This window comes from Benincasa hispida, chromosome 6, assembly GCF_027475165.1.
Source record: "Benincasa hispida cultivar pf3 chromosome 6, pf3_genome.v1.1, whole genome shotgun sequence".
Lineage (NCBI taxonomy): Eukaryota > Viridiplantae > Streptophyta > Magnoliopsida > Cucurbitales > Cucurbitaceae > Benincasa > Benincasa hispida.
Genome location: NC_143483.1, coordinates 15225617 through 15297705, shown reverse-complemented (window position 1 = coordinate 15297705; position 72089 = coordinate 15225617). Strand labels below are relative to the sequence as shown.

The following is a 72089-nucleotide window of genomic DNA, read 5'->3' as shown; positions in this document are numbered from 1 at the left end:
ACATCATAATTGTTCAATACGTGGCTATTTTTCTTGTAGAATATAGATAGTATACAAATTTTTTATTTTTTATTCTTACTTTTGCAAAACCACGTTCAATTAGAAGTTTTTATATATAAACAATATTGTTTTATTCTTATTTTTGTCTAAACCACATTAAATTTTAAATTTTATTATTTTTTTCATAGCTCTTTTTAGATTTTTTTAATATACGGATAGTATACAAATTTTTTATTTTTTATTCTTGTTTATTCAAAACCACGTTTATGTAAAATATTTTTTATTCTTATTTTTTTTTTTTTCCAAATCACGTTAAATTTTAAATTTTTATTATTTTTCATAATCCATTTTAGATTTTAGAAGAGTTTAGATATAGATGGTAGACTTTTTTTTTATTATTATTATTTTCAAAACCACGTTAAATTAGGCTTTTTTTAAAAAAATGAATTTAATAATTTAAATATGAATTTACTTAAGATAACCCTACGTTAAAATGGTAAAAGGGAAAACAATTATTTTTTCTCATAGCCCATTTTATTAGCTAGATATAGAAAATACAATTTTTAAAATATTAAGTAGACCAACAAATTATTAGCTAGATATTAAATTTAAACTGGATAGATTTATTAGATAATTTAAAGATTTTAAAAGAAAATTAATGGACAAATCTTTATTGGGTTTTTATTTTATTTTTTATTTTTTTATAGCAGGGTAATCATTCACACAGATCCAGAAGTTTCTAGAATTTCCCAGAGCACCACACTACAAAATTAAGTGTTGTTAATTGGATAATGACACAAAGAAACAACTTGTTGCATAATTGCCTCAGAAAAATTAAAAATAAAATACTTGTTAGAGAAGTAACAGAATTAAAATGTCCCCATTCTTAGTTTTTAAATAATTTTAAAGAAACCAAATATATTTTTAGTTGTGAGTTTAGTTTGCTCAAATTTTAAAATATTATATTTTTAGTTCTTAAATTTTGAGTTTGATTTTAATTTAGTCTCAAAATTTTAAAATATTATAAATTTACCCTTAAGATTGGAGTTTTGCTTCAATTTGCTCTCTAGATTTCAAGATTTACACTTTTAATCTCAATTTTTTACTAATTACTCATTTTCCCATTAATTTGAAAGAATTGAGAAAATCATAATTGATAAATTTTTACTAATTTGTCATCAATGTTAAAATTAATTTTAAAATTTCACTTCATAGTTCTTTTTAAAACTAATTAATAGATAAATGTGAAGCAAATGCACTATTGAAAAATTAAGGTGTAAATCTTGAAATATAGAGACTGAATTAAAAAAGATCAATATCTTAAGATTAAAATGTAATATTTTGAAACATAAAGACTAAATTTAAATTAAACTCAAAACTTAATACTAAAAAAAGCAATATTTAAAAAGGTAGAGACTACATAGAAACTACATGCAACAAAATTCAGGAATTAAAATCATTTTTTTTTAATTTTAATTAATTGAAAACCATGAATGGAAATTAAAAGGGGAAGGAAGGATTGAAGAGACTTCGCCTTTTAAACTAAAAAAAAAAAGAGTAAATAAAAGTTTGTAAGCGAAGTGGAAGAAGAAAAGGTAGAGTTGAGGAAGTCCTTATTTATTTATTTATTTTAGCAGGTCAATTTTCAAGTCGGAAAGTACATAGAAAGTGCACTCACTTCTAATTTTAGGTTAAAGAAACTTCCTATTTTTGTTTCAAAACTAACTTCCAATCTTTAATTAATACTAAACTTTAGATTAAAATTGTAATTTAATGGTATATATAACCAACATATTTGTGGGCAAAATTGTAATTATCATAAACTGTGAATGCATTGCAATTGCAAGTTCAATTTCAAACGACTTCTCAAAGAAGTCGAACAAATAGCAATCGAGCGCGTAAAATTCAAATACTCAGAAACTTCACTCATAATTCATATGCATTTCATAAACATCAAACAAAAATACTCAAAAAACTTATAAATATATAGCCAAGGCCAACCAAAACCAATCATAAATAACAATTTCAAATATCTTCTCTGTTTTTACCTTCCAAAATGGCTTCTCAACAAAACAATTCAAATATGGCAGAAAAGATGTTTCATACCAAAACCCACAAGCATCCACTTGAGCTCAAATCCTACACCAAACAATACATTTGCGACGGCTGCAAGGAGAAGGGCTTTGGCCCTCGATACCGATGCGATAAATGCGATTTCGATCTCCATAAGCATTGTATCGAAACTACCGAATCGACTTCCCACGAGTTCTTCCCTAATTCCACCTTCAAGTTCCTCACGAAGCCTCCAAAAGCTTGCCACGAACACTGCAAACGACAATGCGACGCCTGTCGAATGCCGATCAATGGCTTTGTGTACCACTGCAAGAAGCATGATTTGGACCTCCACCCTTGTTGTAGAAATCTTAAGAGAAAATACCAAATCAAAGGAGGAGGAGTTGGAGAAGAAGAAGAATTGGAGTTCATTCTTCACAAGAATGTGAAACAAAAATGCTTGTGGTGCAATAAGAAGAGCCTGAAAGAAGGTGACCATAGCAATGGATGGTCTTATATCTCTAAATGCAAGGAGTACCATGTTCATGTGGCATGTGTCATTGAAATGTTTTTGGAAGAATGGAACAAGGAAAGTGGGGCTATCAACAAAATCAACTACAATCTTAAGGAAGACAACCTCAAAACAATGGCTTTGCAAAAGGTGAATCTTAAAGAAATTCAAGCTAAAAGGAATGGAAATGGCAAAAGTGGGAACAAGCATTGGAGAATCCTCAAGGTTTTCATTCAGACCATTGTTAGTATTGTTCTTGGAGATCCCACCATGGTTCTTGCCTCTTCCCTTCTTCAATTGCTTGCATGATGTTAATATAAGTGATGGGTGTTTCTTCAATTCATTAGGATATAGAATTAAGCCTAAATTGGGAGTTCTTCTTGGATAATATTCCATTCAAAAGTGTGTTATAGTTATGAGAGTGTTATAGTTATGGGTATGAGAGTATTAGTGAAGTTGTAATAGGTTTTAATCTTGCAGTTAATTCGCTAGTTTGTTGGATTGTTGCATCTGTATATCTTGTAATGTAAAAGTACCCAATATTTGAATTTTTTTTTTCCCTTTTAGTATAATTGGGGATAATTTGAACCACAAACCTCACGATTATTAAGTTATTCTTCATTCGGCGATACCTAATATTTGAGTTTAATAAAATAGATTCTTCCTTTTTTATTTGTCGCTTCCTTCGTTTTTTTTTTAGCGTATTTCTTCCTCACAGAGTCATGGTTGATGAAGGTTCTTCTTCTACTATCAATTCCCCTGCAATTGAGGCTCCTACGAATCTTTATATATTGCATCACTTAGCAACAACAATAATTATGGTGCATAAATTTGTTTTATGTAGTTGAATTATGTCAAGTTATCGCACCTTGTTCAAATTATCTACTTAATATAGGATGTGTCATGCCGATAATAGATTTCAACTAAACTAACAAATTTATTCTCAAACTTTTAAAAATTAAAAAGAAACTAAACACTTTTTAACATCAATAGGTGGCTAACAAGAATTTTAACTAAGTTCTAAAAACTCTCCTAATCATGGCCACAATAAATTTACATTTAGAAAATATTTTTAAAAAAATGAAAAAGAGATGAGAGGAAACTTATTTTGAAAAATAAACGAGTGGAAACTGAACGAAAGTAAACACGTCTTTTTTTCAAATATTTTAATTATTATTATTATCATCATCGTTGTTTGAATTGTTTTCAAATATATTAAACCATAATATTTATTGCCTTTTTTGTTGTTTTACCATATCAAATGTTTGTTGTTTTACCATATCAAAAGTTAAAACATTATTTTTATAATTAGTGATAACTATAGTTTGATAATCATTTAGTTTTTTATTTTTATTTTTGAAAATTAAGTATATATCATTTACATTTTTACAATGATTTACATCTTTTTAAAGTAAAATGGATAAATTTTGAGAAAAATTCAAAAACAAAAATAAGTTTTTGAAAACTACTTTTATTAATTCTCAAAATTTAGCTTGATTATTTAAACTATTGGTAAAAGTAGATGGTGGAAGTAATGTCATAGGTTTGATTTCCAAAAATGACAAAATAGTTACTAAATGAGGCACATAATTGTGAAATTTTCAAAATTAAACTAAAAATCATAAATATCTAATTGAATGATAATTGACATATATTTAGAACTTAGATCGACAGTAAAAATCCCCCGTCCCCATTATTGTTATAAAAGAAAAAAAAAGAGTAAACCATGAATTAAAGTAAAAAGAAAAAAAAAAGATTTGACGTGTGATTTTGAAGTTGGGATGGAAATTAGTAAAATAAAATTAAAAAAATAAATAAAAAGTAAGTTAAGCCATCTTCCCCAAGTCTTTGGAAACTTAAATTTCGACCTTTACTAACCACATTTCCATCCAATTCCGTGTGGCCCTACTAACTTGTAAAGGAAGTTATAAAATAATAATAATATTATTATTATTAAATAATATACGTGAGAAATATTAATTTATACCTCTAAACTTTAGAGATGATATCACTTAAAATCTTAAATTTTTATTTGTGTATCAATTTACTTCTCCATAACGTTTCAATTGATTTTTTTTGTGTGGAACTTATAATTATATAAATTAAACTCATAAACTTTCGTAAATGAATCAATTTATATTCTTAGATAAATTTTTCTATGAAAAATGTTTATGCACTTACTTTAATCGTTCATTTTGTAAAACAAACATTTGAAGAAGTCCACCCACGTTTGAGAATTAATGTATAAATGATTTTCAAAGGTAATCTTAATAGACAACCTAAGTTAATTCGCTTTGGAAATTTAGGTGTGTAATTGACTTAGGGTCTGTTTGGATTGAATAAAGAAGAAAATGTTGTGCAGAAAAGTTGTTTTTATTTAAACTATTTTTACAAAATCAATTTAAAATAAAATACACTTTGAACACTTTGAAAGTGTTTCAAAAACTATTTTGAATGGTTGTCAAAAGTTTCAAATTTTTTCCAAAATAACTTTTTCAAAATTAAACATTTGAAAAATTAAATCAAATACACTCTTAAATTATAATTTTCAAGGTATACATTACTCATACAATTGTGAAAGTTTGAAATTTAATTGATACAATTATTAATTCAAGATTTTAATGGTAATAATACCTAAAGTTTAGGGGTTGATTTGATGGGATAAAAAAAGACCATTTAAAAAAAAGTAAGGGAAAACGGGTTGTTTCGAAATTATTTAGAGAAATAGTGGTTTTTTTACTTTTTTTTTTTTGTCATTTCATTTTTTTTTTTCATTTTTTCCCTTTTAACATCCGTTATCATTTCGGGACTATTTGGGACGCTGAGATGAGATAGGATGTCTGGAATTCTGATGTCTGTGTTTGAGATACAAAGTTGTATTGTCTGAATTCATATGTCTGTGTTTGAGTGTACAGAGTTGTTATGTCTAAGTTCATATGTCTGTATTTGGTTGTGCAGAATTCATATGTCAATATTATCTGGTTCAGTTTTTTGTACTATAAAATAATTTTCCTGTATGAATACTATTTTTTTTAATCTTATAATTCAATTATTGTATTAATTCAGTTTTTTGTATCTAATTATTGTCTTTTAAATAATTTTTTATTATTGTTGTTTAAAAAACTCAGTCAAAATTTAAGATTAATTGTAATAGTCAACGAAATACCAACATTTAAAATACGAAACTTAATTCTAAGCCAGAGATGGAAGTACTAACTTTTTTTAAAACCTTTTTCCACTTTTTAATACTATATATATATATATATATATATATATATATAATTATCAATCATGACTTAGATTTTGAAAAGTGTCTTCAAAATAAGACAAATAAAAAATAAAATAAAAAAAGTAAACTAGTGAAAGTAGTATTTATAAATTAATTTTTAAAAATTATTGAGGACTAAAAGGTTATGAACAGTCAGTTAAATATAGAGATGTCCACGGGGCGGTGCGGGGCCGGGATGTCATTCCACATCCCCATCCTCACTCCCCATTTCATTCCTAGTGAAATTCTCCACGGGGATCGGGGTGGGGATTCCTGCGGGGAATTCGTGGGCATCGGGTTCCCCACGGGGAATTTTTCCCCGTTATTATTATTATTATTATTATTTAAAAGATCTATTGATTTAAATCACTAATATGAGCAGATTGTAATTAAGTAATTAACTTTATCAATAAATTGGTTATTATGGTTAATTTTACATGACAATTTGAATTTAAAGATAAATTACTCAAATTTTGGTCTAAAAAGGCTAATTAAATTTTTTTAGTAAAAAGAAATAAATATAAATCAAATTATTCACATATATAATCTCAATTTAAATATCCAATTTAAACATATCTATTATCTTTCTCAATAAATAATCAAATTTGAAATTTAAATGTAATATTTATATAATAATAATAATAATATAACATTAGATAACTACTAAATAAATATGTAGAAGCTAATCGAGGCTGGGATGGGGAATGCATTCCCCGTCCCATTCCCCATCCCGTCCCCATTTAGCTCACGGAGAATTTTTTTCCCCACTCCTTCCTCATTCCCCGCTTAATCAGGGTTCCGGCGGGGCCCATGGAAAAATTGGAAATCTCTAGTTAAATATTTTATTGAGACATTTTTTTAAAAAAAGTTTCGCTTAGGTTTGATTTTAGGGATTTTATTGAGGCTTTTCTCATATATATTCACGGATGAGTTTTCTATTGAGGTTTTATAATGGGCTTTTGAATAGTAGATTTTGAATATCGATGCTGTATATGAAGAGATTTTTTTTTTTTTTTAATTTTTGAGAAATTGTATACAAAAATTTAATCCAAAATATTGTGATTTTTTAATGGACATTATACAGATAAATAATTGATATATTAAGCAAACAAAAAAATTTGAACGACATAATTGATAATAAATTATTAATATACTCGGTTACAGGACACTAGAGGAAAAAACGATTTATGTAAATTGAAGGTAAAAAATAGGTGTATGGTACTGGATTGAAATACCATAGTTTCTTAATAAAATGGATATAGTGGAAAAAAAAAATTACACCCGAAGTATAATGAAATAAACTTAAGAAAAGAACAAAGAAATAAAAAACATAAGTGGGCCATAGAAGGGAAGAGAGAGTCACGATCGGGTATGAGAAGGGAGGAGACATAGGAAGTGGGGGTGAAGAAGTGAAGAAGTTGAGAGAGTTGTTAAATGAGAGTTACTGTTCACATGTTGAAGGAAGTGAAAAGGAGAGATGGTTTATTCGTAGGTCAAACGGCAATATAGGGGCTATATGATCTCCGTACATAGAATATTGGGGCCCAAACATGCCCTTTTTTCTTTCCTCTTTCTTTTTTTTTTTTTTTAATTTCTTTTCATTAACCCTTTTTAGTTTACCTTTTTTTTTGCTTTAACTTTTAAACTATTTTATCGTTTTACTCAAATTGTGGAAATTATTTTTTTCAAGAAAAATATATTTTTGACCCCTAGATTTGAGTTTAATTTTTATTTGATACATATGTTTTGAAGTGTTACATTTTTAATTGTTCAGTTTTGAGTAAGTTTGGTTTCAATTCAAGCTCTAAATTTCTTTGACCCCGTTTAGTAACGATTTCATATTTAGTTTTCTGTTTTTGAAATTTATGTTTATTTGCTCTAAATTTATCTATTATAGTTTTTGATTATGTTAAGGAAAAACTTGAATTCTTCGTCAAATTCTAAAGAAAAAAATACTATTTTTCTTTTTCTTTTTTCCTTATGTTTTTAAAAGTTGACTTGATTTATGAAAACATGATTAGAAAATTAATAACAAGACATAAATTTATATATGGAAGTGGTGTTTGCAAGCTTAAATTTCAAAAACTAAGGCTCCGTTTGGTAACTTTTTTTTTTTTTTTGGTTTTTGAAAATTAAGCTTATTTCCTCTCCATTTCTTATAATGATTTTATGTCTTAAAGTACAATGGTTGAATTATTAGCCAAATTACAAAAACAAAAACATGTTTTTAAAAGCTATGACCCCGTTCCATAACCTTTTCATTTTTTATTTTTGGTTTTATAAGCTTATTTCCTCTTCATTTCTTACAATGATTTGCATAGGTCTTACATACAATGGTTAAATTTTTAGTCAAATTCCAAAAACAAAAATAAATTTTTAAAAACTACGACCCCATTTAGTAACCATTTTATTTTTTATTTTATTTTTGAAAATTAAGTTTATGGACACTACATTCACCTACAAATTTTTTCATTTGTTATATATTTTTCACTAGTGGTTTAAAAAATCAAGTCAAATTTTGATAACTAAAAAAATAACTTTCAAAAAATTGTTTTTATTTTTGTGGCTAAGAATAAAACCATTGTATTTAAGAAAGAATAAAACCATTGTATTTAAGAAAGATGCAAGTCATTGTAAGAAATGTGAATAAAATAGGCTTAATTTTCAAAAACAAAAACCAAAAGTCAAATGATTACCAAACGGGACCTTAACGTTCTAAATTTACCTTTTAAATTTGATTTTTGTCTCAATTTGTTCTTTTGGTTTCAATCTAGTTTTTAGGTTTCAAAATACTACAATTTCACCATTTGGATTTTTTTTTTTTTTGACAATATCAGTGAAAAAAGTTATAATTAATATATCAAGCAAAGTTTAAAATATTCGACGAAAATATAGAGGTCTTAATTTTATTTTTATATTAATAAAAATAGTGATGTCATTAAATACTTCTTGAGAAATTCTAAAATTATTCCTCTTTTATATTCTAATGTGACAATATATAAAAATTAATAATTAATATATCAAGAAATTTTATAATTTTATTTATAGTAAAAAAAAACTACAATAATGTTGTGAATTTGAGGTGCACAAAGGAAACATGGATATATAGAAAATATAATATAATAATATAAAATAAAAGAACTAAAAACATAAATTAACTAAAATTATAAAATTGGATAAAATGAAATTTAGTGGAAGTGAAATTCTCACCAATGTATGTGTGATTTTAAGATCCACCAAATATCACTATTTATAGGTAAAGTGGCAAGTAGCATTGGATTTACATGGACACCAAGAATGAATAATTACAAGGCACATGGACATTATGAAGGGTGACACATGGTTTTGGGACACTAAGCAATGAACATATATTTATTATTACAATATTCATAATACTCTCCCTTAAATGTGTGTGTATATATATATATATATGAAATATACCTCGTTAAAACCTTACTAGAAAAAACTCAATGGAAAAAAATCCTAGTGAAGGAAAAATAGTACATATTTCATATAATACATACTCCTAAAAGAATACAATATATTTACTCCCCTCACGAAAACATCACTTCAGATCTTTGAGTCACTGCATTCCAATGTTGTGCACCAATTTTTCAAAAGTTGCGATTAGTAATACCTTTGTAAATAAGTCTCTCAGGTTAACATTTGAAGAAATTTGTTATACAGTGATATCGCCATTTTCTTCAAGATAGAAAAGCTTGGGTGAAATATGTTTTGTTCTATCTCCTTTAATATATCCTCCTTTTATTTCAGTTATGCAAGCTGTGTTGTCTTTGTATAATATTGTCGGAAGATTTTTATTAGAAGACAAGCCGCACGTTTCACGAATGTACTAAGTCATTGACCTTAGCCATACACATTCTCGACTAACCTCGTAAATTGTAAGAACTTCAACATGATTTAAGGATGTGGTTATTATAGTCTGTTTCACCGATCTCCATGATATAGCAGTTCCTTCACATGTGAACAGATAACCTTTTTAAGATCTAGCTTTGTGTAGATCAGATAAATATCCTGAATTTGCATAACCAACTGGATCAAATTTTGAGTTATTTAAATAAAACAAAGTCATATCGATTGTTCCTCAGAAATAACGAAGTATATACTTAATTTCGTTCCAATATCTTTTTGTAGGAGAAGAACTATATCTAGCTAATAAATTTATCGAAAATGTAATATCTGGTCGTGTATTATTAACAAGATACATAAGTGCACCAATTGCACTAAGATATGATACTTCATGACCAAGAAGTTCTTCAATATCTTCTCGAGATCGAAATATATCTTTCTTTATATCCAATGAACGTACTTCCATTGGAATATTTAATGGATGTGGTTTGTCCATATAAAATCTTTTTCAAAATTTTTTTTATATAAGTTGACTGATGAATAAATATTTCATCTACTAAATGCTCAATTTGCAAACCAAGGAAAAATTTTGTTTTTCCGAGATCTTTTATCTCAAATTATTTCTTAAGATATTCTATTGCCTTTGAAAGCTCTTCAGGAGTTTCAATTATATTCAAGTCATCAATATATACAGTTACAATAACAAATCTTGATTGTAATTTCTTTATAAAAACACACGGACATTTGATATCCTTCTTTCAATAAATATCCATTCAGGCGATTGTACCACATTCGTCTTGATTGTTTCAATCCATATAGTGATTTTTATAACTTTATTGAATACCATTCTCGAAAATTTGATGTATATATTTCAGGTACCTTAAATCCTTTTGGGATTCTCATATAAATATCATTATCAAGAGATCCATATAAATATGTTGTGACTATATCCATAAGATGCATATCCAGACTTTTATATGCGATCATACCAATTAAATATTTTAATGTAACTACATCCACCGAAGAATATATCTCCTCAAAATCAATACCAGGTCTTTGTGAAAAATCTTGTGCAACTAGTCCTGCTTTATATCTTGTGACCTCATTATTTTCATTTTTTTTCCTCACAAATATCCATTTCTATCCCACAGATTTAACACCTTATGGTGTTCGGATTACTGGTCCAAAAACCTAACGTTTTGAAAGTGAGTTTAATTCTACCTCGATTGCTTCTTTTCACTGAAGCCAATCTTTTCTATGTCAACATTCTTCAACAGATTGTGGTTCAGGATCCTCATGTTTAGATATAATATCAAGAGCAACATTATCGCAAAAATGTTGTCAAAAATCACATTAGTTTGATTCCATCTTTTTTCCTATCATGATCTAGTTATTGAAATCTCATTATTATCTTTAAGTATTTCACCTTCCTCACTAGTCATGTCGAGGATTTCTTTATGGATATTTACATCCCCAGCCAAATATTTTTCACTATTAATTATTTTTCGTTTACGAGGATGTTTATCTTTGGAACCCATTGGTCTACCATGCTTCTGGCGTATTCTAGACTCATTATTGACAACTTATTGTGTTGGGACATCAATTTTTTCATGGAACATTTGCAGCTAGTATATGTGATTTAGTTACTTTCTTTATATCTATAAATTCATCTGGTAATTAATTTGCTATATTTTGCAGATGAATTATTTTCTTAACTCCAAGTTCGCATTGATCTGTATGGGAATCTAAATGAGACAATAACGATGAATTTCATGTAATTTCTTTTTTCAACTTCTTAATTCCTCCCCCAATGTTGAAAATTTTGTCTCATTAAAATGACAAATAGAAAATCGTGCAGTAAATACATCACTTGTCAGGGGTTCAAGATATTTAATAACTGATGGGGAATCATATCCAACATATATTCCTAACCTCCTTTGAGGACTCATCTCAGTGCATTATGGTGGAGCAATTAGAACATATACTGCACATCCAAAAATTCTCAGATGGAAAACATTTGGCTCATGACCAAAAGCTAATTGTAATGTCGAGTACTTATGATAAGCTACTGGCCTAATGCGTACAAGTGATGTTGCATGCAAAATAGTATATCTCCATACAAATGAAGGAAGCTTAGTTTTCATAAGTAATGGTCTTGCAATTAATTACAAACGTTTTATAAATGATTCTGGTAAACCATTTTGTGTATGAATTGAAGGTACTCAACTGAGGAGATCCTTAAGCAGAAGCAAATCGTCCAAATTCCATTAATTATTGAAAACTAAATTTACAGTACACATACAAGAGACATGCATTCAAAATAAATTACAGCATGTTGTTTTACAAGAAAGGGGGTTTCAAGATACATTACCTTTGAAGACCTTTTCCTTCACGTAACCTCTCTCAAACAATTACGAACCAGCAACTTCTTGAAAACCTTCTTCAATATTTTCTTGTACGAAACAAACCGGACACAACCATAAAAAGACCTTGATAGTCTCGAGGTGAGAACCCAGGAGTGGTGAACTCTAACTATTTTGGTTAAGAGGGATAGTTTGGGCGGAGGAAGAAGAAGATTCAGAAAGCTCTCAAGAAATCAAGAACACAGAACACTTCTTAATCGTTCAGCAAATTACAACGTAGAGGAAGAAGAGGAAAACCAAAATTTTCTTTTATTCCTTTTGCCATAAAATTAATAACCACCCAGTAAGGTAGTTGAAGAGAAAAGATGAGGAAGTTATTGTTCAAATAATAATAAAATAATATAAATAAATATGATAACTAACTTATCATATTTTATTTATCTTAAATTATATGTATATCAAATATAACATATAACCTATAGTTTTAATATTGTATCACATACAATATAACTATAGTTTCTTTTTTCTATTTTATGACATTTAATATAAATCATATTTATATTAAATTTAACAACTATGAATCACATTCATAGAAAATATATTTGAATCTCATTCAACTATTTATTTCCTCCCATTAAACTATAATGTATCAAATAGATTATGACAATTATATCATATATAATTGAAAATTTTAATTATATCATACGTAATTAAATCCCTCTTATTAATTTGCACGATTCAAATTAACCTAAAAACTTAATCTCAACTAAATTCTTTTGAGCTACCAAGGAGACCTTATGAACCTGTAGCTTGAAGCTCCAACGATACATGAATAATTAATTAAACTCTTTAATTACATTATTCACCATCCGTTAACTGTCGAGCACTCCACTAAAGGCCGATTGCAACACTCTTCGCACTACAGATATATTTCTACGTCCATTCAATATAACCAATCAATAGTATGATGACCCTTCACAAATTGCTCGTAAGTACAACTAAGTCAAATTACCGTTTTGCCCCTGTAGTTACATCTAACTTATTGACTACCACTGATCCCTCTAATGAATAATAGATCATAGTCCCACTATGACTAAACTCCTCTCGAGCCAAGAGAGGGTGTGTCCACATTGTTCAAGACCCGAAATCAGCCCTTAAGGGAGCAATTAATCTATTTACCTCTGCTTCGGGAAATGAGTGAATTCCATCTTGTGTAGCTATGTTTCCAGCTCCCTAATCAGACGAATCCCCAAAATGGTAGGCCTATTGAGTCGGCAATCTGGCCACTCTCACCCATACAAATAAAAAGACTTCCCTTATCGGTAGGACTTCACAACTCACTCAGGATTCAAGTCATGTTACTTATGGTTATCCTGGTGAAATGAAAATCTCTATTATGAACGATGTTATATAATGAGATTAAATATTACGTGGTTCGGTCTTATACAAACTCCTTTTTATAGAATATCTCCACTCACATGTCTACATGAATGATCAAGATCAGATCATTTGTAGTACTTTACAACAATTGTAACACCTATGATAACTTGTAGAAATACAAGTTATTTATGCTGTTTTATTTAGATATTGCGGCAAAAAGAGAGGAAAGTTCTGTCAATAGTATAAGAATTGGCTGAGAAAAACGAAAATTATGAAATGTCGTAAACGCATCTACTAACACCATTGCGATGGCAAAATAGAATGTTTCAGTCTCTGTTTTGCAGGAAATGGGTCACCGTATGTGTTAATGGCTCGAAGATAAAATGTACAACGCATCTACATTGCATGCACCAATCGATCTAGAACGAAGAAACGATCAACGCAATGACGGCACATGTGAAAATCAATCATGAGCTTTAGCGATCAACGCATTTCAACCGCATGCGGTAATAAAAAACAACACCGCATGCGGCGATCGATCGAAGATGTGAAGAGCAACGCATTCACAGACGGTTTTGACAAGTGTATAGCTTTTTGTTGTGCAATTCTAATGGATTGACTGTGGAACAGAGAGGAATTTTCCATTACGCCATGGTAGGAATTACCATAATTATATAGTGGGGACCACAAATTCAAAGAGTCAAGGTCTTATTTATAAATAGCTTCCTCAAATTCGCTGAAAGATATACTGAAATAGAGGTTGGTATGAAGAGACTTTACAGAGTAAATCTGGGAGAACTACGAGACAAGGCTGAAAGGTAAGTCTCCGAGCAAGGAATTCTTCCGATTACCGATGCTGAAGCTCTGTGCAAAAGGTTAATTCTACCGGAAAAGCAAGCCTGAGAGGGAAGCTTTCCTCTTCACCACATCCATACGCCGAAAAGCACAAGTCTCCGATCATGATCTGTGTCAAGATGTTGACACTCTTTCCATATTTTTTTTTATTCTCTAATTCATCTTTTGTGTTCATCTTCTCTAATCCCTCATTTACAAATATGTATCAAATGCTTAATTTTAGAATTAAATGTTATCATCATCGTCATTATCATCTCTCTGTCTATTTCCATACATTTATCATTCATTTTCTCCATGATGTGTTGTTAATCCCCGAGGTAAACAACGAGAATTAAACGAGTGAGTCAATCTATGTCAAGGAATCAATTAAGTTTAGCTAAAGCAAGCTCAACGACATCTTCACCTATGAGAGCAGAAGTGAAGATGTTATTTCGCCTATCGAGAGAAGGTTGGAAGAATGCGTTAACTAAAGCGAGAAGTATTTCCAGAGATGGAAACAACCTTGCGTTCATCTCTGTTTTTACTTTTTACTCATTCTTTTTCTGCCTCATTCATAAAACTTTCCATCGCATTCATAGATTCTTTTGTACAACTTCATAGCCAGTCCTCGATCCATGTATCATAGTAGTTTAGGAATTTACTTTATCAATCTACTATAGACCATTTAGGTTATCACTTAAACATGATCCACGTGTATGTCTCTACATACATGTTTAAGTTACAATGATAACCTTGGATGTTAGTTTATTTGTTTGTGGTTAATGCAACTAAAATATCACATATTTTATAGACAACGTCAATAAAATATCATATATTATTAATCACATAAGAGTTTGTTCATACAATGTTTACAAACTATAGAACCCTATGAGATTTAGGGCATCAACCACAATGAGATACTAGATGTTCAACACCTATCCCAATTGACATACAATAATTATCAAAAGTTTGAGATGTAAATTCACTAGCATTATCAAGACGATGATCTTAATTGTATAATCAGGAAATTGTGCTCTTAACTTAATTATTTGAGCAAGTAATCTTGCAAATGCAAGATTTCAACTTGATAATAAGCACACATGTGTCCATTTGTTGGATGCATCTATTAACACCATAAAATATATAATGGTCCACTTGATTGATTAATGGATCTACTTATATCACCATGAATTTGTTCTAAAAATGCAGGTAATTCAGTCGCCACTTTAGCTAGTTGATAACTTATAAAAATACAAGTTATTATTTCTCTTTTATTTAAAATAATAACATAATGGCACGCAACTTAGATAAATTTTGCCAATAAATTTATACAAAAAGAAAAACATGCGATGACTTACTTCTAACGCATAAAATATTTAAATTCCAGACTAATTTCGCTACTTCTGTGCAGTATACCCTTCAGCAGTCTGATGATCACGTGATCCCATGCCCAGTAATGTGTTCAAAGAAGAAGTGGCTTGAGAAGAAAATGAAGTCGATCCGAATGTTCCAAGATTGAGATGCCTGTTTCATCCCATAAATGGACCAATTCAGTTTACAAACTTTTGCTCTTGACCTTGGGCAATGAATCCCTCAGGTTGCACCATGTAAATGGTTTCCTCAAGATTGCCACTAAGAAAAGGCCGTCTTGACGTCCAATTTCCAAATCTCATAATTATAATAAGTAGCAATGAACATGAGGACGCAGATCGACTGTAACATGGCAACAGACGAGAAAGTCTTCTCATAATCGACTCCCTCTACCTGGGTATAACTCGTTTCCTCTTGTAAATCCATTTACAACCAATACGTCTTACCCCATCAGGTTGATTTACAAGATCTCATACTGAGTTGAAGTACATCGACTCCATCTCGAGATCCATGGCTTTAACCCATTAATTAATCTCAGTCAACATACTCCATTTCCTTCTGATAAGATAACGGATCCTCAACATCACCATCTTCTACCATAGCTAGGATTTCTGTGAAACCCAGATAACGAACAGGCGGGTTCACAACCCTCCTACTGCATCGAGGTTCCCTTAACTCTTGAGGTGGAACCGTCCTACCAGATGAACTATCATCAACAACTCTTGCTAACGAAGCAGATCCTTCAACAACTCTTGTTGAAGTTTCAATAGTTTTGTTGGAAAGCTCACGTAACACGACTTTACTACGTGGACTGTGCTTTTTTATATGATCCTCCTCCAGGAATGTAGCATTCGTAGAAAAAAACACCCTATTTACCGATGGATCAAAAAAATAACCCCCTTGTGTACCTTTAAGGTAGCCTACAAAGAGGTATAACCTCGACCGTGGTTCCAACTTCTTGGGATTAGCCTCAAGCACATGTGCTGGGCAACCCCATATGTGGAAGTGATGTAAACTAGCTTTACGCCCATTCCACGACTCCAGAGGTGTTGTCGCAACATTCTTGGAAGGAACACAGTTGAGTTTTTGTTCCACAATCTCCACTACGAAACCCCAAAACGAGTCCAGTAAAGAAGCGTAACTCATCATCGAACGAACCATGTCCAACAAGGTTTTGTTTCTCCTCTCCATTACACCATTTTGCTGAGGTGTACCAACGCTGAGAGTTGGGAAACGATTCCATGTTCTATCAAATAGTCCTGGAATCCTGAATCCAAAAACTCTCCACCTTGATCTGATCGAAGTGTTTTAATTCATCTATCCAACGCATTTTTAACTTCAGCCTTGAAATTTTTTAACTTTTCAAAAGATTTAGACTTCTGTTGCATCAGATAAACATACTCATACCTAGAGTAATCATCAATAAAACTAATAAAATACTCATAGCCTCCTGGGGCTTGCACATTCATAGAACCACAGAGGTCAGAATGTACTAACTCAAGAGGCTCTTTGGCTCGATTAACTTTTCCAGTAAAAGGCCTTTTAGCCATCTTACCCTCAAGGCAAGATTCGCACACCGATAAAGAATTCTCTTCTAACTCGCTTAGAAGGCTATTCTTCACCAATCTCTCAATCCTATTGAGATTGATGTGCCCTAATCAAAGGTGCCAAAGTTAGGCATTTTCTTTTGGAGAAATTCATTAACGTTTAGATTGAGTTACAACAGTTTTAAACATCTCTATGTTATGGACGGAACTTAAGGTTAACGGTCTTAGCACATACAAGCTTTTTTCCAGTTTAGCTGTACAAATCTTAACACCATCCTTATGAATAAACACTTTATCCACATTAAAAGAAATAGTGTATTTACATTATAACAGACACTTTACAAAATTAAATTCCTTTTTAATTAAGAAACTACAAAAACATCTTTTAATATAAGAAACCTATTCTATAAAGTTAACTGGATGCCTCCCACTGCCATAGTTGAGACAACGTGCCTGATGCCTACTCGCATTGTCATCTCATAAGCCTCAAACTGTCGCCAGGATTTAATCCCCTGAAAAGAAGAACAAACGTGATTAGTGGCGCCCGAATCAATTATCCAGGCCAAATCATCATTCTCCACTAAACAAGTTTCTAGCACAAGTAAATCATATTTACCTTTGTCTGCCTTGGCCTTAGCCTTGGCTGCTTCCTTTCCTTCAGCTAGCAAAGACAATTCCTATTCTAGTGTCAGTCCTGGTTGCAGTGGAAACATTTTCCTTTTTCCACCAGTGGCGGATGCCTCCGCGGGGCAACAGGTGACGGGTTAGCAGGCGCTTTCCCTTTCCTCTTACCACCCTCCTTTTTCTTCCTCTTTCCAGAGTTAGAATTAGAAGGTGTAGTCTTCTCCCTAAGGTCGAACCTCGATGGAACGTTCTAGAAGACGAGACAACATTTGCCTCACCCCTTTTCCTCTCCTTACATTTCAGTAAAGATTGGTATGTATTCAACTCGTTGAGGAGAGTTGTAAGGGTATATTCCACATTGTTAAGAATCGCATTGCTAACAAAAAGGAGGAAGCTCTCTGACAAAGAATGTAGGATTATGCTAACCTGACTGCCCTCATCGATTCTAGACCCATTCATCTTCACCACGTTAAAGTGGACTATCATGTTAAGCACATGTTTACGAACAGAGGTGTCTTCCTCCATTTTGGAGTTGAAGATGTATTTAAAAACCTCATGCTTAAACTATCCAAACGGCTGTTCGAACATCCCCATAGGGACTCCATGATCTAACGTGCTGAGACAATAGGCTCATGCTTCTTGGCCAACACGTCACTAGAACTGGCCAAGATATAGGCTTGGGCCTTCTTGTTTGCCCGTGTCTATCGCTCGTACGCCTCCCAAACATTTTGAGCAGCATTTGGAGCTGGAATAGGAGGACAAACCTCCATAAGAGCTAACATGATATCCTCGATGATGAGTATCGTGGTGATCATATGTTTCCAACTCGAATAGTTTTCACCAGTAAGTTCTTAGGCGCTTAACAAAGCAATTGTAGCTGTAGCCATTTTAAAACCGTTGCTGAAAAACGAACAAACTTTTGTAAGACTTTGCTAAACCACATATTAACCAATTAGTCTTATCAAAACATTTTCCAAGTACCCTAAGTTATAAAACTTCTATTTTGCAATGATGCCCCAGCGAAGCAGGACAAACGTCACTGATGGGGTGATCATATGCATCTTCACTGGGATGAGACATTCTCAACCATTAGGCAGAACCAACTCTTGGAACTGAACCTAACAACCATCATTTATTCGGTCAAGAACTATTAACTCTTAATAATTTCGCATAAGCGTGACCCCTCGTTTTCGGCCCCCAATTTTTGCCCTAATGAGCTCGTTGTAGGAAAGAAACAGACTAGGAGATCAAATAAAGAAATGTGCAAAAATACCATTCTATAGGGAGACACTCCCAAGGTGCCACAAGGCCAAGGGTAGATCTCAGGGTGCGGACAATAAGGGAGAAGCGCAAGATGTTTAAATGAAGCATCATATGCCCCAAGTATCTCCCACTGAATGTTCTACCTGGGGGTTCATTAACCTAGACAATCCGACTACTGATTTTAGTCTAAGTCCTTTTTTAAGTCTGCTAAAAAACAACTTTTGTCTTTGAAATAAAACAAGTTCAAGTAGTCATACTAAAATCTTTAATGAACTTTCCTTAACTTGCATACATGCATTAAATCTATCTAACTCACCGTTCAAGATAGGTTCCTAGGTAGGGGTGTTACGTTTTCGTCAACTTAAATACCCCAGCCTAGACAGAACCCACCTTAGACAAAAAGTCCTTTATATATAGATTTGCTACACTTTAACCTTTTATTAGTCAATTTAATCCTATTAAACAAATGAAAAGATTAAAGCCTAAGGTTACTAATCATATTAGAATCGTGATCTTAGGTCGACCTAATTCAAGTTAGCATGAATTAAACCTAAGTTAGCATGCATGTCTTTCTTATTGATTTTAGTTCTAATTTCTTTTCATAACCATTATAAAAGAAACAACTAAAACATACATTGCGACACAAGTAGGTATTTATAATGCTTATAAATTTAACCTATGTGTCATGCTTCGTGCAATGTCCGGTCATTACTATACATAACTTTTATATACAAGTAGCAACCAAGCACACATGTTTCCATACACCCTTATACTATAACAATTATGATATAAAGATGATGCATGTCAATGCTTTATGTATGCATAAATATAACTCTTATATTATATGATGCATGAGCATGCTCTTACATAAGTTAAATCATGCTTCTCTAAATCATAACACTTATAATAAAGAGATGATGCATGACCAATGCATAACTTAATGTGGTATTTTCTATATGGCAGACCATATGACATATAAATAAAACATTCATCTCATGTATATAAACATGAATTAATGGACCAGGATGAACCACCTCTTAAATCGGAATGAAAAATTCTATCTATTACATTTTTCCATCGAGCAAACTGGTTTATAGGCGAACCGGGTCTTGAACCGCCTGGGAAGCTTCTATCGTTTAGTAAACACCTTCAGGTAAATAATTGTATAGAACACAAGACGAAAACACGCGGATGCTAAACGATCGCTTAGACGACAATGAAGCTACGAAGTCCGCTCGTTTAGACGATCGCTTAACACGCGATATATAAATGATTTACTACGCGATTTACTCCGTGATCGTATAGTCAGTAACTAAGCGATGAAACTTATTGAGCTATACGATTGTCTAGTGCACACACTTAAAATAACTCCCGAGCATCCAATACTCAGTGATTGTCTACCCCATCGTTTACACGACCCGACCAATGCTTGGTCATCTTCTTCCTTGAAGAACAGCAACCCTTGCTAAGAAGCTTCTTCACGAATGACTCACAGACTCAAACAAACTTTGAATACAGACTCGATAGCAGTTAATAATGCCCAAAAATGTAAGGGCCTTTACAAAACTCAGAATGTAAAAGAACCAAGTTTCATCCCAGAAACTCCATTAATTCACACACCCACAAATGAATTAACGCTTAAAACAGAGATTAGACATGTTTTACCCATCGAGAACGTAAATGTAATTCTTTGCAGCAATGAATTTGGAATATCAGAAACTTTCCTCTGATACCAATTGAAGAAACTTTTATACAAGAGTACTTCTGAGCGGAAGTGGATCTTTCCAAAAGCATTATTGTGACAGAATTACCACATTTATATTCACACAAACAGATATGCATCAAACTACTAAATTACCAACATGCTTGGAGATAAAATAACATGAGAACAAGAAAACTTACCAGTTGAAGACTTTCTTCTCGAAAAATCTCGCTCTCTCCACGAACGGACGCTCTCGCTCTCGCTGCAAAGACAAGCTATTGTTCAGCAACACTCGATCGTCTACCACGAACGGGCTCCACACGAACAGACGAAGAAGTGGACGACATCACCACTTGGAACCCTTAGTATTCTCAAGAGTGAAAATCTAAAGAGTGAGCTTTATTCGGATTTGGTAGAGGGGAGGAAGAAAAGATATCATATATAACAATGAAGGCAACGTTTATCTTATAGAAAAGGTGCTTGATTGTTTAGGCATGGTACACGATCGTGTAGGAAAAGGTAAGCGATTGTCTATACGATCGTTTAGTAAAGCTAGGGCGCTAAGCGATCATTTATTAGAAGGCACGACGTGTGAGTGATCGGGTAGTAATATGTGAGTTATCGTATAGGCTCTCAATTCACTAAGCGATGGGCAGTAAACACACCATGAGCTATTACCCTTGCAAAATAAAAACAATTTTCATTTTATTCTTCAGTTACAAAACCTGAATGGAACTTAACACTAACACACGGTTACGGAGAAAACGGTGGCTAATTATCTCATAATTGTCCAATTAATAAAATAATAAATATAATCATATTATATTCATAACCTATAGTTTAATATCATAAATCAACCATTGTTTTTTCTCTCTACTAGATATAAATCATATTTATATCCAATTTCCTCCAATTAATGTATCTTAAACATAAAGTCAATTATATCATGTATAATTAACTAGTTCAATCATATCATATATAATCGAACTCCCTGTTGTCAATCCGAACATTTCAATCTGACCCAAAAACTTATTCTCAACTTGAATTCAAGCTACCAAGGGGACCTTATGGACCTATGCTTGAAGCTCCAATGGTACGTGAATAGCTGACTAAAGTCTTTAGCCACGAGATCCTCCATCCATTAACTACCAGAAACTCCACTAAAGACCAACAATTGAACTCTTTTTACCATACATATATTTTTGTGTCCATCGGATATAACCAATCATCAGTACGATAAACCTCTCCTTCACAGATGCTTGTAAGTATAGCTGGGCCAATTTACCATTTTTTTCTATAGTTATTTCTTACTCCTTAAGTACCACCGATCCCTCAAATGGATAATACAACATAGTCCTACTATGTGTGGACACCTCTCAGGCCATGAGAAGGTGTAACACCCCGCACATTTTTTTTAGTAATAATATAATTTCAGTAATTTTATTATTTGGAATTTCAGTAATTGTTATTAGTTGGAGGGCATTTTTTGTAATTTTGACTTTCAAAAATAAGTGTGGGAATTTAATTTTTGGCGTGAAATTATTCAATTTGAAAATTAATGGTAGGAATTAATTTTCTTTTGAAACGGAAAGGAATTTAATAGTATAAAGTGGAATAGAGAAAAGAATTAAATATAATTATACTTATTTCCTTTTTTAGTTATTATTTATTTATTTATTTATTTAAAACAAAAGAAACCATTCCCCTTCGTGAAAAACGTGATTGCCCCTCCACCCTCGTTAAAAACCCTTCCGCCGCCTCCCTCGCTGTCCAAGCTTCAATCGTGCCACCATGAGTCACCCAGCCTTGTTCGCCGCTTGTTGTCTAACCTCAATCGTCGCTCGCTGCCGATTCTTCCCTTCGGCCACCACAGACCTCGCCGTGCAACCCTCCCCCATACCCTCCTCTGTTCAGCCAACTGAGTCGCGCGTCTGCCTCTCCTGGCGTCGTCCACTCGAGCTGCGCCACACCATTAGTAGCACGTCACCACTCATTCAGATTAGGTCCGCACTGTCCGGTTCGCCCTTCCAGCCGATGTTCATCGACATAGCAGCTGCTAGTTGTCAAGTACATTCTCACCACCTCCATTCCATGGGGTTTTTGCCAGAAACTTGGAATCTAGGGTAAGATCTAAAGTTTTTGTTTTTCTTGAATGGGTTTGTTCACCCATTGAGTTTTGATTTAATTTACTTATACTAATTATGTTGTGAAGCTTGGATTGAAGTTTTAAGGTGTCAGGAACTGCTGTCCAGTAAGATTAGAGTTTGACTCTAGGGAATTTTGGAGCGTGATTGGTAAGTAATGTGATCTTGAAACTCTTTGGAATGGGTTAATATGCTAGAAATTTGGTTTTAAATTCCTAATTGTGGACTATGAATAGATTGGTATCTCCGTGCTAAACTTAGAACAAATTTTTGGATCAGCACATATTTTGGGTAAGTTTAAGGTATTTTCATATTTGAAATTTAGTCCTAAATGTCAGCTTAATTTTAATTATTGATTCAGGGTGTGATTCAAGAATTTTACTAAGGCTTAATCTTAATTATTGATTCATGGTGTGATTCAAGAATTTTACTAAGTTAAAGGAGGGTGTGGATTACTTTTGTTAGATTTGGTTTCGAGGTAAGTAATCTTACTACTGAAACTGCCCACGGGCTAGGCATTAGGTGTATACTAGCATGATAAATGAATGTATGACAGAATGACAGCATGATAGATTGATAGTATAACATGATCAAAGTATGTTCTGTTACAAGATCTGAATTATTTATTTATGCACATAGACACTTGAATGCTAGTACGAGATGGTATGTGCTTCCATGGTTGTATTTGATTTGATGATGTTGAGGTATACATGTATGTTGTAGAACCATGATGTTGAGGTATATGTTAATGTTGTAGAGCTATGATGTTGAGGTTTATATGTATGTCATAGATTCGTACAGTGATGATTATGATGTTGAGACTGTGTAAATGTCCTTACTGATTAGTTAGATGCCCATTAGAATTACTGAAATTATTGCATCTTCTCCAATGGGAAAGCTGCAGGAACTGATTCGTAGCACGATGGTAGGACAGACAGCCCAGACCCAGGCTCAGAAGAAACTGGTACCACCCGAGCCGTTACAACAGACTCGACCGTAGGATAGAGACATGCAGGGCCTGTCTTTTGAGGCTAAACATCTGAGGGATTTCTGGAAGTATGACTCTTGCCCCTTTGATGAATCGTTAGAGGATACCACCAAAGTAGAGATGTGGTTGTCATCTATTGAGACAATATTTTGTTTCATGAGGTGCCCAGAAAAGCACAAGCTTCAATGCACAGTCTTCATGTTGATTGGTAACGCGAAAATCTGGTGGTGTTCAGCAGAAAAGATGATTGATACTGGTGGTGAACTTGCAATCTGGGAGCAGTTCAAGGAGCACTTTTATGAGAAGTACTTTTCGGCCAACACCCAATACAACAAGTAGGCAGAATTCTTGAACTTGAGGCAGGGAGTTATGTCGGTGGAGGAATATGGCAAGAATTCGATAAGCTGTCTTGCTTTGCTCCTAAATTAGTAGCCACCAAGGCAGTGAGGATAGAGAGATTCATCCAGGGCCTAAGAAGCGAACTGCGAAGGATGGTGCATGCCTTAGATCTCAAGACGTATGCTGCGGCACTACGGGACGCGGTGAGGATTAATACTCACTCCCAGGTGGTAGAAGAATGCAGGAGGTTGCTCGTATTGGGACCTCCGCAGGTCAGAAAAGGAAGGCTGAACACAGGGCTCTTGAGCATCTCTCTTTTCTTTATCCTCTGGGATCTTTACTGCCTTAATTCGGAGTTTTTTCCCATGAATGCTCATTATAATTTCCCCCTTGCACACATCAATTTGAGCACGATCGGTTGAAAGGAATGATCGTCCCAATATGATGGACGCATCTTCATCTGCTTTATAATCCAAAATGAAGAAGTCTGCCGACAGGATGAATATATCGATTGAAATTGTGGCATTTTTCAACTCTTCTTCGGGTTTTATTCGAGATCTGTTCACGAGCATTATGTTTATACTTGCCCCAAGAACGCATAGTGCTTGGCCACTGAAGGTCCTTCTGATAGAGCATGGGATCGTGAAGATTCCTGGTTCGCCCATTTAGGTGGGATCATAGCAGTTTGCACTGCAGTCACTATTGCGATATTTTCTTCCTCATTTTGTTCCTCTTTCAATCTTTGTGGAGTCACTAGTGGTTGAACTTCTTTCAATCGCTCCTTGCAGTCTATTTTTCAGCTCGTCGCAATTTGTCTCATTTGAATTTCGAGATTTCTAATGGATGTAGCTTGATTTTGAAGCACATATTCGTTTTTCATAATATATTGCTTCAGCAAGCTCTCTAAGGATGAAGATTGTGGTGGTTATGAGTTGCTACCTTGGCTTGCGCTGGACCGTTGTTGCATGGGAAGAATCCTAGTGGCCCTTCTTTTTGCGGGTTGGAAATTTTGTTGTTGGAATAGGGATTATCTCTCATGAAGCATACTGACTGCGGGTTTGTTGGGCATTCCTCCATTGGGTGAGCATCACCATAAATGACACAACTTGCGGTCGTTTGAGTAATTGCGCTGACCTGCCCTTTCTTCGCTCCTGTATTATAATTGAGATGCCTTATATTAAACTCATCATCGCAGTCATTTAATTTTGTAGGGATGCGATGGCCCCATTGTTTGCGTAATTTTCTTTGATTCTTAATCTCTGATCGCTTTCCCTCCAATCCTCGTGATTTTTGGAAATGCGATCAACTATACTCTTAGCCTCCTCATATGTTTTGTCGAGCAAACCACCAGCAGCTGTTGCATTGGCAGCGGTTTGCAAAGAGGGGTTTAATCCTTGGTAGAAAATCTCCATTTGTAGACAATCCGGTAGGCCAATGTGACAGTCTCTTACCAGCCACTTAAACCTCGCCCAAACATTGTTGGGCGATTTGTCATCTTCTTGTTCAAATTTTGTTATTAATTTCCTTTTCCTAACGTTTTCAGTTGGTGGGAAATACTTCTTCATAAATTTTTCCACCACTTGTTCCCACGAAGTTATCTCTCCCGGTTTGAGAGAATATACCCATTTCCTCGCCTGATACACAAAGAAAAGGGATATAGAGTTAGTCGAGCTTCCTCGGTTGAGATATTCGGGAACACAACAGTGTTGCAGATTTCTATGAAGCTCCAGAGGTGGGCGTGCGGGTCTTCGCCACGCTTTCTCCAAATTGCCTAGCAGTCTGGATCATTTGCAACATTACCGACTTCATTTCAAACCTCAATCCATCTAGCATCAGCCTCATGATTCCTAGAGAGAAATCGTAGAGGTTAGATGGCGCATAGTCTCGTATAGGTCTATTGCGGTCATTCGCCAGAAGGATGGGGTTGGCCATTATATTATTCGCATTAACGGCCCTTGCATCCGGTTACTCCGCCATTCTTGGTGTTCTTTCTTGTTGTTGTTGGCGGTCTTTTAATCTTCTTCTGAATTTCCTCTCAATCTCTGGGTCGTAATTCGCCAGAGATTGAGAGTTCTGCAAAGAAATAAAAAAAAAATTACCATTAGTAAACTATCTTGTCGAAGTCCCTAGCAACGACGCCAAAAACTTGGTGGTTGTATTTATGAAGTGGAAATGTGGATGATATACGTTGATAGATTTGCGTTGTGCACTCAAGTTTTCCCAGCGGAATCCAAATGTACATTCCTCTGAGTTTCCTGGTAAGTCCAGGGTCGAACATAGGGACTTGTGAAAAGATATTGCATTGGTAATTTTTATAAAGACTTTGTGGTAACCAGATAAATAAATAAAGTGTTGGGTTTGTTGTTTGCATTAATGAAAAATAAAAAAAAAAATGTGGCAGATTTTGAAAATAGTTGGTAAACGAGAGATGCGATGAATATGCGGTAAACAGGTTGAGAAGGGTTTCGGATAATACTCCCTAGAATATGTTCATGCTATGCGATCATGCAACATGCATACAACAGTAAACCACTTCTTGTGCGAATACCACGGCTTCTAAGGCTAGAACGCATGTGATATATGCAACAAGTCTACAGGGTCTACATATAAACCTCTATTTCTATTTATGCGATGACAACATGACATCCACACAAATATGCGACCATATAATATCATTTACATCTCTAGGATGCATGCGATGCAAGTTGACAAACAGAGCTTATCTTTAAGTACCTATCTCTTGTTTATGCAGTTCTAATCTTGCTCTCTCAAGTCCAGATTCTAACCTAGCTCTCTCGAGACATTAGGTTCTTTCTTTAAACTCTCTCTCGAGTAACTCTAAAAGGTATTTTTCACAACATAAAACAAGAAAATCGCAAGCAAAGAACTTCCTAGGTCATGTTAGCTTAGTTCTTCTCAACCCATTCGACTAGTTTAGCTACTCATGCATATTAAGAGAGTGAACAGATATAGAAATAAAACTTCCATTGTATAAGTATAAAGATGAAGTACAGAATAACAATGCAAGTATAGAATAAAGAGCCTGTAGTAATCTCTTGCTGCCAGGCGGTTACATTGTTTCTACTCGTGCTCAAAATATAATCTCGATCTCGCAAGAGTCGGCCCGCTCTCTACTCTTACGCCCCAAGGTTCTCTCTCGAGCTGCCCTGAGCGATCTCTGGCGCCACCACTCTTCTCTTGCTTCGCCTTAAAATAGAACGGAAATTATGAACAGAAGTGTGAACTAAACGGTGAACTAATCAACTGGTTAACCCCTTCTCTGAAGAATGCCCTTGGTATTTATATAGCATCCATAGTGAAAAGCGGTTTCTCTCTCCCGGTTGTACTGATGCGTCAAATAATTATCACCAATAAAGCTGAATGTACTTTATTACCGTTATCGGCTGTCAACTTAATTTGGATTCGACTGTTATCAGCTTTCTATCCCATCGCTCTTAATTGGCCTTTCACCGAGATGTACCCACCATGTTGTGCTGACCAAGTTGCGGCGATCCTTCTTGGGCGAATGTTTGCAAGCACGATAAATGTAAAGCCTTGCAGTGAAGTTGCGCTCGACCAATGAATTCCTATGATTGCAATCTTTACATTTGGTTAACGCATATTCTGCATAAAAATACAAAAATCAATTGTTCTAATGCGCTGAACACGTGTGACCACAATATCATGAAAACGATGCTTAATGGACGCAAGTTAACATATTTCATCAACGCAATCCAACATTGTTTAAGAACTTAGCACTGATAACGTGCATTTCTGCCCATTATTAACCGTCAAGAACAAGTATCTTCTTCCCAGGATTGATGATTTGTTTGACCAGTTGCAGGGAGCTACGGTATTCTCTAAGATTTATCTCCGGTCAAGATAGTACCAACTAAGAATAAAGGACAGTGACATACCCGAGACAACTTTTCGTTCGAGGTATGGACATTATGAGTTTATAGTGATATCGTTCGGTCTAACGAATGCACCAGGAGTGTTCATGGATTTGATGAATAGGGTGTTCAAGGAATTCCTCGACATCTTTATGATTGTTTTTATTGATGACATCTTGATTTATTCTAATACAGAGGCCGAGTATGAGAAGCATTTGCAGAAAGTTTTGGAGACGTTGAGGGCCAATAAGCTGTATGCTAAGTTTTCTAAACGTGAATTATGGTTAAAGCAGGTGTCCTTCCAAGGGCGTGTAGTATCGAAGGAATGTGTCTCTATGGATCCTTCAATGATTAAGGCAGTTACGAGTTGGGCTCTTCTAATCACAATCAGTGAGGTGCACAGTTTCTTGGGGTTAGCAGGCTACTATAGACGATTTGTAAAGGACTTCTCTCGTATAGCCGCCCCATTGACTCAGTTGACCTGGAAAGGAGTAGCTTTTGTTTGGAATGAGGCTTCTAAAAACAGTTTCTAGGACCTCAAGCAGATGTTGGTTTCAACCCCAATTCTTATAGTACCGAATGGATCAGGTGGTTTTGTCATTTACAATGATGCGTCCAAGAAGGGGTTGGGATGCGTATTGATGCAGCATGGCAGAGTAGTTGCTTATGCTTCACGTCAGCTAAAGAAGAATGAACAGAATTATCTCACGCATGACTTGGAGTTAGCAGCAGTGGTTTTTGCTCTCAAGATTTGGAGACATTACTTATATGAAGAGAAGATACAGATCTTCACCGACCATTGAAGTACTTTTTCACTCAGAAAGAGTTAAACATGAGGCAAAGAAGGTGGTTGAAACTGGTGAAGGATTATGACTGTGAAATTTTGTACCACCCGGGAAAAGTCATAGCACAGTTAGCACAGTTGTTGGTGCGACCGAGTCTAAGGCAGAAGATTATTGATGTAGAGCGAGACGACCCTTATCTGGAAGAGAGAGTTCGTAAGATAAAGTCAAGCCAGGATGACGAATTCTTAGTTTCAATGGAAGGTGGCCTCCTTTTTCAAGGGCGTTTGTGTGTGCCAGCAGTTAGTGATATTAAAATGAGTTGTTGTTAGAGGTTTATAGTTCCTTATTTTCGATTCACCCCGATAGCACCAAGATGTATCGGGACCTGAAATGTTATTATTGGTGGAATGATATGAAAAGAGAGGTTGCAGAGTTCGTCAGTAAGTGTTTGGTGTGCCAGCAGGTGAAAGCCCTGAGGCAGAAACCAACAGGCTTATTACAGCCAATAAGTGTACCAGAATGGAAGTGGGAGCATGTGTCTATGGATTTCATCGTGGGGTTGCCTCGGACAGTCAAAGGTTTCACTGTGATATGGGTTTTGGTAGATAGACTTACGAGGTTAGCACATTTCATACCTGGGAATTCCACCTTTTCGATGAATAAGTGGGCACAGACATACATGAAGAAGGTGGTGAGATTGCATGGAGTGCCTGTGTCCATCGTGTCGGACAGAGACCCTCGTTTCACGTCTGACTTCTGGAAAAGTCTCCAGGCAGCTTTGGGGACCCGGTTAGACTTCAGTACAGCTTTCCACCCTCAGACTGATGGACAGACAGAGAGATTGAATCAGATACTGGAAGACATGTTACGTGTCACACCCCGTCTCAGACTACCCTCTGAGCCTACGAAAGGACATGACTGCAGCAGTTATCAACCCTTTTGTTGACACTTACTGCCTAATAACTCTTATGGAAGTAACTCTGGTACCAATGAACAAATTCAACAACTAACTAATTAAGTCAAGGAGATAACAACAATCGATTAAGTAGGCGTATTTTATTATAACAATGTAACATTTATACAACTCCAAGACTTAACTACTTAGTTTACAACAACAACTGTAAAACCCTCCGGAAGTGTAATTGTGGCATGTGGTAGACCTTGACCTTAGCAGCACCCTAGAACTCCTCACCTTCCGCTACCTGGGAAGAAAACATTTGAAAAATGGGATGAGCTTGCTAACCCAGTGAATGACAAGAAAACTTATTCTTATGAAAATGAATTATCCCATGCTTGGGTACTTTTGCTCGGATACCTTCTCAGCTGTGTCCTTCAATATTGAGCTGCTTGGATACCTTCTCAACTGTCCTTCGGTATCAAGTTTCAAATAAAACTAGTCATACAATGACTTTCTTTAATAAAACTTAGAAAACATGTCTTTATCTGAAAGATCTTTCTTTAGCACATGGTTTCTTAAAACATTGTAAATATTTTAGTCAAATATTTTAGTCACTCACCTTGATCGTTTAGGAACCTTTCTCTTTAGAAGTTCCTTGGTCACCTCGGGCTCCTCTTGAATACTAAATTCTAGATTCAAATTAAAGCTCAGATTACTCATAGTTCTAGGCTTTATCTCGGGATACTTCCTTCTACAAATATACTCTAAAATGTCTCAAGAAGCTTATATAAAAATATTAGCTCATAAATCCTTGTGGTTTGGCCGGAAACATCAAAATATCAAGACTGGACCAGCTTACCCGACATCTCGACCCCTCTGTCTTGTCCTCATTCTCCAGCCCAATTCCTTAGAGTTTCTTCTCCAGAAGCCCTACCCTAAAAACTAGACTCTTTTAGCTTTCAAGTGGTTTTCAAATCACTCCAAAGCACAAGTCTTCTGGGAAAACTCCACTTCCCAAGTTGATGCTACTTCCTGTCCTTTCTGTCCGACAGCATCTCCCCTCTTGGAACCTCTTGACCAACGCATGGTCTTGCTACTGATAACAGGCAGAAATGCACGTTATCATAGTACTAAGTACTTAAATAATGTTGGATTGCGTTGATAAAATATGTTAAATTGCATCTATTAAGCATAAATTCTATAATATTGCGGTCGCATGCATCCAAAGCATTAGAGCAATTGATCTTTACATTTTTGTGCAGAATATGCGTTAACGCAATGCAGAGAGTGCGATCACAAGAATCCATTAGTCGAGCGTAACTTCACCGCAAGACTTTGCGATGATCGTGCTCGTAAACATTCGCCCAAGAAGAATCACCGCAACTTGGTCAGCACAACATGGTGGGTGCATCCAGGTGAAAGGATAATGAAGAGCGATGGGACAGAAAGCTGATGACAGTCGGATCCAAATTAAGTTAACAGTCGATAACGGTCACAAAGTACATTTAGCTTTATCGGTAACAATCATCCGGTGCGTCAATAAGGAATTAAAGTTGTCCCATTTGTACAACCGAGAGAGAAAAGCCGCATTTCACCATGAAAACTCTATAAATACCAAGTGCATTCTTCAGAGAAGGGGTTAAGCAGTCGATTACTTCAATTCACGTCTCTGTCCATAGTCTTCTTTCATTTTAAGGCAGACGCGAGGAAGAAAGTGTTCCGATAGATCATTCCAGCAAGCTTGGGAAAGCACCGGAAGCTCCAAGACAAAGAGATGGCAGACACTTGCGGAAGCGGGAACATTTGTAGATCAGAATAGAGATTCAGTGTAAAAAGCTTCGGTCAGCAAGGAATTGCTACCAGGCTTTCTACTTTTATTTTCCATTATCATTTTGTACTTAACTCAGTTATAAGAATGAAATGTCTTTCTCTATATCTGTTCACTCTTTGTTATTTATGAATGAGTAGCTAAATTAGTTGAATGGGTTGAGAAGTAGTTAGCTAGCATAACGAGGGAATCTTTATCTTTGTGATTATCTTGTTTATGTATGCTTCCTTCGTCTATTAGAGATACTCGGGAGGGTAGTCTAAAGACAGAATCTAGACTTGGGAAGGTCAGGTCAAAATCTAGGTTTGGAAAAACCAGATTAGAATGCATAAACGAGAGATAGGTGCTTATGAATGAGCACTATTTGTTATCAATGCATCGCATGCATCTTAGCAATAAGGATGATTGTATGCGGTCACCTTGCTTTCATGCATTTTGTATCAACGCATAGGACAAGAATAGAGACTTAGGGATAAGCTCTATGGACATTTTGCATTCAACACATGCGTTCTAGACTTAGGAGCATCGCATTTACATTGGGAAATGACTTGCTATGCATGGTTGTAACATGATTGTAAGGTTTGATGCATTCCCGATTAACACTAGCTAAAAGACCTTCTCAGCCCATTCATCGCATACTCATTGAATCTATCAACACAACTATCTTTCTAAAATCCGTCGCCTTTATTTACTTCTTTTTCATCAACGCAATAACACACCCACACTTTATTTATTTACTCGGTTACCACAAAGTTTTCATAACATTACCAATACAACTATTTTCATAAGTCCCTGTGTTCGACCCTAGACTTATCAGGAAACTCAGAGGAATTTACATTTGAATTCTGATGGGGAAACTTGAGTGCACAATGCAATCCATCAACGCATATCATCCATATTTCCACTTAATAAAATAACGCATCAGCTACCAACACATAGTCTCCTTCCAATACATTCTTCTTTATGTCCTTCGAAGAGATTCTGAGTTCTTATCTGAATTCCTTGGCCCTATTTATAGGCGTCCAAGATTATTCTAAGTCCGACACCTCCTACTTGGCCGCATGTCCAAGTGTCTCTTCCTTACACTATTAACACAATCTTGCGTCAGCGCAACCCAAGGTGTCTTGCTCTCCTTTTACCAGCGCATAGCCCTCAACTTTGCATGTCTTCTTATGCATCCACTTCATTTGCTTAAGGCTTAAGATTTCTTCCCAAAGAGCCACATGTCCGGATGATGTCCTTGAATGCATCCATCCTTCATATGCGTTCATCTAACTTCATATGCGTTCAACTTAGGATAATGACCAACACCCTTTCAACGCATACTACTAGCATTGTCCTATGCGCCCACATGCCCTCGGATGTCCAACGCATAGCACATCACCAACCCATAACAACCTTTGTATTGACTTCGTTCTCAACTCAACACCTCAAGGCATAGCTCACCATCACCTAGGTTCTTGCTAACGCATACTTTATGACCAACACAACCCATCTCATTAACCTTGTTACCGCAAGCCTTAACAACGCAAGGGAAAATCACTATGTGTCCACCTTAGCTCATTACCGCCATAGCATCCATCGTATCCATCGTATCCACCGCTACATGCCATCGCATACTACTAACGCGTTCCTTCGACTGCATACGTGCACACCATCGGTCGCATACCTTCGGCCACCTACCATAGGGTGCATCACCACATGCCCTCGGCCACACACTCTCGCGTAGCAAGGCTGCTGCAGATCACCAACACATAGCACTTCGCATGACATCAACGCATAGCATCGCTACATGTCATCAACGCATAGCGTTGCGGCATAGCATCGACGCATAGCCCCATCGCCGCATGCCATCCATCGTCACATGGTACCAACGCATCCCTTCGGCCGCAACCCATTGGCCGCATCGCAACCATCGCATCCATCGCACCGCATGCACATGTAATACTGCCACAACCATCGCATCCATCGCATCCATTACGTCCAACGTCTAGTGCCCTTGGATGCACAACTTGAAGCTGTCGCATGTGTTTTCTAACCTCCCAAATAACCTCTCAAAGTCTAATGGCCAACGTATGGTACACACTAATGCATTGTCAAATACTTAGTCATTTTTCTCCTTGGCTTCCAACGCATAGTTACTCTTGACAATACCTCTTGCCAATACTTTGGCCAATCATGCGTCCAACCTTACAAACGCATGGTTGCCTTTTCAACTTATGCATTAATGTCTCCTAACTCTTAACACATGGGTCCTTTTTGACCTTGTACTTAGCCAAATTTCATCAATTAAAGCTTAACTCAAAACTACTCAAGAAAAATCTATTCAACATTTAGAATTTCCTTCTCTTCAATATAGGATTTAACTTTCACTTAGTTAATTCCTTTTAACACCTGCTTAATTAGGAATAATGGAAATCCGGGTTTCACATTACGTGCCTGTGCCATAGAGTTTTCAGGAAGCTGGGATGCTCACTTGCACTTAATAGAGTTTACTTATAATAACAGCTACAAGTCCACTATTGGCATGTCACCCTTTGAGGCCCTATATGGGAAGAGTTGCAGGTCCCCTATGTGTTGGGATGAGGTAGGAGAGAGGAAATTATTAGAACCTGAATTGGTGCAGACCACGAATGAGGCAGTACAGAAGATTAGGGCTTGTATGCAGATAGCTCAGAACAGATATAACAACTAAGCTGATGTAAGATGTAAGGACCTAGAATTTGAGACTAGTGTGAAAGTGTTCTTAAAAGTGGCACCCATGAAAGGTATTCTGAGGTTTGGCAGGAAGGGAAAGTTGAGTCCAAGATTCATTGGACCTTTCGAGGTCCTGGAACGAGTTAGCCCTGTAGCTTACTATTTGGCCTTGCCACCAGCATTGTCTTCAGATCATAATGTCTTCCATGTTTTGATGCTAAGGAAGTATGTGACAAACTCATCCCATGTAGTTGAGTACGAGCCTTTACAGTTGAATGACAACTTGAGCTACAAGGAGAAGCCTATAGAGATCCTTGCCAGAGAGGTAAAAATATTGCGCCGCTGAGAAACTGCTTTTGTGAAAGTCCTATGGCAAAATCACCAGTTCAAGGAAGCTACCTGGGAGCGAGAGGATGAGATGAAGGCCCAGTACCCAGAGCTTTTTCAAGAATGAACTTTCGAGGACGAAAGTTCTTTGAGGAGGAAAGAATGTAATACCCCGCACATTTTTTTTAGTAATAATGTAATTTCAGTAACTTTATTATTTGGAATTTCAGTAATTGTTATTAGTTGGAGGGTATTTTTTGGAATTTTGGACTTCAAGTATAAGTGCGAGAATTTAATTGTTGGCATGAAATTATTCAATTTGAAAATTAATGGCAGGAATTAATTTTCTTTTGAAATGGAAAGGAATTTAATAGTATAAAGTGGAATAAGGAAAGGAATTAAATATAATTATACTTATTTCATTTTTTAGTTTTTTTTTTTTATTATTATTTTTTTGTTTATTTAAAACAAAAGAAACCCTTCCCCTTCGTGAAAAGCATGACTGCTCCTCCACCCTCATTGAAAACCCTTTCGCTGCCACCTCCCTCGTTGCCCAAGCTTCAGTCGTGCCACGTGAGTCACCCAACCTCGTTCGCCGCTCGTTGTCAAGCCTCAATCGTCGCTCGCTGCCGATTCTTCCCTTCGGCCACCACAGACCTCGCCGTGAAACCCTCCCCCATACCCTCCTCTGTCCAATCGTCTGAGTGGCGCATCTGCCTCTCTCGACGTCTCCTCTCCACTCGAGCTGCACCACGCCATCAGTAGCACATTGCCACTCATTCAGATTAGGTCCGCGCTGTCCAGTTCGCTCTTCTAGCCGTTGTTCATCGGCGTAGCAACTGCTAGTTGTCAAGTTCATCCTCCTCCACCGCAGGATAAGATCTAAAGTTTGTGTTTTTCTTGAATGGGTTTGGTTAGCCATTGAGTTTTGATTTAATTTACTTATACTAATTATGTTGTGAAGCTTGGATTGAAGTTTCAAGGTGTCAGGAACTGCTGTCCAGTAAGATTAGAGTTTGACTCTAGGGAATTTTGGAGCGTGATTGGTAAGTAATGTGATCTTGAAACTCTTTGGAATGGGTTAATATGCTAGAAATTTGGTTTTAAATTCCTAATTGTGGACTATGAATAGATTGGTATCTCCGTGCTAAGCTTAGAACAAATTTTTGGATCAGCACATATTTTTGGTAAGTTGTTTTGTGGAGTTTGAGGTATTTTCATATTTGAAATTTAGTCCTAAATGTCAGGCTTAATTTTAATTATTGATTCATGATGTGATTCAAGAATTTTACTAAGTTAAAGGAGAGTGTGGATTACTTTTGTTAGATTTGGTTTTGAGGTAAGTAATCTTACTACTGGAACTGCTCATGGGCCAGGCATTAGATGTATGCTAGCATGATAAATGAATGTATGACAGAATGACAGCATGATAGATTGATAGTATAGCATGATCAAAGTATATTCTGTTACGAAATCCGAATTATTTATTTATGCACATAGACACTTGAATGTTAGTATGAGATGTGGCTTCCATGGTTGTATTTGATTTGATGATGTTGAGGTATACATGTATGTTGTAGAACCATGATGTTGAGGTATATGTGTATGTTATAGAGCCATGATGTTGAGGTTTATATGTATGTCATAGATTCATACAGTGATGATTATGATGTTGAGACTGTGTAAATATCCTTACTGATTAGTTAGATGCCCATTAGATTTTGTGTTTCCTTCGGGATTCATCAGCTTGTGTTTCCTTCGAGATTCACCAGTTTGTGTTTCCTTCGGGATTCACCAGTTTGTGTCTCCTTCGGGATTCACCAAAGATAGTGGACATACTTAACTACAGTAGGATAGGACTCAGTCTCCTTCTTGTTTCATGTGTGTATGTGTCCCATGAGGACTAGAGTAGTTTATATGTTTCACCAGAGGTGGGTATCTAGAGGACATAGATGCCCAGCCTGACCCTAGTAGTGAGGTTACTTACTGAGTATTTTATACTCATTTTTTCTCATATTGTTGTTTCAGGTAAGGGTAGAGACGCACCGGCGATGGACAAGTGGAATTCGTGATCGAGCCACTGGGACTAGGTTTTACACTTCCGCATCATGAGATTTAGAGTTCTTTTCATGTTTCTCTTAAATTTTAGTTTTATGTTTAGAACTTACATTTAAGAATCGTTTTTCAAACTTATTTATTATCCTTAATGATTTAGGTACCCTACTATTGATTTAGTATTTGAATTTAATGAAAGTATTTTGAACTTACCTTATTTAATTAGCATTTATTTCGCCATAACCGAGTGTCATTTTGAGTTCCATGCATACATGTATTTAGTAACGGCCTAACTTAAGTCTTAAGGGGTCGGGTCGTTAGAGAAAGTGTGTGGCGCCACATCGTTCAAGCCCCAGGATCAGCCCTTAAAGGAGCAATCTATCTATTTACCCTTGCTTCATGGAAGGAGTGAATTCCATCTTGTGTAGCTGAGTTTCCAGCTCCCAAATCAGACGAATCCCTAAAGTGGTAAGTTTGAGTCGGCGACTTGGCCACTCGCACCCATGCAAATCAAAGGACCGCCTTCAATGGCAGAAGTTCCCAACTCACTCAGGATTGAGGTCATGTTACCTATGGTCATCCTAGTGAAGTGAAGTCTTTGTCATGAATGGCATTATATAACGAGACATTAACACTTCGTGGTTAGGTTTTATACAAACTCTTTGTATAGGATGCCCCCGCTCGCATATCCCGACACGAATGATTAGGATCGGACCATCTGTAGAAAGTCACAACACTTCTAACTATTCTACAAAGCGGGCCGCATCCGTAGCATTACCAGGATAAGGTTTCCCTCCTATATCCATATACTACAGACCATTTTGGTTATCACTTAAAGCATGCTCCACTTGTATGTCACCACATACATGCTTAAGTTACATAATGACAACCAGGGATTTTAGTTTATTGGTTTGTGATGAAACAAATAAAACATCCAATGTGCAAAGTCAAGTAGTGAAGAAAATATCATATATACATCACAAGCGTTCGTACAAACTACAGGACACGAGACTTTAAGGCATCATCCTCAACATCGCTGACACGTTGTAGTCGACGCTGCAAAATATGGAATTTAATGCGCCCCATCAACGCAATCATGAGCTTAAGAAAAGCAGTGATCGTAAATGCCTATAAGTACTCATTCATGATGCCATACAGAAGAGAAAAATAGTGAAGAGAAGAGTTGTTAGTTGTTAGTTGTTAGTTAGAATTATGAGTTCGACGATTTTATGATACTAAGGGATATATTGTGGGAGACAAAAAGAACACCCTGAGAAGGAATTCTACTTGAAACCTCTATCATTCTTCCATAGAAACTCCTCGGTGAGAGCTTAGGACTCTAGGGAAAGATATTATTTTGTTCGCTTATCTAAGGAAGCAGCTGTAAAACAAGCTGGAGCAATATATCCTTTCTCTTTTTTATGTATGTTTTGTATTTCGTGTATTGATAAATTCAGAATTTCAGTATGAATACATGTTTATTATACATCTTGTCTATCATTTCCACCTCTATCATGCATAGCTAAATCGCTTCATGGGTTGGGAAGATTATAGCTAACATGACTAAATAACTGGAGGAATCATGCGATCAACTTGTTTTATGCATGCTTATATTTGTTGCTTGAATTAATTGAGAAATTGTTCTAAGTAAAGCTAGTCTAAGTTTGAGAGAATATAGATTAAGACCTCATAAAACGAGAGAAAATGTTCCTTAGAAATAAGTACATTCTCTGCATATTACACCCATCACATGCATCTTAGAGATAAGATAATTTGGCAAAAGACATTGAGAAGTGTTGGATGTAATATTGAGTGTATAGCTTGATTGATTATTTCATTCAATTGATTAAAAAATGTTAGTGAAAGTTCTTCTCAACCTTCCTATCGCATAACTACTATCCAACTCACACTGCTTCACTTTAGACATAATCCCCATCGCATATTTAGGTTTAAGTTCACTTATTCTATCATTCCTTTGAACATTTCTAACTCACACGAAGATCATATTTTTAGTTTCATCGGATACTTATGAGTAATCCCTATGTTCAACCCTGGACTCACCAGGAACTTTAGTCAGATTTGCACTTGGGTTTCACTAAAGAAAACTAAAGTGTTTAATTCTCATAAGCATTATTATTTCATTCATGAACAGAACGGATCACTGGTGATGGTCTAATTATCAATTTTCCTTGAGATTAAACATCATATGATAATTCACTAAATTGAAGAATTTTCTGGTACTTCAATGGGTGTCCATTCTCAATAATTCTCTTCATCATGATAGATCCTAGATGACCCAATCAGTCATGCCAAATTGTAATATGTCTGGATTCATGAACTTCAGGTTTATTATTGCATATGTTTCAATTACTCGTATATGAGTATAATACAATCCATAAGATAAAGCAGGAACTCTTCCAAGATATGTTTTTCATTTGAGATAGTGGATATATGATATATAGATATTCTACATTATTCTTACTATCAGTCTCAATATGATAACCATTACAATGTATATATCTTTAAAACTTAGAAGATTTCTCTTTGATTGACTAGAGAACAATGCATTGGCAATTGTAAATTTTGTTCCTCTAGGCGAAATAATATTTTTTTTTCCAAAACCTTCGATCAAGTTTGCAGAACCTAATATTATATTTACTTTTGTTTTCAGAATTGTCAATTTGGAAAATTTTTTTATTTGTAAGTATTGTGCGTATAGTTGTAATGTTTGTCAGACATAGATCTTCTTTGCTCTTTTATTAAACATCCAACATATGAAAATGATTTATGTTTCTTCATTAAAAGAAAATAATTAAAATAAGAAAAACAACACTTAAAATATTCAAAAGTTAAAAAAAATGAAGATAGATAAAAGAAAACAATAACATTAAGTCTAGATATTCTCAAAATAAAAAAAAAAAAAAATACTTGATGTTTCATCAACTGCGCCAATCTTCTCTTCAAGAAATTCAAAAAAGTCCGCCACATCCAAATTTGTCATATGGAACGAGTCAAATATGTCATTATCTTGGTATGTAAAATTTACTTCCGCATTTTTCTCTTTTTCCTTTCAGGGAGGCTTAATAGAGGTCAACTAAGTGTTTTGACGTACAATAAGTATGTGACCAATGTTCAGTCATTCTGCATCGGAAGCATTTGTTTTCAAGAATTTTTGAACTCTTATCTTGTGGAGTTTTTCTTTTGTGATCATCATTTTGAATGGTCCTTTTGAAATTTGAATGATTAAAATGACCACAACGAAAATAATGATTATTTTTTCCTTTGTCACGGTCACGACCTCATTCGCCACCATGACCTCGACCACGATTATTATTAAAATTCACAATATTCACTTCAGGGAATGATGTCGTTCTGGTTGGTCGAGATTCATGATTTTTCATCAATAACTCATTATTTTGTTCGGCCACGAGAAGACATGAAATTAATTCATAATACTGTTTAAACCTTTCTCTTGATGTTGCTACTACAAGAGTATATTCGAGACATGAAATGTAGAAAATGTCTTCTCTAACATATCGACATCAGTAATTTTCTCTCCGTATAATAACAATTTTCAACTGATTTAAAATAATGTAGAGTTGTAATCACTTATTGATTTGAAATATTGTAGCCTCAAGTACATCCACTCATAACGAGTTTTAGGAAGAATAACTCTCTTTTAAATTTTTTGATGATCATACCTCTCTTTGAGATTTTTCCACAAGATACCAGGATCTTTTATTGTAAGATACTCCATTTTCAATCACTCATGGAGATGTTAACGAAAACTTTTGCTTTGTTCTGACTCTTTAATAGTTTCCCTGAGATTCATAGCATCCAGGTGGATTTCGACATCAAGTATCCATGACAAATAATTATTTTTGTTAATATCAAAGGCGACAAATTCTAATTTTATGAGATTTGTCATGGCAGCACTATCATAAAATATGATACTTATGTTAGAAATTTAATAGATATTGAATATGCAAAATAACATTAAATTTATTAATTATGAGGAGGGAAAAACCGACATACCTGCAACTCCTGTGCCATATTCGAACCCATATCTTTAGTGGGAAAAATGATAGAAATTCGTGCTGATAACGTGTTGTGAATTTGAGGAGCATAAGGGAACACGTATATAGAGAAAATATAAAATAATTAAAATTATAAAATTAAATAATATGAAAATTAGTGGAAGTGGAATTCTCACCAATGTATGTGTGATTTTAAGATCCACTAGATGTTACTATTTATGGGCAAAGTGGCAACTAGGATGAAAACTTACATGGACACCAAATATAGACAATATGAAGAGTGACATATGGCTTTGGGACACTAAGCAATGAATATCTATTTATTATTATAATACTCATAATAAATAACATGTTTTAATTTTATTTTAAACACTAATGGTATCACAAAAATGTATAATCAGTGGATCAAGTATCTATATAATTTTAATTTAATAAAAAAAATAGTTAAAATATAATTTAAATATTAAGATAATAATCATTTTAGTTTTTATATTTATTAAAGGTATCGAGAGATTTTATTTATAAAACACGATATATCAATTACACTTTGGTTTATTTGAATGATATATATTTTTTTTTCCTGTTACACTTTACATGATCGATATTTTAGTATTTAAATTGTAATTTAACTATTAATTATATTTTTTCAGTTCGACTACTTTTAGAGTTGGAGAATTCAAAATTTATACACTTTAAATTGAGAAAATATTTTTAAGCATGAGAAAATTAAATACTTTTTGAATTTTATTTAAAATGTTAATTAAATTTTAACTACTACTAAAAATATGATTTTAGTTACTATAATATTAAATGAAAATGATGAATTAATTATATTTTTTCTTGCAAACTTATAGGATTATTAATATTTAAGATTAAAAATTCCATAAATAAAAGAGAATGAAAAAAATGCATTGTGTGAGATTAGAACCGAGGTGGAGTGTGTGATGTTTAACTAGAGATGTTCAATTCCCCATGGGACGGGAATTCCTGATTAGGCGGGGAATGGAGAAAGGAGTGGGAAAAAAAACTCTCTATGAGCTAAATAGGGACGAGTAACACCCCCGACCCCGACCCGTTTCAGCTTCTATTTATCGAATAAAATAATTAAATGTTATGTTATTACTATAATTATATAAATATTACATTTAAATTTCAAGTTTGATTGTTTATTTGGTCAATATAATGAATATGTTTAGATTAAATATTTAAATTTAGATTATATATGTGAATAATTTGATTTAATTTTATTTTTTTTAATACAAAAGTTGATTAGTTTTTTATGTCAAAATTTGAGTAATTTATCTTTAAATTCAAATTATTAAGTAAAACTAATCCTAATAAATAATTTAGTGATAGAATTAATTATTTTATCAAAATTTTCCCTTTCATTTAAACTAATCGTTTTTTTTAAAGAAATTAGTGGAAAAAAATTTTCCACGGAGAATCTGATCCCACGAACCTTGATCTCGAAAATTTCACGACGATGAGAAAGGAAATGGAAAGCGGAGATGGGGTCATCTCCGTATCTGTCCTGCCATGTGGACATCTTTAGTTTTAACTCACCACCATTGTTCCAATCAGGCAAAAAAGTTATTGAGGTTCCTACATTAATATATAAATATACAAATAAAATTGTACCAACCAACTTCTGTTATATGTATATTTTTTATGAAGACACAAGTTTCAATGTAAATACGTTTTTAAAGACGAAAGAAATACCATATTTCTTAAATAGTTTCACTAATTTTTTTCAAAAAGTGCATTGTTTTCTAATTCACCCAAGTTTAGGTGTATTAAAAATTGACATTTGACCCAATATATAATAAGAAGTAAATTTTGGAAACGACATGTCGATTAAACAATGGAAAGGGAATCTGTGATGCGATGCGATGAGTCGACCTAGAGAATGGTAAAAGTACCAAATTCTTAAACCAAACCGGAACCAAAAGGCTGGGATCAAAACTGGAAGCCCTAATATAAAATGGAATCCAAAATCCGGTGAAATCGAAGGCATTAGAGAGAAATTAAAGGAAAATCGAGATGATTCAAGTTGTTTTGAAGCTTGTATTGAGCGAAATGGCCTTGATTTTGGCTCTGCTGTTCAGAACTCCATTCAGAAATCTGATAGTGAAGGGATTGGACAGATTGAAGCAGGGGAGAGGCCCTTTGGTGGTGAAATCCGTCGCCGCCACCATGCTCGTCGTCTTCGCCTCAGCTCTCTACAACGCGGCGGAAATCCGCCGGCGAACGGCGGAGACTGGCCTCCACAGCAAGACTGACGAGATTCTCATGGCGCAGCGCCTTCTGGAAGTCTACATGATCGGTGAGCTTTTAATTGTACGAAAATATTTAGCTAGCAAATTGTCGTTTAAATTTTTATCATACAAAATTAGTATCTTTTTTTAAAATTAGTAAAAATAATTTTTCTTTTGTCAATTTCAAGCAAAATGGACCACGAGATTTGGATTGTTTGGGGCTTTATTGGTATATCTCGCTAGTAGATTCTATATATATCCCAAGTGTCATCCAATTTTTCGAAAAAATTGATATTTTGCAAGATTTAAAAAGGTTGAATCAATTTTTAAAAATCTATTTTGATAATTGAAAAATCTATTTAGAATTTTTGAAATTCATATAATTGTGAAACATGAATTAGGTTAAAAATGTGAAAAATTATTAATAATTTGATATAATATTTAGTAAACATAATCGAATTTGAAGAAAATTTGAAAATAATATAAGAGTTGGGAAGATTACATACAAAAAAAAAATTAGCAAATCTCGATAGCCAGAAGTAGGGAGAAGACCCAAAATAATCGAATGAAAATCTTGTAGTGGATCTCACTCAAGATGGGTCGAGAAAAACTATTTTTATGAGTTTTCAAAAACTATATTAGTTTTGTTAGGTAAAAACTTAAACATGTTAGTTTTTACAATTTTTCTATTTAGTTGCACCTATCTCTATCATTTAATAAAAAATTGTCACTTTATAAAAATTGATAAAAATAATCTTTATATAAAATAGAGATTATGAGATTAGGTGAAGCTTAAATTACCCCTAATCATTGTTATTAATTATATATCTATGAGGATTTAAAAGCGTAAAAAAAATTAAAAGTTTAAAATTAATTAGATACAAACCTAATCACATGCATTCCTTTTTTTACACAGTAATAAAAAAACAATTCATTTTTTTTTTTAAATAATAATTTGCCACATTTCAAAATTTTATTGAATATTTACTTGAGCTGTACCACTGCTAGGTGCAGGTCAGGAGCACCAAATTTTTTTTTCTTTATTAAATAAATTTGAGAATCTAACGGTTTGATGACTAAATTGAGAGTTTCGCCTAAAATATTGGATTTCTGGGCATATTAACTAACAAAATTATTAGACGAGTTAAACAACTTTTATAAAAATAATTTTCTAGTGAAAATATTGATTGAACCAATATTATTCTTATTGATTTGAAATTATAAATGTTGGACATATGATTTAAAAGTAATAAAAAGATAAAATGAAGTAATAAATTTTTCATTTATAATTATACATTTTCTCAAAGTACAATTAAATAAAACATTAAACTTATTTTTCGAAAGATAAAATGTGAAAGGATGCCAGAAAAAAAAGTGAGAAATGGAATTATTATATAAAAAGATTTAATTATTTATTAAAAAAAAATAGATGTGAGCCTGTTTAAAAAATTCTGATCGAAGATTGCTTGGCAACAGGATTCTCGCTATTTCTTCTACTTATTATAGACAGAATACACAACTATATCAGAGAGCTTCATCGACTTAGGACCAACTTGGAAGAAAGATTTAAAGTCCTGACGTGACAATGTTGTAGCTTTTTTCCTTTTTCTTTTAACTTCAATATTCTACCTGTGTTACCAAATTAATTTAATTCAACGATAGTTGAACAAAAAAAAAAAATATAATAAGTTAGGTTTATAAGATAAAGATATATTAATTTATAACAATTGATATTAGATAGTTGTTACTCAAATTGATGAAATTTTGGAGAACGGCCTATGCACATTTTATTTGATGGTGAAAGAGGAATTCGACCCTAACACACCAATAACTATTTCTACCCATAAATTTATATGTTTTGTTATCACTTTCTATTAAATTTTTCAAAAATGAAATCAAGTTTTAAAAATTATAAAAGTTAGTTTTCAAATAAATTTGTTTTTATTTTATGAACTTGGCTAACAATTTGAATGTTTCTTTCAGAAATATGAAAAGTCTAACTAAAAAATTAGAAAAAAAAACATAAATTAAAAAAATTTCATCTTGATCTCTATAAAGTGAAAATAGAATTACACTATACGTTTGTATGTATGTACGTACGTACGTATGTATATATATAAAAGAGATGGACACCGTATTTCGTTTATAGACAAACATTCACGGTAAATATTTGTTTCTCGTTTCAAGTTACAAGCAGAATAGTTTTGATTAGATTGTAAATTTAGCCTCCATAATTTTGAAGAAAATTAGAATTGAGTTTCGATGATTTGATAAAACTTTCATAACTAGTCCTTATAATAGGGACGATTATTTATGAAAATTTTATCAAACCATGGAACTATTTGTGACGTTTTATCAGCTAAATTCTAATTTGTCATTTGATCATAATTTTTTGTGGACTTCAAATTTTAAAGGTATGTAATTTGGGACCTCATTTGGTGAGCTCTTACGTTCGGTGGTCGGAAGGCCCATATTAAATGCAGCACTGCCCATTTTGGGAATAAACTACATCACAAATTATTACACCCACCAACATTATGTTTTTTTTTAAAAAAAAAAAAATGAAAAATTCCAATAAATTTAGTTTTTATTTCATCCATAAAAGGTTCAAAATTTTTTATATCTAAATTTTAAGATTTACAATTTTGACATCAATTTTTCACTGAATACTCATTTCTAATCTTTGAAATTAATGGCTATTAATTAATCTAAATAGTTGAATTTTTAATTTTAATTTTAATTTTAATAATGATGAAAAATATATAGTGAAACTTAATTAATTTACAATTATTTTAAATTAATTAATGGGTAGTTTTTTAAATAGTAAAACTATTGAAAATATTTATTCGTAATGGACAGTGACATTTTACTATATTTGTAAATAAATTAATTCATTTTTCTATATTTAAAAGCAATCCGTAACTATTAGATGTTGCTACTAAAGACGAAAGGTGATTATTTAGTGAAAAATCAAAAGTAAAAAGTGTAAATTTTGGAATCTAGAAACTACCAAATTGAAAGAAAATTCAAATCTTAAAGTTGAAATTGTAATATTTTGAAGCTTAAAAACTAAATTGAAACCAAACTCAAAACTCGAAATAAATGTTTGAAACCTAAGAACTACATAGAAATTAGACCTAAAACCTAAATACCAAAAAATGTGTTTTCCCCTTTTCTTTCCTTCTTCCTTCTTCCATTTTTATTCTTTTTTTACTTTATTAGAATTATATATGACCCACATGGAAATATAAATGTATGTTCTTGCCAAAATTTACTACGTTGAAATAGATACACAATGATTAAAAAATAAAAGTTAACTCACCAAAGGACCCAAAAGAGAACAAAAAAAAAAAAAATTCAAAAATTCCAAACTCCTAATTCTACATTACAATTCATATCATATCACTCGACACCAACCAAATAATTTCATTACAAAAAAAAAAAAAAAAAAAAAAAAAGAAAAAGAAAAAGAAGAAGAAAAAACTAATTGGCTTTGTTGGAAAGGGCCAAAGAAGAAAGAACAGAAACAACAGCACTACAGAAAAAAGCCAGAAGAAGAAGAGCCGCACCGGCGTTGCCATGGTCGAAAAACGATGCCAACACCTCCAAATTTGCCTTCAAATCTATGCCAGAACCCAGCGCCGCCGCCGCTCCCGACAGCAATACGTATGATAATACCTAACACCCAATAATAATTCTTCAATAACTTGAAACTTCCAATTATATATTATTAAATCATTTACCATCCATATAAATATATATTTTCCATTTTAATAATAATTTGGTTCTTGGATAAGCTTAACCTTATAGTATGTTTAGTGTGTTAATAAAAGTTCGGACTATAATCAATATCTGTGGCTGGATAATTATGTAAATTAACTCATAACCAAATGTTTTCCTTGGTTAATGTGCGAGTAAATAATACTTAGGTACAACCTAGACTATATCTAGTCTTATGCTCCCTTTCCTCTATGTATTAAAAAAATAATTTTTTATTTTTTTATTTTTAAAAAATATATTGTCACAAGACAATTTTTAATTGGTTACAGAAAAGTTGCACGATAGATGGGTGGAACTCCGGTTCCACCCAAGTTTTTCCCCTTAGAAAAGAGAAAACTTAGAGACCATTTCGTGAGTTTTATTTTGTTACTTGAATTGTTAAAATAAGCATTCTTGAGCGTTGTAAATTTTTGTAATCTTCTCACCGACTATTCTAGTAAAACCTTCAATTGTATCAAAGTAGTCTTAAATTTTGGATTGTCTTATTTTTTTTCTCTCTATTTATTATTTGTAATTCTATGATCGACTATCTATTTAGCTCTAATCTGTGAGGTCAGAGTTTGAAATATAACTAAGTTTATTCCGCCTTTATTATTATCTAGTATAAACTTGTTACTCCAACAAGAATTCTCCACTCGAGAAAAGAATTGACATCTCTACTTTTGAAATGTTTAAGAATAACAAAATTTGTTTTCTGGTTTTGGTTTTAAAAATAAGAGATTAAAACATATATTTAAGAGATATATAAAATTAATTATAATACCTTATCACCATAGAAGTCGAATAAAAGATTGCCATCGGTTTTGGTTACAAGACGATAAAGAGCTAAGGCAATTTGCAAGAGATTGAATGCTCCTCCAATTATGATGGTTGTAATTGCATACCTATGATCAAAATTTTAAAAAGTACATAATGATTATGAAACTCAATACAAATAAATAAAAGAGTTGTTTTTAAATATAGAAAAATAAATCAAATATTTATAAAAATATAGACTTTTATCAATATCTATCAATATAGATATCATATAAATTAAAAAAAATACCTATAGGAATTGACATTATGAAAATGAAACTTTGCATCTCTTATGGTTTTGGAATTGGTAGCCAAAACTATGATGGAAATTAAGAGGAAAACAAAAGTTACGACTCTAAGCACCAAAGAAGCAATTTTTGAACCCATTTTTGCTTCCATATATATTTTTTTAATATATATATAAAATTGACAATGAATATAATATCATTTATTTCATAATCTCAAATTTTGTTGAGCTTTTATAGCCCCAAAAGAAAGTAGACTTTTTATTTTTTATTTTTGGGGTTTCATTTAATTTGTATAAAGATGATTATATTTATGCCCAACTTAATTTGGTTTTAGCTCCGACGAACAATATGAATGGGAATGAATTGGAAAATTGGGAGTGTCGTAGAAGAATAGAAGTTTGAATATTCAAACAAAGAGGCTTCAAAATCTAATAATGGTGCCAATTGATGCTCATCACACATTGTTCATATTATAAAGTTTGACCAAAAATTAAAGAGCAAGTTGGCTACTTGTAGTTGTGATTTTTCTCTTCCCATTAACAAGATTCCCACGTCTTTAATTTTAACACAAAAATATCTATTCCATCCCTAGTTTCTTTTTTATGTTTGGTTTTATTTAGCCACTCAATTTTAAAATATTATACGTTTAGCCATGTTTATCAAATCATAATAAAAATTGGTGTTATTGTAATGAAATTTCACTAGTTGATCAATTTTTATGACCCTAAATCGCAAATGTAATTGGATTGTTTTTTTTTTTTTTATCACGTTTACTTCGAATTATGAATTTTTTCACATTTATTGTTACCGTTACCGTTGCCTTTACATTTATCTTTATCTCTGAGGGTGAAAATGGTAACAGTAATGGTAAATGTGTCAAAATTCTTAATTTTTCATTTGGAATAGTAATGATAATAGTAATCGGAACAATAATGGTAACGATACGATGTAATTTCCAGACACAGTTAGATTGAGCATCGTCCACTCGTCATTGAATTTGCGTTTTTTAATTATAAAATTGAGAATGAGCCTCATATGTCAATACGAGTGCAGAACACAAGTAAACAACATCAAAGACAATCAAATGGGGTCCACTTTTAATATTACTATTGATTTATAGCATTTTCATGAAGATAAATGTGATCCTAGTTCTTAATTTTCGAGTTTGATGTTACAATTTTACCCTTGAGGAGGTTTGAATTTTATTTTAATTTGGTCACTAGATTTCAAGATTAAAACTTTAAACATTGACTTTTCACTAAATGCTCATTTTTTTTTAGTTTTTGGTGTTAATATCTATCAAGCAATTTAAAATAACTACGAAGTTAAATTTTAAATAAAATTAATTTATAAAAAATAGTGAAACTTTATTAATTATATTTATTTTAAAAAAATGGATAGACATTAACGTTAAAGACTGAAAATGAATGTTTAATGAAATATGAGGTTAAAAATGTAAATCTTGAAATTTAAGAATGAAATAGAAACAAAATTCAAAATTTGAGGGTAAAATTGTCATATTCCGAAACCTATGAATTAAATTAAAATCAAAATTTAAATTTAAAGACTAAAAATATAACATTTTGAAGTTTAGAGATCCAATGAAAATTAATTACGATATTTTCCCCTAATTGTTATCATGGTCGTTAGTTTCTATTTTTTGTGTGAAATAAAAACATTGAAGAAATCATAGGCGGAGAAAAAAAGAAAGTTTGAATTAGATTAAAGAAGTTATATAACATGTTAAATTTGTAGAATAAAAGATAATAAATATACAAAAAGGTTATATTAATGTAAATTAAAATCTTGTTTTTGTATATGAAAATTTCTTTACTTCGCCTCTTCGAGGGGGATGATGAAGGGATATGAAGAAGATATAAGCTACAATGGATTAAAATTTTCAATTTTCAATTTAATTTTTTTTTCTTTATTTTCTTTTAAAAGAAAAAAGAAATTAATTATTCGAAGTATTAAATTTCTGTCGAAATATCGATATTTTCATCTACGCTTCCATGGATTCGATATCGATATGACGAGTGAATCGATATTTTCATTTTATCGTTAAAAAAAACTCACAAAACACAAAAAGATTGGAAGCTCTGAAGATTGAAGTTCTGCAGAATTGAAGTCTTAAACTCCTAAGTTCTCAATTTCCAAAGTCTGAACCTCCCAAGTTCTTTCTCCAAATGACTGAAGTTCCAAGGTTCTCGAGCTCGAAAGACCAAAGCTCTCAAGTTCTTAAGCTTTGAAGACTAAAGCTCCTAAACCCTAAAGATCTAAAGACCAAAGACTTGGAAGACTAAGACTCAAAGCTTTTGAAGACTTCAGAACTAAACTTGTAAGAAGATTTGAAAGACTTAAACTTATTGTAACGTTTGAGAAAAAATTAAAAAAAATATATATTAGATATTATACCTTTACATACCACAAATTAATACAAATACAAAGTTTGAATTCAACGAATTAAATTTTTCTGGAAAACTTATCGAACAACCACTAATATAAATATAGTATAAATAATATATATATTAACTTGTTTGAAAATCATTAAATGTTTATTTACTAACTAAATTCTTTTTTTGAATTTTTTATTTTATAACCATTTTAAAAATATCTATCGAAATCAATATTTTTTCAAAATTTTTACAAAATTAAAATCTCGATATTTTTCGTTTGTTGACATTTTAAACGTTGGTGACTTCTTCCATTGCTCAAATGGAATAATGCAACTTTGATACTGTTGTTTTTTTTTCCTTGGGAAATGATTTACCTTGACTTTTGAGTCTTCAAACAAATTGGCTGTAAATGTAATTACAGCAACTTCTTTATTATTTACTTTATTGACTTGACTACAACTAATAACCTACATATATCTTGAAAAATAGAAAAATTATTTTAAATAATAAAATTGTTAAAAATATTTATAAAAATATAATAAAATTTTAGAATCATAATGATAGATATAGATACTGATAGAAGTTTATCAACATCTCTCATTGATAATTCTAAAATTTTATCATATTTTCTAAATATTTTGATATATTTTTTTATATTTAAAAATAACAAAAAAAAAATTAAATATACATGATAATGATGGAAAAGTGGATTCATAATTTAATACAGGAATTCAATATAATAATTGATTGAACGGTGGGCTAAATTTGATTGGTTATGTTAGATGTTCATTAAATCATTATAATAAATATTGAAACAAAAAGCGCATATATAGCATTAATTAAAGAGACATTAAAGAACTAAAATTTGAGTGGTAGAAATTAAAATAAAATATTAATTAAAGAGGAGGATACATAAATACATAAGTCAATAATAAAAAGAAGCACTCCAACAATAAAAGATTTTAAACACAAACTAAATAAACAGAGAGGTTTTGAAATTAGAAGAAACTATTAATTAAGGCTTTCTGATGAGAGCCAAAGAAGAGAGAATTGAAACAATGGCAGCGCAAATAAATGCAAGAAGAAGAATAGCAGCTGCAGCACTACCCTTGTCAAAAAATGAGTTGAAAAAATTGCCAACCAGCTCTTTAAAATTTACTCTCATATCGATCCCCGCGCCTAATCCCGCCGACGCGCCCGATAATAGAAGGTACGATAACAACTGCATAGAATAACCCAAAAAAAATCAAAATTAATTCACAATGAGATAAGTAATTAACCTAATAAAGATTGTGACGTCTCATTGTATTTTTCAATATAAGATATTGAACAATAACTAGTAGAAAATTTTTAATACATTAATAGTAAAGGTTGATGAAAGAAATTTAAAATCTCCACCAAAGTGAAAAATATTGATGTAGATGAAAATATCGAGAAGTCTCAATTTTACAAAAAAAAATATCGATGGAAAAAAGATTTACAAATGTTGGTATAAATTTTACGCTTTGTCAAAAAGAAATTAAAACGTTATTATTTTATGTTTCATTGATTTTCTTACAATATAATCGAAACACATTAATTCACAGATGATTGTTATAAATGAAAAGCTGCTGAAGTAAAATGTTGTTGTCTATTATTGATAGACATTGATAAAGTATATGACAGATTTGAAGATAGATGTCTACCAATATCCATCATTGTCCATCACTACTAGACAATGACATTTCTTTATATTTATATTTGAAAACAACCCTTGATTCATTCTATAAATCGATGTCGCCGAACCTATTTGGTAATCATTTTATTTTTTATTTTTAGTTTTTGGAAATTAAGTCCATTATTATTTTTTTTGTATCTAAATTTCTTGCTTTGGTATCTACTTTTACTATTCGTAATTTTTAACCCAAGACATTTTGAAAATAAAAAAAAAAAAAATTGTTTTTAAAAACTTATTTTTGTTTTTGGAATTTGGCTAAGAATACAGCTCTCTCTCCCCTGGCTGTAGGAATAACAACATGGACTAAATGTCCTGTCCAAGCCAAGGAACTTAGTCCGAATAGTCCTGACAAATGATGTTTGAGACGAGGTTCAATATTTTTAAATCAGGAAACGATCGGTTTCATTTCATACTTAAGATCAATAGAAACCATGGGAAGAAAATGGAAAGAAATAGACTTAATCTTAAAAAACTACCAAACAAAACTCGAAATGGTTATAAAACGGGCCTAAATTATCGGAAAAACACCGCAAACAAAAAGAAACATATAGTTTATGGAAAATGGTCTCACCTTATCACTGAACAAATCGAAAAGTGGAGTTCCATCCCCTTTGGTAACGAGATGGTAAATGGTGAAAGCAATTTGAAGAAGACTCAAAGCTCCTCCTATAACAGCCACAGCTACCAAATAACTGACCATTTAAAATCAAATACACATTAATTATAAACGAATATATAATTATATCACAAAAATGATAATTAAACAAGGAAAAAAAAACAAAAAAGACTTACCGATAGGAATTAACATCTTTGAACTCAATTTTTGTTTCATTAACAGTCCCTTCGAGAACAGTTTTAGAGTTGGTAGCAATGATTAAGAGAGCAACAAAGATCAAAATGAAGGTTAAAATTCTCAATATTAGAGAAGCAATTCTTGAACCCTTTGAAGCCATTATTCCTTTCCCACAAATTTTGTTAAGATCTTCAAGTTTTTGCACAGATCCAACACCCTTTTGTTTATATATATATATGCGTGTGTAAACCCATGTAAAGATACCTAAGAAGAAATGGCCTCAAAAAACTTGGTATTTTCTAGGTCAATATTTCTTTAGTTAATTATATTGATGATATCACTATGCAATTTCTTAGAAAAAAAAACAAGCAAGTTGTAGCTTTGTACTTTTCTTCTTTTAGTTTTTTTAATAGACTATTACAAAACCAAGGGAATATATATATATATATATATATATATATATATATATATATATATATATGTATATATATGTATATATATATATATATGTATGTATGTATGTATATATATATATATGTATGTATGTATGTATGTATGTATGTATATATATATATATATAGATATATATATATATATCTATATATATATATATATATATATATATGTATGTATGTATGTATATGGGGCTATTTTGAAAAAACAATCACTGTGTATTAGTGATAGATAGCGATAAACTTCCATCACTAAGCAATAAATCACGATAGACTTGAGTGATAGAAGTCTGTCGAAATCTATCACTGATAGACTGTGACATTTTACTATGCTTAAAAGTATTTTCAGTAGTTTTACTAACAATTAGATTCTATGATTTGATAAAAACTTAATTGTACCATAGAAACTGTTTAAGAAGATTTCATCAAACCATATAGACTACTTATGAAGTTTTATCAAATCATAAGGACTAAATTTTATCTTTTAAAAATATAAGGACTATAAACTCCTAATTGTCTCAAAATCATAGGATGAAATTTGCAATTTAACACTTTTGAAACTACCAAAATTTGATATCGTTCTCTTTTAAGTAAGATTTCACTTCTAGTAATAATTTTCAATGTTAGATATCTTAATTACAATGTTGAAATGCTTTCTTTTTTTTATTCTTCCCATTTTGCAAACTTCATTGACTAGACAGTATAAGTCTTATGTCAGAGTTGAACTATACTTACGCTTATCTTGATTAGAGAGGTTTTTATTATTATAATCAAAATAACAATTAACTTTATATTTTCTTGATTTTTTTTCCCTCTCGGTCGAGCTGCTTTGCTCCTTCTCCTATACCTGGCTGCTTCTCGCTCACCGTTTTCAAACATATTATATGTTTTTATTTATTGAAAAGATAACATTTATCTATAATTATGATTTTTCATTGGTGTAGATCATAATTTTAAGATTGGAGGTATTTGAAACAAAAATGGTGGAATTTAAGGGAGCAAGTTGAGCAAGTTGGCTTTTATTAATATCATACATTATAATATATTTAATGCTTTTTCATATTTTCTCTGTCATAATCTTTAATCTGTTGTTTAATGTTTCAATTAGGGTTTTAAAATTCCAAGTCAAACGCTTAGCTCAAAAACCGTCTTCTGACTTGTGATACAAAGGCAAATTCTTTGCACTCGGTCAACCCTACTTTCTAATTTTTTTTTTTTTTAAATTAAAGTATCTATTAACCTCTTATTTTAAAAAATGTGATGCAATTTTCTCTTAATTATGATTGTGTGACATCTATGCGTAAAATTAGGCAACTCAAAAAAAAAAAAAAATCAATTAAACGATTTTTTAAAAGAAAAATCAATTAAATTATTAGTTTTTCCTAATATAAACCCTAATTTAAATGGTTAATTTCTCATAAATCATCATTCAAATGGTTAATTCTTTATGAAATTTCTAAAGCCTTTTATATGAAATAGAATTTTGTATTAAGGGCTCATTTATCCCACTGAAAACGTAATAGAATTATGAGAATTTTTAAAAAAGAGCCCCATTTAATTACTTTTGGTATTGTTTATTTGTTTCTGCATTTGTATTGACAGATGGACCTCACATTCTAATATGTAATGAAATAACGTAATCTGATAGATGAATAAAGAGTACTCAATCCGATTACATCTGAGAATTATATCCTATAGTTATCATCACCATTGTAGTTACCATTACAATTACCATTATTATTACTGTTACAGTTGAAAAATTACCAATTTTGACATCTTTACTTTTATCGTAACTACTTGACCCTCAAAGATAGAAGTAGAGTTAACGATAACAGTAAATTTGATAAAATTCATAATTTTAAGTAAATGCGATTAAAATCAATCCAATTAGGTTTGCGATTCAAGCTCATTACAATTGATCCATCAATAAAATTTCATTACAATTACACCAATTTTCATTATGATTTGGTAAATGTGGTCTAAGTTTTTTTAATTATCCATAAATAAAGTATAAAGAAATTCAAACACATGAAAACTAGACCGATGAAGAATGCATTTCCTATTTTCGTCCCAGATTTTTTTTTCTCTCACATTCTCCCATCCCCGTCTAAATGAGAATTAAGGTAATTAATTATAACCCACTAAACTTAATTATTATGTAATTTTTGAAATGAGTGAAAAAAATAGAGAAAACGTAGAATGTGCATGTGGATCGTTTACTTTTGGAAAGAAAACGCCGTATAAATCCAACTCAGAGTGGATCCAGCGGCCGAAATGGGGATTAGGTCTTCTCTCTTAACGTTTTTGTCCCGTTTCAAGTCGTTCACCAAGTCTATTTAATTCCTCCTTGACTTTTCTTAAGTCTGACCCAGTCTCCCCTTTAACTATTAGGACAACCCTTGCAAATTTGTCCATATAATATTTCTTCACACTGAAAAATAATTAATAATGTACCCAAAAAATAGAAAAAAAAAATTAGGATTGCTTGTTTTTTTTTCTTTTTTTTTTTAATTTAAAGAAAAGTTAAAACATTTTGGTCCATAAGCTTTTATGAAAAGTTATAATTTGGTCTCCGAACATTATACCTTTAAATTAAAAACAATTTAGTTCTTGAGTTGGGACGTTTGGTTTTAGGTTTTAAAGATGTCTACGAATTAAGTATGTCTGTGAATAAAAAACTTGAGAATAAGATTGCTGAGAATCAAAGATGATTGTGTTTGGTTGTACATGGGAATGTGTGGCCCATAGATTGATTTGTTTAGTAGACAAACTAAGTCTTCTTCTCCTTTCTTCACATACCCTTGGGGTTGTTTCATACAGATAGTTTCATTCAACAGGCCATGTAGGAATGTTGTCTTTCACATTCAATTGGTCTAACTCCACATCCTTTTGAACAACTAGGGAGAGAAGTAGCTTAATGCAGATATGTTTTACAACAGGAGAAAAGACCTCTATATAGTCTATCCAAGACCTTTATATAGTCTATCCCTTCCTTTTGTGTGAACCCCTTTGCAATAAGTCTTGCCTTGAATTTAGAAATAGGTTTGTACCCTTTAGGTAAAGATACTAATTTTCAGGTATCATTTAGATTAAGAGACCTCATTTTATCATTCATAGCCTCTATCCATTGTCTAGCATCAGGGTTGTTAGTAGCTTCATCAAAACTGGTGGGTTCATTGTTGCTTATTGAAATGGCAACACTCAAAGCAATACTAGCATAGTCAGATTCTAAATATCTTGCAGGGGGCACACTGGTTCTTCTTGTCCTGTCCCTTACTAAGGAATAGTTTTGTAGGTCTTCTTGTGTCTCTTCTTGTTCACTTGACACAATTTCACTTGTCTCAACAGTGTTTTCACCTTCAACTTCTAGGTTCTGAAAAGAAGTAGAAGCTCCATGTTCATTTTGAGGCTCCACTTCAAACCTTGTACTACTGGTCTTATGCATAGGTGTAGGTTGTTGTTCAGATAGCATGAACATTTCATTTTCTCTGAACACAACATCCCTACTGTTGATACATTTCTTCTCAATAGGATGCCATAACCTATATCCTTTCACTCCAGGTGTAAAACCTAGAAACATGCACTTGATAGCCCTTGGTCTCAGTTTACCTTGGCTTTGATGCACATACCCTACACTCGTAAATATCTTCAAGTGTTCCAACTTGGGAGGCTTTCCTGTCCATCTTTCTTCTGGTATTTTCAGCTCAATAGACTGATATGGACATCTATTTAGGGTGTAGACTGTGTAGGACACTGCCTCTACCCAATATTTCTCAAGCAGAAGGGCATTTGACAACTGACATCTCACTCTTTCAAGCACTGTTCTGTTGACTCTTTCAACGACTCCATTTTGTTGAGGTGTATACTTCATTGTTTTGTGCTTTATAATTTCACTTTCTCTGCAAAACAAGTTAAACTCTTCTCCACAAAACTCTAAACCATTGTCAGTTCTTAAGTGTTTAATGTGTTTAGAGGTTTTTTTTTTCAATCAAGATTTTCCATTCTTTAAATCTTCCAAAAACTTCATCTTTAGTTTTCAGAAAATAAACCCAACTCTTTCTTGAATAATCATCAACAAAAGAAAGGAAATACCTTGTCAGTTTTCTTGAATAATCATTGTCAGTTTTCTCTTCAAGGCATAACAGTCTTTCTTCATATGTCCAAGTTTATGGCAAAAATGACACTTGATTTTAGACTTGTCACCCCCATTCTGCTTGCCCTTCCCATTGTTCTTTGTTTTCCCTTTTGAAAACAAACCTTCTCCTCCTTGTTGATCTTTCTTGCTCATCTGTAACTCAAGTTCTCTAACTCTGATTGCTGAAATAATTACTTTTGTAGTGATCTTTTCTTTACCATACTTCATTGTTGTTTTAACATTTTTAAACGAGTCTGGTAGGGAGTTTAGTAGAATAAAGGCCTCATTTTCTTCCCCAATGTTGTCTCCTATTGATTTGAATTCTAATGACAGTCTCTTAAATTCATTCAAATTGTCAGTGAGGGATTTTGCAGCATCCATTTTATATGTGAAAAATCTTTCCCTCAAGAAAGCTTTATTAGGAAGATCTTTGTTAAGATAAATCTCATTTAATTTGTTTCAAAGATCAAAAGCTGTTTGCTGGTAAACTATTTGCCTTAGAACACTATCTGTCATACCCCGCCCCGAGCCTACACTCCTGAGCCCGAGGAGAGGCGTGAAGGACTGCAGATACCACCCTTTTGTGATACCTACAATCCATCTGAACCTCTTTACTCTCAGTAACTTTAAGTCAAGGAGATAAACAACAACTGATTAAGTAGGCCCATTTTATTACAACAATGTTAAGTTTATACAACTCCAAGGCTTAACTATAAAAGTTCACAAAAACCATTCTTAAAACCCTCTGGAAGTGCAACTGTGGCATGTGGCAAACCTTGACCTTAGCAGCACCTTGGAACTCCTCACCTTTCACTACCTGGGAAGAAAAACATGAAAGAAAAAATGAGCTTCACAAAGCTCAGTAAGTGGTAAGCAACTTCTAAAGTATATTTCAACTTATAAATAACAAGCATATCATGAATACGAGATTACATTCAAACCTCAGCCTTGAATGTCTCAACTCTACCTACACGCACGATAGATAGCTAAACTGATAACTATTTAGAATGAGTATATTTTCTACCTACACACAAGGTAGATAGTTAACTAATACTAATCATGAATCCTTACTTTGTTGCGTACCCTTTTGTTCCCAATATCTCCTATGTGCACATAGCTCATCGCTCATAGGCTCAGAAGCTAGGCCCGTCGGTCCTCTGACCATCTCATGCGGGGATCCTCCTACAGGCTCAGGAACTAGACCTCTCAGTCCCCTGACCATCCTATGAGGTTTTGCTTTCGGGCTCAGGAACTAGGTCTATTGACCCTCTGACCATCCCGATCAAATAATCTCATTCTCATGCTAGATACTCATTCATAACATAAGTATATAAAATTTACTCTAAAACATATGCTTAAGACTTAAATGAAAGTACCACTCACCTTGGTAAGAATAGGAATCTTTCTCTTAGAAGTTCCTTGATCTTCCCGGGCTCCTCTTTTGAACCCTATATTCCAGATTCAACTTCAAGCTCAGATTACTTATAGTTCCAGAACTTATTTTAAGATACTTCATTCTGCAAACATGTTCTAAAATTTTCAGGAAGCTTACCCTAAAATCTTAGCTCAGTACTCCTCATGATTTGGCCGGAGTCATCAAAACATCAAGGCTGGCCCAAGCTTACCCGACAGCTCGACCCTTCTGTCTTGTCCTCATTCTCCAGCCCGATTACTTAGAGCTTCTTCTCTGGTAGTACTACCCTGAAAACTAGACTCTCCTAGATTTCAGGTGGCTTTGAAATCACTCCAAACGCACGAGTATTCTTGGAGAACTCCTCATCCCAAGTTGATGCTACTTCCAGACCTTCCTGTCCGACAACATCTTCTCCTCTTGGAATCTCTTGACCAACGCATGGTCTTGGTACCAATGCATGCTTTCCTTGATCAGCGCATAGTCTCCTCCCAATTAGCCTTACACTCTTCTTAATGTTCTTTTGAAGAGAACTTGAGTTATGATTTGAAGAGAAGTCCTTGGCCCTATTTATAAGCGTCCAAAATCTCTCTAAGGCCGACACCTCCTACTTGGCCGCATATCCAAGTGTCCTTTCCTTTTACTAAAAACGCAATCTTAAATCATTGTGATCCAAGGTGTCTTCCTCTTCCTTTAGCCAACACATAGCCCTCACATTTGCATGTCTTCTTGTGTATCCACCTCATTTGCTTAAGGCCTAAGATTTCTCCTCAACAAGCCACATGTCCAGATGACGACCTTGAATGCGTTCATCCAACATCATATGCGTTCATCCCTCATATGCATCCTTCTAACTTCATATGCGCTCATCCAACCTTACCTTGTGCATCCCATTAACGAAACTTGGTCGCATATGCTAGATGCTCGCAAGTCTCCTCCTTGGCCGCAATGGCCTTTACCGCATGGGTTACCCTTGCCTTATGCGGTCAACTAGGATTATGACCAACCCTCTTCCACCGTATACCATTTGCTCAAGCCTTGTCCATGCATCCACATGCCTCAGATGTCCTCGGCACATAGCATATCACCAACGCATAATAACCTTTGGGTCGACTTGGTTCTCAACTCACCACATCATGGTATAGCTTACCATCGCCTAGGCTCTTGCTAACGCATCCCTTATAACCAACGCATGTATGTCCTTGTTGCTTGTCAACATCCTTAGTTTCTGGTTCAAGACCAACGCAACCAACCTCATAAACCTTATTACCGCAAGCCTTAGTAACGCAAAGACAATTCACCATGCATTCACCATCGCTTGTCTCATCGCCTAACTTATCGTTTAGCAAGGCCGCCGCATAGCACTATCGCATAGTGTTGCCACATACCATCACGTAGCATCGTAGCATCCATCGCGTAGCATCGCCGCATCCATCGTGTAGTATCGTCGCATACCATCACGTAGCATCGCCGCATCCATCATGTAGCATCGCCGCATACACGATCAACCCACGCGCGTATCTCCGGCACCTTGCGCCTATGTCCGCACAACTTGAGGCTACCGCATGCTAACCTCCTAAACATAGGTTGCCGCATGCTTGTCCCCACATAGCCTTTCCTCTCGGCCATACTTCAGTCTCTTTCAATACCCAAATAAACTCTCAAATTCTAATGGCCAACGCATGACACAACACTAACGCTTAGCACAAGGCCAACACATTGTCTAATACTTAGTTATTCTTTTCTTGGCTTCCAATGCATAGTTTCTTTTTGGATTCATACTTACCAAATTTTCACTAGTTAAGGCTTATCTCAAAACTACTAAACAATCTTATTTAAACACTTAGAATTTTCCTTCTCTTTAACATAGGATTTAACTTCCACTTAGTTAATTCACTTAATCACCTGCTTAAATAGGAAAAATGGAAATCCGGGTTTCATACTATCTGTAACATTTAAAATAATAGTTCCATAGACATTTACCTCTATTGTCTCTTTTTCTGCATCTATGAGTGTTTCAGGGTACTTTGTTGGGTCTGTGATGGTTAGAAGTGCCTTTTGCTGTCCCAACAATGCCTTGATCTTAGCTTTCCACAATTCAAAATCTGTCTTTCCATCAAACTTGGTTGTAGCCATTATTGAACTTCAAAATTGACTTGTCTGAATCTTTGTATGCAAGAATTCAAATCTTGGATCAGTCTTGAGTTATTTTCTTGGCTCTGATACTTCTTGTGACCCAAATTAACTATAATTCTCTTGTTTGCAAAACCAACCTATTCAACATATACAGTCTACTTCACTTCAAGACTCAGGGAAGACGATATCCTTTGAGCTACAAAACTTCAATCGTTTACCTGTATGCGAGCTCAATCGTGTAGACGATGCTTTGAGGAAATAGACAATAGTTCAGTAGTGTAGACGATACTATGAAGCACTACACGATCATGTAGACGATGCTAAGTGGAACTAGACGATCGTGTAGACGATGCAAGAGGAACTAGATCGTGTAGACGATACTTAAGAAGAACTAGACGATCGTGAGGAAGAAAGAACACAAGAAGTTAAGTGGTTCGGTCAAAGGCCTACATCCACTGTGCAAAAAGGGAGGGTATCTTTTATTGCTTATTCTTTGAATTTTCTTTACAGAATGAATGCACTTTCTCTTACTCTCTCATTCTTTCGCCTTTTATACAGGTTCTTATTTTCAACGAAAGAAGCTCATAGTGACCTAGTGGTTACAACAAACAAAACAGAAAGCATAGACAACGAAAAACTGACTACTACTTCTCTTTTTGTCTTGACTCTTTTTGTTATAGAATGTTATCAAAATTTTATGGCAACAAATTAGCTTTGTATTTTATTTATAAAATTAATCATGAAAACCTCTGTAAAAGTTTGATAGATTAATTGATAAACAATATATTCAATTCAGGATTTTGAACAAAATTAATTATTTAACTATCAAATAATAATATTAATTAAATTATTAATTACAAATATTTGTAAAATGAGTAATTTAGAATTAAAGTTACTTGATGTATCAATTTGATGAATTTATATAAATATGATGTATTAATTAATAAGACAATCAAAATCAATTTAAAAAAATAAATATAATATTTTGTGAATAAAAAATAAAAAATTATAATTAATTAATGATAAACTAATTATAATGATAAAAAAATAATCTCATAAAATATTGATCATAATGACAAATTCTCATTTAATCACCTTGTTTCAATATTTTATTTTATTTTTAAAATGTTCTTGTTTCTTAAGAATGATGTGAATGGTCAGCCTAAGTACATTAATATAAAAATTTTGATAAATGTTAATTAATTGAATGTTTCCCAGCTCCGCTTTCAGTTCGATATATGTAGAATAATGGACCTTATAATATATATATATTCCAGGATCTTAATTAATTAATTAATAAGATAACTTGAAAAAAAGAGGATGAGATCAGATAGTTAAATGGAATATTACTTGTGGGTTTGGTCTATATAATGGCAAGAAAATCCTTTTACGTCAAATTGAACTTAGTGATGTGGTATTGACAAACATTTCAATCCAAGAAGTTGGAGATTCAATTCTTTACTATCATAATTTTTGTACCAAGAAAAATCCTCCAATATTCATTAAAAAAAAAGAGAAAAAAAATATGAGAATCATTTGATAATGATAATGATAAAATTCAAGGAGATAGTCCCACTAATAATTATCTGATGTTGATTCAATAAACTTTAAATCTCTTAAGTTCTATTTGGTAACTATTTCGTTTATTTATTTTGGTTTTTGAAAATTAAATCTATTTTCTTATAATGATTTGTATTTCTTTAAGTAGAGGGGTTGAATTTCTACCCAAATTTTAAAAACAAAATCAAACTTTTTAAAAACTACTTTTTTTAATTTTAAAAATTTAGTTTGGTTTTTGAAAATATGAATAAAAAGTAGATAACAAAGCAAGAAATCTAGAGACCGTGGAGGTGTTTGTAGACTTAATTTTCAAAAACAAAAAATCAAAAATAAAAAATCAAATTGTTACCAAACGGACCTATATTCTCTTCATTTTTAACGGTGAAAATCTGTCAGTCATATTGTGACGACAAAATTTTGTTTTTTTTTGTTAATTAAAATCACTTTTAGTCCCTAAACTTTCATGGAAGTAACATTTTAGTCCCTAAACTTTGGTTTATAATAATTTAGTCCTTATACTTTTAATTATTTAACGATTTAGTCCCTAAACTATGCTTGTTACAATTTAGTCTTTGTACTTTAAAATTTGTAACGATTTAGTATATATTGTAAAAATTAATATTAGTTGGCAATTAATTATTAGTAATTAATTTATGAACATGTTTATGTTAAAAATAATCATATAATTAATATTTTGTAATATTATATAATTTATAAATACATATTTTGATTTTATAAAAATGAATTAATTTCATAACATGATAGACTATATTTCTAAATATTTTTATCTTTATGTAATATAATTTTACATGTTAAGATTTAAAATCCATAAAAATGATGTTTTTTCAGAATTTGCTCTATTTGAATGACAAAATTCGAAAACAATTCTCAGAAACAAAATTCGGATTGTCTACCAAACACATATTATTGAACTCAATAAATCTGAAAACATAAAACATAATTCGAATTAACAATCAAACATGACCTTAAAACTGCAACCAATTTTTCTAAGCAATAAATAATATTCTCAGTTATAGCAAATCATACCATCCAATACTTATACAAATCTACATAAACATAAGTTCAACTCCAGGAACTACATCTCTCCAAAAATATGGTATGAAAATACTATTTTACAAAGTCTTTTATATTTTTATTTAAAATATAAAATTTAAAAAAAAATGAAATACTCACTACAAGAAAAATGAGTTCTCCCGACGCCTAAAACGAGCGTCGGGAGTTTGGTCGTCGGGAGAAACAGTCTCTCCCGACGATGTAAGAAGGCGTCGGGAGTTCTCTGCCGTAAAGGCCCGTTGGGAGTTCCCTGGGAACTCCCGACGACTAGAATAGTCATATGGAGTTCTTGGGGAACTCCCGACAATTAAAAATGGGCGTCCCGATGCCAAACATTAGCCATCGGGAGTTCCCTAAAACTCCCGACGGCTATCCCGATGCCTATCGAACGGCGTCAGGAGATGGGATCTGGTTTATACCAGATCCCTTCTTCCCCATTTTTCCCCACTCTTCCTTCTCCTCTAAAACCTTAACCCACTGCCGCCCCATTTTTCCCCAACCCCGTCGCCGCCGCCCATTCCTCTCCCGAGTAGCTCTAAAGGTGCAATGGATGCATACATAAGACAAGGTAACCGCATGAACTTGGCTAACGTAAGATTATTTCTATCTCTAGTGAATACTTGCTTACAATGCTTAATGCGACCAACCACTTACCCTCCTGGACAGTTAGTTGTTGTTGACTCTACTCATGGACAAGCGTGCTACAACTTCTCACTAAGCAAATAAGGTTTTCTCACACATTCGCGCAGCACACACCTTCTGGTGGTTTATTACATGCTTCATATCACTAATCCACATGACTAAGTATGCGATACTCTAGCAATCTCACTAAGTGATGCAATGAAGTTATGGATGCTAAGTAAAGAAAAGTGGAGATGAAATCAAAGGAAACACAGAAATGCATTGAACACATAATGTATTAACTCCTTAATCACAAAATGTAATACAATACAATATAAGAAAAGAAGAGAAAATGAAATGACCAGCTGAAAGCAAAGACTTGCTTCCAGCGGATGTGCGTCAAGGCTGCCAGTGGTGCCATAGATAGGCGGTGGAGCTGACTCTCCCAAGATCTAGCTCCGGTTAAAGGCTCCGGTCGTCACTCGAAATGGAAGAAGGAGATGAAAAACTCTCAAGCTTCTTTTCATGCATTTGTCTGGATCGCAGGGATAAATCCTAAATTCGCCCTAAGGCGAACCTCAGGCAAAAATTCCTGGATGAGTTGAAATTCTGCTCATCGGCTTCTTTATATAGAGCTTGGATAACCGATAGCATTAATGGACTGCTCTGATTCTGACATTCGCGACGCGTTTAATCCTTTTTGAATCTCTGCTGTTAACGGCGTGGTAGGTGAAATATCAATATCATCTTTTTTATTTTCCCGAGAGATGCATTAATGCGTTCATTCCACCAACCTTGCGTTGATCCCTTTATCATGTGTTATCGTGTAGCCGCAATCATGCAGTGATCGCATTCTTAATACCGCAACTCTACACGATGACCGCAATCGCTTGACGAGCGCAACTCCCATGCGATGGACGCATGCGACTGATTACCGCAACACCCATGCGTTGATCGAACGCGTTCGCCTTTGCGATGGAGAGTTTCTCTGCATATGGTCGTCTATGCGGTGTTTAATGTGAATTAATCTATGAATTGAGTTGTTATTGTTGATTGTAGATGTTTGAATTTATGCAATTTTTTGTAGATTGTGGATTAATTTATAGCATATTATTAATCCGTTGTTATTGTGGATTGTGGATGTTTCAATTTATGCAACTTTTTGTGGATTATGGATTAATTTATAGCATGTTATTGTGGATTGTGGATGTTTCAATTTATGCAAAATTTTGGAGTATGAATGTTATTGTGGATTATTTTTAATAAGCATTTTTTTTTTTATATAAGACATGGATTGTGTATGTTTCAACTTACTTAATTTTGGACTTAGTTTAGGGAAAAAAACATCAATAATAGGGCAAAAAAAAAAAAAAGTCAAATCACGTATTATAAATTAGTTAAAATTTTAAATACTCCAAACAAACTTGGAATTTTTTAATCAAAGTTTGTGCTTAATAAATACTTTGTACTTTCTCCTCTAATCCAGGTTATTGTTTTGGATTACAAGTTGGTCAGAAAAGATTTATTTGTAAGGATGAATAAAGAATGGATTAAACTAAGGAATAAGTTATCAGTGGAGTATAAAGAAGGAGTATCCCAGTTTTTAGATATGTCAAAGTTTTATGTTAATTATTCCGGACGAATAAGATGTCCATGCAAGAATTGTATGGATTCAATTTGGAAAAAGATAGATATTGTGGAACGACATCTATTAACATATGGAATATCTCCCTCATATTGCGAATGAGTATATCATGGAGAGCCAGTAAACTTATCTAGAAGTCATACAAGTCATTCAATACAGAATGTTGAAGTAGATAGTATAGAGAGTAATGCTGTCGAAGAAAATGAGATGTTGAACCTTATAAACGATTTACAAGTTCCAATTGAAAATGAAAATGCAAATGAAAGAAGGATTGAGAATGAAATGTCCTTTAATGGTCAAGAAAAATATATCACGAACTTATTTGAGGATTTAATGACTGAAGCACGTAATGAATTATACCCTGGTTGTTCGCAATTTTCGTCCTTGAACTTTTTAGTGAAGTTGATGCATATCAAAGTTCTCAACAGTTGGAGTAAAAAATCATTTGATATATTGCTGGAATTGTCAATGACACCTCTATACCTACTTTCTTTTATAAAGCCAAGCGAAAATTGTATGATTTAGGCCTAGGTTATAAGTCTATTCAGGCGTGAAAATATGATTGTGTATTGTATTGGAAAGAGTTTGCAGATTTGCAACAATGCCCCATTTGTGAGTCTCGGTACAAAGTTAGGCAAGGGTAAAAAAATACCACATAAGGTAGCGTCATTTTCCATTGATAGCGAGATTAAAACAATTGTTTGCATCAAAAGAAGGCACTTCTAACATGAGATGACATAAAGATAAGCGAGTTGAAATAGAGGATATATTGCGACTTCCAGCTGATGCAGAAGGGTGGAAACATTTTGATCGTGAATTTCCTCATTTTGCTTTAGATTCCCGAAATATTCGTTTGGGATTAGCTTCAGATGGCTTCAATTTGTTTGGAAATATGAACACTTCTTATAGTATTGGCCTGTGGTGATAATTCCTTATAATTTGCTCCTTTGAAAATGCATGAAGGAAACAAACTTCTTTATGTCTTTGCTCATACCTAGTCCAAAATCTCTTGGAAAGGAAATTGATGTTTACTTGCAACCATTGATTGAAGAGTTGAAAGAGTGATGAACAATTGGTGTGTGAACTTATGATTCTGTTACTTGTGAGTTTTTTCAACTATATGCTACCTTATTATGGACGATTAATGACTTCCCTGCGTACAGTGACTTATCTGAGTGGAGTACAAAAAGTTATCAAGCATGTCCAATATGCAAAGAAGATAATTCGTCCTTCGGGATAAGAGGGAAAATATGATTTATGGGATATCGACATTATCTTCCAGAGAATCATAGACGGCGTCAAAGTAGACAACATGATGGAAAAGTTGAACGTAGACCTTCACCAGTCATAATGAATGGAGAAGAGATCTTACAATAAATAAATACGCTAAACTTTTTTGTGCTTAGTAAACATCCATTGAAGCAAGATAAAAAAAAAAAAAAAAAAGAATTCTAAACTGGACTAAGAAAAGTATTTTTTTCCAACTTCCATATTGGTCCAGACTATTGTGCGACATAAATTGGATGTAATACATATTGAAAAAAACATATGCGACAATTTGGTGGGCACATTGTTAAATATTGAAGGAAAGACAAAGAATATAACGAATGCTCGATTAGACTTACAGGATTTGAAGATAAGAAAGGACCTACACTTGATACAGGTCGATAACAGATTTGTAAAACCACACGCAACATACACATTAACAAATGGTGAACGGATTTCGTTTTGTAAGTATTTGAAATCAGTGAAATTTCCTGATGGATTCGTATCTAACATATCACGATGTATGAATGACAAAGATGAAAAAATATCGGGGTTGAAAACACACGACTGTCATGTGTTGCTTCACAAACTACTCCCTATTGGTATTCGAGCAAACCTACTGAAGAACGTATCCACTGCTATTGTTGAATTGTGTACATTCTTTCGTGACTTATATGCAAAGACAATATGTGTAAGTGATTTGAACAGACTACAAGCAGACATCATAGTCATACTTTGTAAGTTGGAGAAAATATTCTCACCTGCCTTTTTTGATGTAATAGTACACCTTGCAGTTCATCTACCATATGAAACCAAAGTGGTGAGTCCAGTTAGTTAGAGTTAGATGTATCCTATTGAAAGAAGTTTACGAATATTAAAACAATTTGTACGAAACAAAGCACGTCCCGAGGGGTCTATAGTGGAAGCATATGCAATGAATGAATCATGGAACTTCTGCTCGCGATATTTAAATGGGATTGAAACGAGATTCAATAGAGATGAATGAAATGATGATAACATTCCCGATCACGATTGAGGACAAAGTTTTAGTTTTATGTGTGTTGGTTCTTGTTTACTTGTTTTGTGTATTTTTTATGTTCGGGAGGTTCCATGTTTGTCATGAGGGGTGGGTAGAGTTTTATTACACCCGTCTTGTCCTTGAACTTGGAGTTCTTGTGTGTTTATGAATGTTTACGAAGTTTTAATGTGTTGTTGGGGGGTGGGTTGAGATTGGGTTAAATCATTTTGGGGACAAAGTTTGAGTTTTATGTGTGTTGGTCCTTGTTTACTTGTTTTGTGTGTTTTTTATGTTCGGGAGGTTCCATGTTTGTCGTGGGGGGTGGGTAGAGTTTCATTACACCCATCTTATCCTTGAACTTAGAGTTTTTGTATGTTTATGAATGTTTACGAAGTTCTAATGTGTTGTTGGGGGGTGGGTTGAGATTGGGTTAAACCATTTTGGGGAAAAGTTTGAGTTTTATGTGTGTTGGTCCTTGTTTACTCGTTTTATGTGTTTTTGATGTTCGGGAGGTTCCATGTTTGTCGTGGGGGTGGGTAGAGTTTCATTACACCCGTCTTGTCCTTGAACTTGGAGTTCTTGTGTGTTTATGAATGTTTACGAAGTTCTAATGTGTTGTTGGAGGTGGGTTGAGATTGGGTTAAACCATTTTGGGGACAAAGTTTGAATTTTATGTGTATAGGTTCTTGTTTACTCGTTTTGTATGTTTTTGATGTTCGGGAGGTTCCATGTTTGTCGTGGGGGGTGGGTAGAGTTTCATTACACCCGTCTTGTCCTTGAACTTGGAGTTCTTATGTGTTTATGAATGTTTACGAAGTTCTAATGTGTTGTTGGGGGTGGGTTGAGATTGGTTAAACCATTTTGGGGACAAAGTTTAAGTTTTATGTGTGTTGGTTCTCGTTTACTCGTTTTGTGTGTTTTTTATGTTCGGGAGGTTCCATGTTTGTCATGGGGGGTGGGTGGAGTTTCATTACACCCATATTAAAGTTTGAATGTGTTATGGATGTTTACCAATATGACATTTGAATGTTTTTGTTTTATTGTAGAATGCTGTTCGAAGATGAGCTGTGATAATTGTTGAAGATGTTGTGTTCCAGACGTGTTTTAGACGTTGTTTTAATTTTATTTCTTCTATGTATTTGTGATATGAATGTTTATGAACTTCTAATATCGACTTTGTTTGGATATTATAATTTTTTATTTATTTGTTATAATATGGACTTCATTTTCGTTGTTTAATTATGTGAATCTTTATTTGGTTTATTATGTTTTACAAGTTATTTAGATCAAATTTTAAAAAATTACAAACGATAAATTAAAAATATTCGATAGACAATTTTCAACTAATGAATGAACTCCCCACGCATATATTACTGCGTCGGGAGTTCTTGTAACTCCTAACGCATTAAATAAAACCATTGGGAGTTCCAGAACTCCGAAGCATGGAACAACCGTCGGGAGTTAGAACTCCCAACACCCTATATGTGCGTTGGGAGTTCCTCTCCCGACCAAACTCCCGACGACCCTTTATTCATCGGGAGCGGCTCTCCCGACGCGTTTTTCACACTTTTCCGATAAATTGTGACATCGGGAGAAGTCAAATTTCTTGTAGTGACTGTGTGAATGGGATCTAATTATATTACTTTGTTTTACAAAGTTGAATAAATAATCTTTCAAAGATACATCAGATTATTTACCCATCACACACACATATTCAATTACTTTTATTATTTTTTGTGAAGAAAAAAAAAATATTAATCAACTTTCATATCAAACAACCCAATAAGATATGAGGTAAAAAAGAATTGAAACAAATTTTTACTAAAATCCACTAAGAAAAAATTCTCAACATTTTCAAACATGGGATCTAATACAGAGAGAGAAGAGAAAAAAAACAACAAATCATGGAAAGAATTCTCTTAGATATACATGCACAAAGTTGTGAGCCAAAACGTACATATAGCTCAACTGACATCCGGATGTATTAGTAACCACGAGATCTATGATTCAAACCTCCATACTCTCATTCTACTAAAACAAATTAAGATCTCTTGGAGAGTGCAAAGGAAGAGAGAATAGAGACAGCTGCAGAACAAAAGAAAGCAAACAAAAGAAGAGTTGATGCTGCATATGCCTTATCAAAAAATGATCCAAAGAAATCATCTGGGTCTATTTTTTTCAAATCCACTGAAAGCCCAAATCCAGCAGCTGTGCCTGTTCCTAGAAGGTATGACAAAAACTGCACCAAAAACCAATATATTTTTCATTTACTTTTGTACTTTTTTTTTATAGAGAATCGAATTATATATATTGAACGCACCTTGTCGCCAAAGAAATCGAATAATATAGTACTGTTGCCATTTTTAACGATGTTGAAGAGGGAGAACGCGATTTGCAAAAGGTTGAATACGATCCCGATGATAATAGTAGCAAGCATATACCTACAAAAGAAAGAAAAAAAATGTCAATCTAATCGTAACTCATATGGTCGAGACATTGCTCTCGTGACATCGAAAATTAAATGAATTTACAAGGGCATAGTTTTAGTTATACCTAAAAGCATGATAATAATTGAAATGGAGCTTAACTGACTGAACAGTTTGGGAAGTGGTGATAAGAATGAAAAAGGAGATGAAAAGAAAAACAAAAGTTAGTATTCTTAATATGAGAGAAGTCACTCTTGAACCACTTGAATTCTCCATTATCTCTCCTTTTATTACCTAAACAAAAACCAAATGTTCTTTATTTTTATTTTCCTTTCTAAAAATGTCTTAAAATTTAGCATGGAAAGATCTTGGCTTTTATAATAATCCTCAAATCAATATGGGGTTTACCAAGTCACAAATCCTACAATTTCTGGAAATTTATTATAAGAGAACAGTTGGATAATGGTACAGAACTATCATTGATGTGATAATGGTTGACTTTTACATTTTTTTTTTCATTTAGTAACATATTACCCATTGTTTATTTCTTAAAATGAAAGGGTGCATTTTATAGAGTATTACATATTTTGAAAAATATTTACGTACATCCTAAGCTACATTCGTTATTGTGTATTTTCCTTAATTGTCCAATTATAGTTTGTCAAATGTCAAAGTCTTCTTCATTTTTTATGCCCGAGTAGAGTTGATTATGCAAAGATATGGGTGCATCTTAATTTTTTTTTCAAAAGTATATTAATGGTTAAAAGGAATAGTAAGGACATATGAATATTTCAACTATGTCAACACATTTTAGCACCCTCATCACATCTCAAAACCATAGCAATATCAAGATATGATTATGGACGTGTTCAACCCTTTTTTTAGAAGAGAGGAGCTTTTTTTTAAAAAAAAAAAATCATAGATGAGCGATTTAAAAGATGATTTAGATGGAGATTGCGTTTGATATTTCTCAATTTTTAGTTTTAACTCTTTTTTAAGATAAAAAAAATTTATAACTTTATTTGTAGTTTAACAAAAGATAGTGGGACAAAGGATTTGAGTCTCGTCTTAAAGAAATATTTATGATGTCTTAACAAGTTGAATTATATTTACGTTAGTTAAAATCGACAAAAAAAAAATCATTCTATTTAATATGTCCTTCGAATCTCGTTACATATATTCTTTCCCCTCTCTCAAGCAATTTTTCTCTTCTAACATGTTATTATTCTTTTTTCATGGTTATGAAACATCCCAAAATGATTCCATTTTTAAACATAAAAGTCAAAATGGTTTTTCCCCACTCTTCTTTTGATTTGTTATTTGACCAAAAAAACAGGGAAGCTTGTGAAGATAATATTAAAGTAGGCAGCCAAGTTGGGGTAACAAAATCAATTAAATATATATTTTTTAATATTTTATATATTCTTGGTCAAGTTTTGACCTAAAATGGTTGATGACTATTTTGTCCGAGTAAATTGAATGAAACAAATGGGCTACCAGTTCTCCATTTCCATTTAATAATATTCCTTTTTTTTTGGGGAATAATATTTCAACTCCTTTGTTTATTCCTTAACGCGGATTTAAA

General features: G+C 33.3%; 5 protein-coding genes across 5 annotated transcripts; 2 read left to right on the top strand and 3 right to left on the bottom strand.

Moving 5' to 3' along the window:
• Positions 1-2026: 2026 nt before the first annotated feature.
• On the top strand, positions 2027-3158 carry LOC150035459 (uncharacterized). Its single transcript, XM_090314835.1, has one exon. The coding sequence runs from the start codon at positions 2057-2059 to the stop codon at positions 2870-2872; it is 816 nt and encodes a 271-aa protein (XP_090170961.1). The 5' UTR covers positions 2027-2056; the 3' UTR covers positions 2873-3158.
• A 39321-nt stretch (positions 3159-42479) lies between these two features.
• Positions 42480-44784, top strand: LOC150035458 (B-cell receptor-associated protein 31-like protein). The gene is made up of 2 exons (XM_090314462.1): positions 42480-43099; positions 44508-44784. Exons 1-2 carry the CDS (start codon positions 42817-42819, stop codon positions 44612-44614), a joined length of 390 nt encoding a protein of 129 aa, XP_090170588.1. The 5' UTR covers positions 42480-42816; the 3' UTR covers positions 44615-44784.
• Positions 44785-46273: 1489 nt separating this feature from the next.
• LOC120069872 (CASP-like protein 4D1) lies at positions 46274-48175 on the bottom strand. The gene is made up of 3 exons (XM_039021687.2): positions 47857-48175; positions 47575-47695; positions 46274-46709 (listed from the first exon to the last, which is right to left on the bottom strand). The coding sequence occupies exons 1-3, from the start codon at positions 48003-48005 to the stop codon at positions 46515-46517; spliced, it is 465 nt and encodes a 154-aa protein (XP_038877615.2). The 5' UTR covers positions 48006-48175; the 3' UTR covers positions 46274-46514.
• A 2939-nt stretch (positions 48176-51114) lies between these two features.
• On the bottom strand, positions 51115-53192 carry LOC120069871 (CASP-like protein 4D1). Its single transcript, XM_039021686.2, has 3 exons — positions 52760-53192; positions 52539-52659; positions 51115-51472 (listed from the first exon to the last, which is right to left on the bottom strand). Exons 1-3 carry the CDS (start codon positions 52918-52920, stop codon positions 51266-51268), a joined length of 489 nt encoding a protein of 162 aa, XP_038877614.1. The 5' UTR covers positions 52921-53192; the 3' UTR covers positions 51115-51265.
• Positions 53193-69868: 16676 nt separating this feature from the next.
• Positions 69869-71043, bottom strand: LOC120069873 (CASP-like protein 4D1). Its single transcript, XM_039021688.2, has 3 exons — positions 70632-71043; positions 70399-70519; positions 69869-70317 (listed from the first exon to the last, which is right to left on the bottom strand). Exons 1-3 carry the CDS (start codon positions 70778-70780, stop codon positions 70120-70122), a joined length of 468 nt encoding a protein of 155 aa, XP_038877616.1. The 5' UTR covers positions 70781-71043; the 3' UTR covers positions 69869-70119.
• Between the last annotated feature and the right edge of the window lie 1046 nt (positions 71044-72089).

What these genes read in the sequence shown, in the direction of transcription:
- LOC150035459 (XM_090314835.1), top strand. Translation starts at nt 2,057, where the DNA reads ATGGCTTCTCAACAAAACAATTCAAATATGGCAGAAAAGATGTTTCAT.
- LOC120069871 (XM_039021686.2), bottom strand. Translation starts at nt 52,920, where the DNA reads ATGGCTTCAAAGGGTTCAAGAATTGCTTCTCTAATATTGAGAATTTTA. An exon ending in AAAGATGTTAATTCCTATCG is followed by an intron (nt 52,660 to 52,759) that starts GTAAGTCTTTTT and finishes TTAAATGGTCAG; the next exon opens with TTATTTGGTAGCTGTGGCTG. An exon ending in TCGATTTGTTCAGTGATAAG is followed by an intron (nt 51,473 to 52,538) that starts GTGAGACCATTT and finishes TATTCTATGCAG; the next exon opens with TTGTTATCGTACCTTCTATT.
- LOC120069873 (XM_039021688.2), bottom strand. Translation starts at nt 70,780, where the DNA reads ATGGAGAATTCAAGTGGTTCAAGAGTGACTTCTCTCATATTAAGAATA. An exon ending in AATTATTATCATGCTTTTAG is followed by an intron (nt 70,520 to 70,631) that starts GTATAACTAAAA and finishes TTTCTTTTGTAG; the next exon opens with GTATATGCTTGCTACTATTA. An exon ending in TCGATTTCTTTGGCGACAAG is followed by an intron (nt 70,318 to 70,398) that starts GTGCGTTCAATA and finishes TTTTTGGTGCAG; the next exon opens with TTTTTGTCATACCTTCTAGG.
- LOC150035458 (XM_090314462.1), top strand. Translation starts at nt 42,817, where the DNA reads ATGATTCAAGTTGTTTTGAAGCTTGTATTGAGCGAAATGGCCTTGATT. An exon ending in TCTGGAAGTCTACATGATCG is followed by an intron (nt 43,100 to 44,507) that starts GTGAGCTTTTAA and finishes GCTTGGCAACAG; the next exon opens with GATTCTCGCTATTTCTTCTA.
- LOC120069872 (XM_039021687.2), bottom strand. Translation starts at nt 48,005, where the DNA reads ATGGAAGCAAAAATGGGTTCAAAAATTGCTTCTTTGGTGCTTAGAGTC. An exon ending in CATAATGTCAATTCCTATAG is followed by an intron (nt 47,696 to 47,856) that starts GTATTTTTTTTA and finishes TTTTGATCATAG; the next exon opens with GTATGCAATTACAACCATCA. An exon ending in TCGACTTCTATGGTGATAAG is followed by an intron (nt 46,710 to 47,574) that starts GTATTATAATTA and finishes ATTGGGTGTTAG; the next exon opens with GTATTATCATACGTATTGCT.